The sequence below is a fragment of the Oreochromis niloticus genome, linkage group LG11 (genome assembly GCF_001858045.2).
Source record: "Oreochromis niloticus isolate F11D_XX linkage group LG11, O_niloticus_UMD_NMBU, whole genome shotgun sequence".
NCBI lineage: Eukaryota > Metazoa > Chordata > Actinopteri > Cichliformes > Cichlidae > Oreochromis > Oreochromis niloticus.
Genome location: NC_031976.2, coordinates 17020892 through 17072951, shown reverse-complemented (window position 1 = coordinate 17072951; position 52060 = coordinate 17020892). Strand labels below are relative to the sequence as shown.

The following is a 52060-nucleotide window of genomic DNA, read 5'->3' as shown; positions in this document are numbered from 1 at the left end:
TTATCAGTAATTTCAGTGAGTAGACTCTTAATTTTGTCATAACCAATCCAGCACTGTTTGGAAATAATTCAACAGGTAGTGCCTTACCTTTGAATAAGCCGGCTTATGTCCACTCACTTCGACCACTGACTCGTGTCTGCCCGTTCGAGCGCCTCGGACCCTCTCGGTCTCAATCTCCAACTCTATGTCCTCAACCCTGGCCAATGCACCAAATGTTACGGGTCCGAAATTGAGGACGAGAGTAAAACAATGATGGTCCAAAAGAGGTCAATCAAACAATTGATTTTTAATGAATACACGCAGCGTGGGGAGACGTACACTGGAAACCATCAGTTGTAAATCCCCACCCAAAAATACACTTCAGATTGCTTTTATAACCTCAGGGTATTATGACGCCCCCTCATGCGTTTACAAGCACATAATTTGCATCTTAAGAACATTATTTGCCTCTTCTACAGACAATGATCAATTTTAAGAGATAACTACAGAGACAGGAGTTCCCCTTTCTGGCATCCTTTTCCAAATATGGTGATGAGGTCCCCATGGACTTGTCCTCCTCTTTGGCCCATCTTCTGTCACCTGTTACTAGGCAAACTCAAATGCAACAAGAAGCTGAATACATTCAGGCCTTTGCTCAGCTACTATTTTACTGTAACAATATACTCAGCATATAAGCTTTTATGATTATAGATTTAACTCAACGATTTAAGTTGTTCTAACTGCACCTGTAATAAACATGTTAATATTTGATTATGATAACACCTGTAATACAAATTATAACATAATGCCAGCAACTTCAATAAATGCTTGGATGAAATGATAATTAATGCAATGATAAAGATGATGGTTATGTAAAATAATCCCTGTAATTCCACAATTTCCACCAAAGACACAACGATTACAAACATAGAGAAAATGCTGATGCTTTGTTTAACAACTGCCAGCTGTTCAGTTTCCCACAAGAATTAAAAAAAAAACAGACAAAATATTTTCCATACAGGAAGAGACGTGGTCCTCCTATACCTTCCAACCCAATGCTCAGAAGTGGGTATAAAGAGTTGTAAGGCTATTAACGAGATGAATAAACTTTTATAGTTGTTTTATGCAGAAAAGTAAAGCCAGGAGATGTGAGTTATGCTCTGCCTACAAACTATTGCTCTTTTTTTTTAAACTGAATTTTCCATTTATCTCTCTTCGTGTACATTCTTTTACCTAAGGATGTAATTAGGGAATTAAAGGTTATTCTGCCCTCACTAGGGTGTAAAGCTGGTTTCTAGACTGGCAGATAGCATAACAGGTCCACAATAAACATCCAGGAGTCAGCAGGTATGTTTTAGATGGTTACTGTCAGAAGCACTGTAAAACTGTAATACAGAAATGAAAAACAAAATATTACATTTCTGCTATAATTGACTTGCCTTTACAGTATTAAACACTAAGCCATGCACTATCATGTACATCACATGTAAACACATCAACATATCCGGAAGCCTTGGTTATTTGCCCTAGGTATTTAACGGTTAGCTCAATGTTAACATTTTATTGGAAATCCCATAGATGGGCATACGTGTCAGCATCGCAGCTGTTTATCCCACACGTCAAAGTTTCTCACAAAAAACTCTAAACAGTTACACAAAACTATCGCGGGAAAGCTTAACACAACAGCTAGCAACAACTTACAGGCAAGTGCACTTTCAGGCTCAACAAGAAAAAATGAACAAGTGGAAAAGACAAAAAGTTTAGCTAAAGGCCTTTTTCATTGGAGAACTACGGCAAGTCTGCTGGTTCAAACAATCCGGTTGTTCAGTGATGACGTGACGAATCCTACTTCCAGGCCTAAAGCAGTCTGCGTTTAATATGGCTTTTGTGTTGTTAACATGTTTAATGTTTTGTATTTTCTTCTATTTAATCTCAAAAAGCTCCTAAAAACAGTCAGTGATCACTGTTGACCTCCCTCGGCTTTTATTACCGCTAATCATTTATTTAAGCTCAGTTTTTAAAACCTTACGATGTAACTACAGCACAGCCCATGCAGCAGTATATGAATGACTAACCTCGTATTGTGGATGGATTATCTCACTTGTTCTCCTAGCTAAAGTTTAGTCCTTTTACAGCATCCTGCCATGCGATTACATTTGTTCCTGACCACCGAGAACACTCACGTTAACTTTTATCGAGTGGAAAAAAAAGTTAGCTTGTTTATATTATGCTAACATAGCTGTGTCGCTAGCGGTCACGTAGCACATCATTATATACCAGCTAGTCCAACTTCAGTAACCCTACAAACATCACTGCTGTTTAGTTTTCTGTCTTCATTTATGTTGGAAGTGATAGCAGAGCTGTACGTTTGAATTTGTTTCCAAAACCCCGCAGTCAGGACATGCTATATTGTATTTAGATAGAAGCTAGCGAGCTAACTTCCTGCTAACTTCTAACGCCGTTAAATGTCATAAATTCCATTTTCATGGATGCCTGAATGTTAAACTCAATTGTTACACCTGGTAGAGCAGAACACTGATGATTTTATTAAAGATGAAAGACTTTAGACAGTTTTTCAACTCTCAGTAATGCCACCAGTGATCGTTTGATATATGGACCTGCAGCGGAGTTTAGACCCAGACACGGCCAGTGACGTCAGACTGAACAACTGGATACACAGCCAAATTATCATGCCTGCCTTAAAGGAGCAGCACAGGGCTGCTGTCGCTAACATCAGAACACCCTCTGTGTCAGGGTCGGACGGTTCCCCCGACCGGCTTACCTGCCTGTGTTTGTGTGTGTGTGATTTCCTCTCTCTTTTCTCTCTCTTTCTCGCTCCGTGGCAGTTGTTTACGGAGGTCGCACGGCAACGAGTGACCTCTGACCCAGAAGCGCTGCCGCTCTGGAGCCACCTCACGTGCGACTGATTCAGCCACCAGCTGCTGCTAATCATCTGCCATCTTAGGCAGAACTATTTAATGGTGTGGCTGAGCGACACACAGCGCTGGAGTATTGCGCTAAGCCTGGTAGTATTCGCGGACCTTTCGTGTTGTAAAGTGTTGTCTGCACAACGAGTGATTAACTGTTCGCTGTTCTGTGTGTGACTAGGAACAGGGACGGAGGAGAATCACGAGCATTGGAGGACACCTGGAGGAGGAACGGAGATTCACTAGCACGCACTGTTTGAGCACGGGAAGGAGGACACGACTGACCACTTTTTGCACTGAACTGTTGCTAACCTCTTTCACTGTAAATAAAGGCACTGCCTTGCATTCAGAGCTCCACACCTGGGTCCTCTCTTTCTCCAACTGTGACAGAATAATCCAGTCAGCCACGGACCCAGCGGACTCAAACCCCCGTTTGACATTTTGTTAAGGAACAGACAGCTTTACAACAGGTGGTATTGGACCTTCAAGGTATGTTACTCACTGTACATGGTACTTCTGCTAAGGCTCCACCATCTAATCCGTCACTAAATACGGCCACTGCCTGCCCATTACCTCCCTCGCCACCACTACCTAGGCGAGAACACACGTTGTCAGTCCCAGAGAAGTTTGATAGAGATCTGGCTAAGAGCAGAGGGTTTGTGATGCAATGTTCTTTAATTTTCAGGCAGCAGACACAAGCCTATGGCTCTCATTGCTCAAATATTACTCTTATGGTGGAGTTAATGACGGGTTGGGCGCTGCAGTGGGCACAAGCTGAATTGAATGTTCAATTCACGGTCCCTCACTCACCCATTTAGCGCGCTAATTCTAGGGCAGAGCAGAGTTTTTTGGAGGAATCGCTAGCCCTGGGGTTGGGTCTACCCAGTGTCTCCCTCTTTGAAGTTCTCCAAGTTTCCGCTCTTGATGGCAGCCCTCTAACTACTGTTACTCACCGCACTAAGAAAATTACGCTCACTCTCTCCGGCAACCACTAAGAGCAGATCAGCCTTTTTCTCTTTAAATCACCTGATACACCCTTGATGCTAGGCTATCCTTGGCTTCAACAACACAATCCACAGATCAACTGGGCTAGGGGGAGCACTGGCAATTCCGCCAGAGTATCATGATTTGGCCCAGGTATTCAGCAAAGAGAATGCCTCCTCTCTCCCGCCCCACCGGCCGTATGACTGTGGGATTGATCTGATCCCTGGCACCCCCTTGCCCACTAGTCAGCTTTACAACATTTCCAAGCATGAGCGAGAATCCATGGAACGTTACATCACTGATTCATTGGCAGCTGGTATAATTGGACCCTCCACGTCACCCTTGGGTGCAGGGATCTTCTTTGTCGAGAAGAAGGATAAGAAGCTTCGGCCTTGCATAGATTTTCGGGGACTGAATAAGATCACAGTAAAGAACAAATATCCCTTAACTTTGCTTGTGTCTGCCTTTGAACTTCTCCAGGGTTGTCCGTGCCTGCCCGGCCGGCCCCAAGGCTACATGTATTGTTTGGTTTTCTCTCTCTGTCTCTCTCTCCCTCTCTGCCTGGGCGGAGCTCACTGTGGGCTCCCGCCCTTGGCCCACACACCTGACAACAATCAGCTGTCATCACCTAGGAGCACTATTTGAGGCTGGAACACAGATCCTCTCGTCGCTGGATGATTGTACTACAGACGTTAGTGATTCTTCCAGCTTCTGTGAACCTGTGCTTTGTGATTCGTGATTTGTGAGTGACTTCCCTTTCTTCTACTACAGACTTTCCTCCCCGGACCTGTGACCTCCCTGCCGTGTGAACGTGTGTGAGTTTGGGCAAGAATACGTGAGCGAGTGTGAGAGAGCTTCCCCGTGATTCCCTGGAGTTTGGATTTCCCTTCACTATATATATCGTGCACTGGTGCTCTAAATAAACTGTTTTTGGAGACGTCTAACCACTCTGCGCTTGAGTTCCTACTACCAGATTCTTACAAGGGTGCCACGATCTTTTCCAAGCTTGACCTACGTAATGCTTACCACGTGGTGCAAATCCACGGGGGTGATCAATGGAAGACGGCGTTTAACACCCATGTTTGGCATTTTGAATATCTAGTGATGCCATTTGGTCTCACCAATGCCCCTGCCGTTTTCCAAGCCCTGATTAATGATGTATTGCGAGTGCGACTTCCATGTACAAACAGTCATTCCTTGGGTTCATTGTCGAGCAGGGCCGCTGCGCGCGGATCTGGCGAAGGTCAAGGCAGTGGTGGAGTGGCCGGAACCCCAGACCCACAAAGAGTTGCAGAACCTGGGGTTTGCTAACTTCTACACGCGCTTTATTCGCAATTTCAGCAAGATCGCCTTGGCGTTGACTGACCTCACTTCTCCCAAGTTGCCATTTCAGTGGTCTCCAGGCACCCAGCAGGCATTCAAACAGTTCAAGCACCTGTTTTCGTCGGTGCCGGTGTTGGTACAGGCTGACCTCAACCGTCCTTTCTTTGTGGAGGTTGACACTTTGGATTTAGGAGTAGATTCAGGAGTTGGATTCAGAACTAGAGGCCGTCCTCTCGCAGCAAGTGGAAGGTAAAATGCACCCGTGTGCCTTTTTCTCCCAGCGTTTGTCTTCCGCAGAACAAAATTATGATGTCGGAGACCAGGAGCTGCTCGTAGTAAAGCTGGCCCTGGAGGAGTGGCGGCATTGGCTGGAAGGGAGCAAGTACCCCATGGTGGTGTGGACCGACAATAAGAACTTGGCATACCTCCAAGCGGCGAAGCGGCGAAGTGCCTCAACGCTCGTTAAACCAGGTGGGCCCTGTTTTTCACTCGTTTCAATCTCACCATCACATACAGACCATGGTCCCGCAATGCCAAAGCACATGCGCTATCACGCCAGTTCACACCGGAGTCAGGTGATGATGGGAAGAACATGTTCATCCTGCTTTCCTCATGTTTTGGTGGTGCATTGACTTGGGAGATAGGGTCATCAGGGACGCTCAGCGGCAGGAGGCTGACGCAGGTACAGGCCCGGAGGGGAAGCTGTTTGTTCCTGCGTTGGTCTGGAGTAAGGTGCTCCAGTGGGCCCACACTGCATGATTCACCTGCCAGCCGGGTAAGAACCGCACCGTCAAATTCCTTTAGCGATCGTTCTGGTAGCCCACTCTGTTGCAGGATGTTGGAGAGTATGTGGCGGCCTGTCCTGTGTGTGCTCAGAACAAGACGCCAAATTCACCGCCCCCTACGTCTATTGCCTGTACCCAAGCGTCCCTGGTCGCACTTTGCACTGGACTTTGTCACGGGACTGCCTCCATCCTCATGTAACACTGTTGTACTTACCATCGTTGACCGGTTTTCCAAGGCTGTCCATTTTGTGGCTCTACCGAAGCTTCCACCTGCCCTAGAGACTGCTCGACTACTCACCCAGCACGTGTTCCAGCTCCACGGCATCCCCCGCGATGGGGGTCCCCAACCCGTTGGGGACCGCTGCACTATATTACTCTGTTTGTGTCGGGGGACCCGATCCTTGGGGTAAACCAATTTTTGGTGCAGCATGTTTTGGGGTTTAAAAGCCACAGAGTTGGTGTTTAGAAAAAATACATCACAATTGTTCCAATATTTCTGACACAAAGGGGATCACTAAGGGTTTTCGCTTAGGTAGCAGTTGTTCTTCTCTCCTGGATCAGCTGGAGCTTTTTTTTTAGGCCCATTGCTCATTCAGTGGTGCTAGTTTCAGTCATTGTGCAAATGTACTGTTTATAAGGTTGGGGAAACCTGCAGTCGAGACTGAAGATGTTACTTGGATGAGTGATTAAACATTTCTCCCACTGAAAACTCTACGTCCACATCAACAGAATCAACCTTTTGGAATCATGAAGGACATCAAATATCCATCACCAGTAGCTAGAAATGATGCCTTTTTTACAATGAGCTATCAGACAAGCTATCACAATGATATGAAAACATTATTTTTGTTATTTGGGTTTGTTTTTTGTTATTTACCAAGAGCAAAGCAGAAGACCATCAGATTAAGGTGTTTCATTCACCTGAAATATCCTGGAATTCTTCCTGCCTGGGCCTTAATGTGAGTATCATTCTCCAACTCGCAATTAAATACACTGTTATGGAACACCATGACGCAAAAGAGACTTGCACACCTGTCCCTGATGAATGTCCTCACAAACAACACGTTGGACATCAGCGCGCCTGTTGACAAAATATATCCTCTAACCTCAGCATTAAGTCACATTTGGAGTATTGGCTGTAACTCTGCCCCTGGACAAAGGTAACACTTTGGCTTATTATGAGATGCCACTGAGCCATTTAACGTAGTTAAAGTAGTTTGTGACTGAAATACATGTACTTCGTGTGAGAAGACAGATGCACAAAGTACAGGAAACATGAAAACAGGACTATCCTGCTCACAGTCAGAAACCCTGGAGGATCTGTAGCTACGACCAACAGAAAAAATAGACCAGACAAAGATTCTTATCTCTGAAGACCTCCTAAATCCGAAAACATTTTACAGCATATCTACAGTTGTTGTCTCAAGTTTACGTCTTAGGATCCTTCGACGGCCGGGTAGAACTGAAGTGAGCGGCTGTGTAATTGCCTCCAAATATGGCATTTGAAGCATCCTTCCCCTGAATTTGGACACAGCCATAGTAGTGTTGGATAAGCAGAAGTATATGTCTGTAGCTAAAGAGGTAGTGATACCGAATGACAGCAACATCAGGAAGAAGGAACACGAAAAGCTTGAGAAGTACCAAGAGCTCAGAGAAGAACTTGAGAAGATGTGGAGGGTGAAGGTAACAGTGGTCCCAGTTGTAATTGGAGCACTCGGTGCAGTGACTCCCAAGCTAGGCGAGTGGCTCCAGCAGATCCCAGGAACAACATCCGAGATCTCTGTCCAGAAGAGCGCAGTCCTAGGAACAGCAAAGGTACTGCACAAGACCACATGGACTTTCTTTTCAAAATGATGGGGATTGTAACTTCCACATTTAATGGCCACGATGTAGGTTAAGTGATACTTTTTTGCAGCAGTATATGATTATATTGCCATAACTGTCTTTATCAATTCAATTTTAGATACACTGAAACTTCTTATTTATATACACCGCGTTCCAAATTATTATGCAAATTGTGTTTAAGTGGCATAAAGATTAAATAAATTGTTTGTCAATTAAACTCATGGATGGAATTGTGTCTCAGGGCTCTTTGGATCACTGAAATCAATCTCGGACACCTATGATCATTAGTTTGCCAGGTGAGCCCAATTAAAGGAAAAACCACTAAAGAAGGATGTTCCATATTATTAAGTAGACCACCATTTTCAAGAAATATGGGAAAGAAAAAGGATCTCTCTGTTGCTGAAAAGCTTGAAATAGTTGAATGCCTTGGACATGTAATGAAACCATAGATATTTCACAAAAACTTAAGCGTGATCACAATAATGTTAGGAGATTTGTGGCTGAGTCAGAACACACATGGGTTTGTGCAGATAAAGGGACAATGACGAAGGTTTCTGCCAGACAAATACATCAGATTAGGGGGGCAGCTCCTAAAAGGCCATTGCAAAGCAGCAAACAGATATTTGAAGCTGCTGGTACTCTGGAGCCCCGCGAACGTCAAGGTGTAGGATCCTCAAGAGACTTGCAGTTATGCATAAACCTTCTATTTGGCCACCACTAACCAATGCTCACAAGCAGAAACAGCTGCAGTGGGCCCAGAACTACATGAAGACTAGTTTTCAAACAGTCTTGTTTACTGATGAGTGCCATACAACCCTGGATGGTCCAGATGGATGGAGTGGTGGATGGTTGGTGGATGGCCACCATGTCCCAGCAAGGCTGTGACATCAGCAAGAAGGTGGTGGAGTCATGTTTTGGGCTGGAATCATGGGGAGAGAGCTGGTCCAGCCCTTTAGAGTCCCTGAAGGTGTGAAAATGGCCACTGCAAAGTATGTGGATTTTCTGAATGACCACTTTCTTCCATGATAGAAAAAGAAGAACCATGCTTTCTGCAACAAAATCATCTTCATTCTAGACAATGCACCATCTCATGCTGCAAGGAATACCTCTGCATCATTGGCTGCTATCGGCATAAAAGGAGAGAAACTCATCGTGTGGCCCCCATCCTCCCCTAACCTCAGTCCTATTGAGAACCTTTGGAGCATTCTCAAGCAAAAAACTATGAGGGTGGGAGGCAGTTCACATCCAAACAGCAGCTCTGGGAGGCTATTATGACATCCTGCAAAGACATTCAAGCAAAAACTCATAAGTTCCGTGGGTGCAAGAACTGTGAAACTGCTATCAAATAAGGGGTCCTATGTTAATATGTACCTTGATCTGTTAAGATGTTTTTGATTGAAATAGCTTTTGATTTCAGTAAATATGATCTCCTAATGCTGCAAATTCAACAAATGACCATTTTCAATTCTCTACAATCTTTAAATTTTTTGAAACTCTGTGTGCATAATAATTTGGAACAGTGCATTTTAAGTTTTTTATTTTTGAAAAACATACTGTTTTCATTGGGAGGTTTGTTCAGTAATATTTGAATTATACTCTAGTGGTTGATGACTATAAAATTATGATGACTGTCATTTGAATAGACTATTTAGGAAAATCAGAGAAAAATATCATTTGCATAATAATTTGGAACACGGTGTAGTATGAAAGATGAAACCAGGACAGTGCTGCCCACAGTCAGACAGGTGGTTGTCTAATTACATCACAAGGAAAACAAGAAAGCAGAGCACACAAACCAGAGGAAGGGTCTCATTTCTGAAGATAGCATGAACACCATACAGAAACTGAATTTAAATTGCTCTTTAGCATGAGACATGAAAACAGGAAAAAGCTGCCCACAACCACCAAACCAAATGACCTTGATGTCTCTGATTAGGGCAGAAATAATAAAGCCTGTTTGAGATAAGGCTCCCACAGAAAAACAAAAAGCAGCCATAAAGGGAATGACAGAACCACACTTCTTAAAGCAGCCTGAGTCCCCAGGAAATTCTGAGCAAAGTCCCACACACAGCTGCTCTAGCCAGGCAACTTTACAAGCAGACACTTCAGTGAGCTGTCTGAAGCAATTCGCCGCAAACAAATGCTGTGGGCAACCCCTGTAAGCAAAACACTATAAGTGAATACCACTGATAAAGTCCAATGATATTCGGAAATCATATATTATATATTTTATTGGGTTCACTACTTATTCTGGAAAGTAAAAACCACAGCGATTTAGAGTTTATTAAAACATGTTCAAAATTGGCAAATTACTTATCTCATAAATCATGACACACCACTCTCACTGGTATCAGTACTGGTTTTGGCAATGCCTGTCTTTTATTTACATGGTATCAGATTGACACCAAAAATTGTGGAGTTGCATACCACTAACAGTTACTTTATTTTACACTCCCCAGGTGAAAACCTGATAACAGCAGACAGTGTCACACACCAGTCAGCCAAGAAGAGTGAAGAAGGTTTAATGGAAGACACAAACATTTATGCAGAGAAGGCAGTGAACAACCTGCCCACCAGCTGAAATTAATTCACACAGCTTAAGAAACAGCTTAATAAAGAGGACAGCATTTGTGCAGAGATCATATCATTGTGCCACTGAAGCTGACCAGACTGTAGCTAACTCACAATGTACTTTCAAATGCAACACCTTTATCAGCTTAACGATATTAGCAAGCAAACAACAGTTATGCAGTTTGTCACATAGTGCAAGTCAAAGATCCAGCTGCTGCATTTCCGGGGAGAGAAAAGTGCAAGATAGCTTCACCCAAAGATGGAGAAAGATGTAAGAAAGACAGGAGAAAAGAGGTTATATTGAAAGATAAGAACTTCTTAGTTACATGTGATAAAGTGGAAACCTATCCTCATTTTAAAATCATATAAGATCTGTATATGGTGTTAAGTTATGTTTTTCTTTTATAGTGTGAAACGCCTTGTAATACAGATTGAGGTGTATACTTTGTGCTCTTCAAAGTTTGCATGAAACTACTCAGCAGTTGTGGCGATTCTGAGCAAAATAAGCAGGTTTGTGTGGATTACAATGTGAATTTCCAGCAAAGCAGTGTGTTGGGCTGCTGTATTCATGTTTAGTTTTATGTTGAATCACGTGTAGCAGTGATTAAGCTGATGATGCTTAGATTAATTAACTGAATTCCATCTATAAACTGTGTGGTATAAACAGTATGCTGTCAGTCTAGTTATTGGAATAAGCCTGGGTAGCTTAGGAAATATTGGATAACATCTTGCTGAATTCAGTAGTGTAAATCACAAAGAGAGCTAAATCTCACAGCAACAGCAGCAGGTCAGCTGATCACAGCCTACACACAAAGAAAATCTATTGGAACACACAAAGAAATATTGTGATTATAATATTTTTTCACTACACACAGCCACTACAACTGATCTTCCTTTACCAAATCTTCTCCTGAGAAATCTCACTTTAACCCTTGATTGTACTCACTTTGTTTAGGTGTGGAAAAAACTTTGCATTCTCATAATTTTATCATATTAATATAGTAAACAGGTTCAGTTAGCTTTGCACATAAAATAGCTGGTAGAAATGTATGTAGTATATGTAAAATCTGTACTTCTACTTAGGTAAAGAACGTTTATTCTTTGTGCACCTCTGGTGCTGAATGAAAAAAGTGCACCATGTATTGATGAGTTGTGAGATTTAGATGAGACGTGCACCAACACAATAGCAAATGTCTGTAGCAGTGAACCATACACAGAAACTATAGCAGTACTCACGAAGGAAACAGAAAATCTTTAGACCCCATCAGCGCACGGACGTCAGAGGAATTTTCCATAGATGCGCTATTTTCTGGAGGACTGATTAGCTAGTGGGCGGTGATTTCATAGCTATTAGCCTTTTAACTTGAACATACACTGCCCCGGAGGAAGTTGGATTCCCAGCAAAAGTTACAGTGGTCAGTGGTAATGTAAGAAGTGAATGGCTTTATGATGCTTAGCAGTGCAGGCTTCTGATCATCAAGACGGATCACTGATTGGTTAATTGACAGACGGAAGATGAAGACATCCGGTATCTTGAGCTGCTGAGGTAAATAAATTTCAATCACTCAAGTTAAGAAAAGCTATCGAGTTTTGGAAGAAGAGCATATGAATCACACACACGCGATTTGCCTAATTTACGGAAGCAATTTACTGCAAATTGTGTTAAATTTAATTCTGAAAAAGCAAAACTTATTTTGTGTCTCTTGCGTTTGTGATAGTTGCTGCTATGAATGTTCGTTTATGTTTTACGCTTTAACATGTACGTGCGTGGATGGCTCAAAGCTGTGAGCGCACAGTTGTATCTTTGGCTCTTATCCGTAGACCTTCCTCACCGTGGATTTTAGATAAGACCCTACATATTTATGAAACTTAATAATACAGGTGTTTCTCTGAAACAGGACACATAACTGAATTTGGAGCATCAGAGGGACGGGAAGAATCCCGATACACGACGCATATAAAGATGTGGGTTGCTTCACAGACCGCCAATTTTATTTTTTAAAGTGACCAGATGGTTTAGAGTTGTGCTTTTAGTCATAGCGATTAGAACTAAATGAAAGCACCTCTGCATTTTTTTTTCTCGGCTGTGTGCGCACACAGAGTGAATTTCATTGACTTTTTAAATTCTTTCGAGTTTCCACTCCCAACGCTGGATTTTTTCAAAGTTGTTTCACTGTAAAATGAATATAAAATGTCAGAGACTGGGCCCTACATAAATAGGCCGTTTGGGGCTCAAACCCGGGACGTCTGCACCTATAAGCTGCCAGAGTTGATTTGTGTGGGTCGGACAAATTGCATTTAACGGTGCGCAAAAACTCCAGGATCTGTGGTAGTGATGTGCGATACCGCCTTTACAATCTAAATAAATCTGAAGTAAAATTCAGTTTGGTATCGGCAATACTGACCCGATACTGATACTTTGTACAAAAACTTAATGTGTTTGGAAAATCAAAATCAAAAGTATTATATTTCAAACTATACCTTCATAATAAATACAAGACATCTGAGTACTTGCTCTTGTTGTTTAATTATGAGGAATATATAACAGAAGTAAACCTGAAAATTCACTATCTAAATTAAATTAACAATCAACATCAAATATGACTGATTAAAAATAATAGCTCTGAGAAACATTTTACAGATGCATGTTATTATCTATGTTATGCATGAAATATTTTGAGTTGTATTTTTGAAAGCCAAAAATTTTATTGCAAGTATGCTATATATTTTAAACATACCTAGTCCATAATATAATATAATCCACTTGAAATGCTCTACAATTTGAACGAATGAGAGTCTGTAGTTTTAAGGATGTGGGAAATTTCCATTACTTAAACAAATAAACAAAAACCTAAGCGTAGATGTGAGTTCCAAAATACAATGCTACACATCACCAAGAGTTCCACATTTTCTCTCTCTGTACCTGGATAGTGCCTGCCTGCAGCACCAAACAAGTCCAGAGCAATGTTTATCCCGCCCCAGCAGCATCTGTCCCTCCCTGATTTCCAGTTCACTTCGTCATAAGTTCATCATCGTATGTGTTATCATTTACTTTTGTTTGTGTTTGAAAGGGTGTATCTGAAAATGGTCCATTCAGACTCAATGTCCCCCGTCTCCCTCGTAATGCTCTTACAGCTCTGCCAGACGTGGGAGTTGAAAGCTCGCAGACCGGGCCTCTGTCAGGCATTCCCAATGCATTCTCACTCTATGTTCAAGGATACCAGGTCTTTCCAGCATCCTCCCCAGCCACTTGATTTAACTCACCACCAGGTGGTTATCAGTTGACAGCTCAACACCTCTTCACCTGAGTGTCCAGAACATACGGCCGCAGATCTGATGATACGATTACAAAATCAATCACCAGCCTGTGGCCTAGAGTGTCCTGGTGCCACTTGTACTTATGGACGCCCTTACGTACAAACATGGTGTTTGTTATGGGTAACCTGTGGTTTGCACAGAAGTCCAGTAACAGAACACCACACGGGTTAAGTTCTTGCAAGCCGTTCCTCCCAGTCGCACCCCGTCTAGGGAGTCCAAGAAGGCCGGGTCATTTGGGCTATAAGCGCAGACAACAATCAGGACCCATTCCCAGACCTGAAGGCGCAGGGTACAAACGCTCTCTTCCACTTGGAAAAACCCCAATGTATAGGCAGCAAGCCAAGCAGATACTAGGATAACCACCCCAGCCTGCCGCCTCTCATTAAGGGCAACTCCAGACTGAGACAGAGTCCAGCCCCTCTCTAGGAGACTGGTCCTAGAGCCCAAGCCTGCGTTGAAGTGGGCCCGACTATAGAGCCGGTACCTCTCAACTTTGCACACCAACTCAATGGGATTAAGGCTCCTTCCCCACCAGAGAGTTGACATTCCATGTCCCAATTGTTAGTCTTGGTAGCTGGGGTTCAGTCCGCCAGGGACACATCCTGGCCGCTGCCGAGTACACACTGCTCCTGACCCCTACAAAGACAACTATTTGATGAAATGTATTCCCTAATGAAGTGTAATCCATCATCGTAAATTTAAATGTTACTAGGAAATGATCAGACGAAAGGAGGTTTTAAAGAAGTTACAGTTACAGTTAAATGTTCAAGGTTCTTTATTTGTCACATGCATAGTTATACAAGTATAACACACAGTGAAATGTAACCTGACACGCTCCTCGACTTGTGCAAAAAGGGGGGGGGGTAGAGGAAGAACATTATATATATTAGATATATACATTAGGTGAATGTGCAGTAGTAGCATGTATGCAGCAAGCAGGTGAATTCTGTACATTAAGTGAATTAAATAAGAATAGACAATTTGACTATTTTACAGAATAGACAATCTAAATATATTTAAAATTACAGGAATTTGAAATGTACAATTATAGACAATGTGGGAGGGCGGGTGTGTGGGAGTGTGGGTGTGTGTGTGTGGGGGGGGGGGGGGGGGGGGGTCTCTCTGTCCTTGCCCGTATGATGCGGAACCTTCTACTGGATTGCAGAAGTTGGAACAGTTTGTTGCCAGTATTGGGACGGGTCCTTCAGTATCTGCGCTGCTCTAGTCCGGCATCTCCTGGTGTAGGTGTCCTGAAGCGGGGGAGAGCAATCCTGCAGCAGCGTTCTGTTGTACGGATCACTCTCTGAAGAGCTTTTTGGTCCTTAACACAGCTGTTCCCAAACCAGGATGTGATGTTCTGTGTGAGGATGCTCTCCACAGCGCCTGTGTAGAAAATCCTGAGGATCTTTGGAGAGACCCTGAACTTCCTCAGTTGTCGTAGGTGGTACAGGCGCTGCCTAGCCTTTTTGGTCTGGACCTGAATGTGGGCAGACCATGTCAGGTCTGAGGAGATGTGGACACCGAGATACTTGAAGGACTGCACCCTCTACACTGGAGCTCCATTGATGATAATGGGCTTGTAGTCTCTGTGCTGACTCCTTCTGAAGTCCAGCACCAGCTCCTTGGTCTTGCCAACGTTCAGCTGGAGATGGTTGTCCTGGCACCATGATGCCAGATTCTTTACTTCGTCCATGTAGGCCGCCTCATCGTTGTTGGAGATGGCACCCAACACCACCATCAGCCAACTTCACAATGGTGTTGGAGCCATGGGTGGCCATGTCATATGTCAGAAAAGGATCCAGAGTGATGTTAAAGCGGTGGGGGAGTTCTTTTACATTTTGAGAGAAGCCAATTGGGTCTAATAATAGATTAAATGCCATGCTGAAGCTGTCATTTTCAATATTTACATGAATGAATAAAGCACATGAAGATTAGAGCATAAAATAAGGCATTATCTAAAAGTTTGTCATCGAATGGCTGACACAGATAAACTACAGAACAGTACCACTAGGTGTTGTATTAGGAAGTGATACTGTACTGCAGAGAGAGCCAACAGATGAGAGAATACATTGGATAACTTTAACTGATTTTAATTGTTTACATCAACTCATGAATTGAAATCATCACTGCTCTTCTTGAGGTTATTTTGGGCTCATCAGTATTGTAATCTACATCCATTTTACTACCTCAATCTAAACACTCAACATTATTTGTGTTGTTTTAGCAACATATGTTTTAAGTGCTCATATCAACAGGATTCATTTTCTTTGTAATTTGTATTTGACATCAAGTAGTGATGTAAGGGTAATTAAATTGAGTATAAAAACTATAACTGACTTTGACATACATTAATACTGTTCTTTTTTTTATGTTAATACCGCAGGTCTCAAGAAAATGATGGAGATGACCAACAGTAACTCAACCAACAACTCTTGCATTCACATCAGTACAACTACTCCTGAGATTAGAAAGTCTCTCATCACTGTGTCTATCATTTTTCACTTCCTGATATTTCTCCTCGGTGTGCTCGGGAATGGACTGGTTATCTGGGTGACCGGGTTCAAGATGAAGAAAACAGTAAACACAGTTTGGTATCTCAACCTTGCTGTGGCCGACTTCATCTTTGTAGCATTTCTACCCCTCAATGTAATAAACCTTGCTTTAGACTTCCACTGGCCTTTTGGCAACTTCATGTGCAAGCTCAACACCATGGTACTTATTCTGAACATGTTTGCCAGTGTCTACATTCTGGTGGTGATCAGTACAGACAGATGTGTGTCTGTGGTGTGGCCCGTCTGGGCTCAGAACAACCGAAATGTGCGTAAGGCCTTGTTTGTGACTCTGGGTGTTTGGGGGGTGGCTTTGATGATCGGCTTTCCATATTCCATCATCATGGACACAGAGCAAGCGTGTGAGAATGAAAACAAAACTCTCTGCTTAAACAGCTACGCTATTTCTGATGACTATAATGCAGAATCTCCCAATATACTGCGACAATTTCGTTATCCACCCATTATCATCGCCCGCTTCCTTGTGCTTTTTGCAGTCCCATTCTCTGTCATTGTCTCCTGTAACGCTGTAATAATCCATCATCTCAGAAGAAACCACACACTGGCAAGGAAGTCAGGTCGCCCCTTTAAGATCATTGTTGCCATTATCATCACATTTTTTCTGTGCTGGGCTCCCATTTACATTATGGATCTAATTGTGCTGGCGAAAGAAATGGACACTTCAAGTGGTGTCATTGGGATCCCTTTGGCCACCAATTTGGCCTTTCTCAATAGCTGCCTGAATCCACTGCTGTATGTGTTTGTGGGCAAAGATTTTAAGAAAGAAGTCTGCAAATCCATTCTAGCGGCAATGGAGACTGCCTTCCAGGAAGAGGAGAAACGCTCTCAGAGTTATACTAAGTCAGTTAGCACAAATACATTTCAGCTTTGAAAGCTGATGTGTAAGGTTGTTAATGACACAAAGAACCATAAGGAAACAATATTACTCCAGAGAAAATCTTTCTAGACCTGTGTTGTTTGATATATATAAAAAAAGGTTTAATAAATAATTATACCCATTTTGCTGCTCTTATAATGTTAATTTAATGGAAATTGCTAATGTTGTTTGTTTCTTAAGTCATACATTAAGTTTGCATTAAGTTTGCATCATTACAGAGCTGAAAGTGATTGTGAAATGTCACTTCCTGGAAAAAAAGAGTGAGTCAGTAATTTCAAATAAGTATTACATATGTTTCTGTTTCTGGTTCATTTTACTGGTTCTTTTAACCTTTAACAAGTATGAGTTGGTTAAGTGTAAAGTGGCACTTTAAACACTATCTATTGAGTATAACCTGTTTGGTCTGTATGTTCATTTACAACAACACCATGTGAATAATTAGATTTTATAGTAATTATTTAGCATAACAGCTTATCTCCTATTAATGTTCTGTATAAGATCAATGCTATTATGTTATGTTTAACAAAGCAGCAGCTTTGTATAATTATTTAGTCTTTAGTTTTACATAGGCATATTCTTAAATATAACCTAAATCAAATTTCATGTCCTCAATTCCTCTCCTCACATTTATCTCTTCTTATATTTACATTTATTATAAAATATTTACTATTATATAGGACAGGGAGGTTGAACCAAGGTTTCTGGGTTCCAAGATTAACACTATGGCTGTGCTGTTGGGTACAATGAGACTAATACAGTCTGAGGAATCGGAGGATTTTTTTTTGTCTAAAGATAAACATTTAGTGTCCTAGTTACCATGGTACTGACTTAGAGTTTAGTTCTCTTTCTTTAGGTGTCTTTTGGCAACAAAAAGAGCATGTGTTTCCCTCATCCCAGAGTTAATCTTTTTACATTGTAGCCAAGGTTCTTGTGGAATGGCAGTTATGTTTGAAAGAGACATCACGACCAACATATGGCTCCCATGTACACTCAGCAATGTGCCCATTACCACAAGAAGTATTTACAAATATATACGCATCCAAAGTATTGGAACAAGACACTATAAAGGCCAGATACTAAGATCACCTGACACTGGGTTGGAAGCTGCCTAGCTGACATACCAAGATACTTAGGTACCATTAAGGAATTACATCATTCTGAGCCATCAGAGCCATATATGGTCTTGGAGTCATGGTCTTTTCTGCACTTCTTGAGATCAGCATGTATTCACTAAAATGACCCACGGAAACCACTTTCATGCAGCAGAACCTGATAAAAGAGGATGGGTTAGTCCAAGGGGTCGCTGTGTTCATCTCTAAGAGGGAAGTGAAGCACCATAAAGACCAGACCCCTTAATTCTTAATTTAATTTGTAATTCAAATGATCTAAAAACTTGCTTAATTACCAGTAATTACGCTGTAATACCAAAGCATCAATTCAAAATTTTAAAGGAAAGAAAAAACATATTGTACGGTCAGTAATTTGATGTACTTAACTTTAGCATATTTTAGAGGAATGGAAAAGGTGTCTTCATGTTACATACAGTTATTTTTTAGTGAATGTGATAATGATTGGAAATTTTGTTGTCCCATATTTGTCATGGTCAGTGTCTATGTGTTTTAGGGTTTCATCAATATTCTTTGATTTGGTGCCATTCATGGTTCTGGTTCTTTTAGTTGTTTTCTGTTTTCTGTCATATTTATTGTTTCTAGTATTTAGTTTTCTGTCACTGTGCCTTCCCTGTGTTTCAGGTTTCTTGTTTAGTTACTTTAGTCTCCATGATCCATGTTCCCTTTCTGTCTCCCCAGTCACTTATGTCCCCGTGTCTGTTTCTTCCCTGGTCACAGTCTAAAGCCTGCGTGTCTTAGTTTTTGTCCTGCTTCCTGTTTTATTTTGACAGTCTGTCATCCTGTGTTCATTGTGTTCAGTTTTGCTTCCACTGCCCTGTTATGTTTAGTTCCTCCTGTGTTCCCCAGCTGCCACGTCTTCCCTGATCATCCTGCTGTGTATTTATAGTGTAAGTTTCCCTTTGTGTCTCACCTTCATGTTCCATGTACGTAGTGTTTAGTTGTTTCCCAGTTTTGGTTTTGCTAGTTTATTCTATGTCTCCCTCTTCTTTGAGTTTGTATTTTATGCAGCCAAAAATAAAAGGCTTGCTTTTTGTTCTACTCCGTCTCCACTCTCTCTCCTGTCTACACGGTCTGCCGATGCAGACCTGACAATATTTGGTCAATTCTTTTGTTAGAGCAATTGAAATTATAATGAAATAACAGGAAACACACAGTCAGTAAAGAAACAGAGTCATTTGTCTTCAACTGTCCCATGTCAACTTTTTATTTATGTCTGATTTATTTATTTATTTATTTATTTGTTCATTTCAGGCATAACAAAATACATATATTGAACATAAAGTGCACAAAACAAAAAACAAACAAATGTCCCAGAAAACTGCAGTCTCAAATCTGTAACAAACCCAGCTAATGGTGAAGCTTATTGATTTTGAGTCTGTGGTTTATGGAATACCTGCATAAACCACAGGAGTTCCTATTACAGACTTTCCAAAATGTCATTCACACAATTTCTTATCCTGATAAGAGGAAGCCACGTTTTATTAGACGTTCTGTTCCATTATGTTCCAGTTGTTGGTTTTCTTGAGAACTAATAATCACCTTTGTATTGACTGTCATAAAATGAAGTAAAATGTCACGTCTCATTAGGTTTTAGAGAGACCTAATGTGTCCATCCACCATGTATGCCCTATGAAATTCCAAGTTAACTTCTAGTATTATATATTGAAATGTTTCACAAAACCTATATTGTCAAAAGGAGACATATTTGCTTGCTTTCATTAGTATTTTGTTTAATTGAAACTGTAATTATTATCGTTTTGGTTTTGTTCTGTGCTCCATCTTAATCATCACTACACATTTAAGACTTTTTTTCCCGTTCTTGATGTTGAGTTTATTCAGCATTCAGTATAATCATTTATGTTCGAAGTTATTTGGCATATTTCTATTTTTATCATTATTATTTTTATTATTATTAAAAGTTACTGAAAATAAACTGTCTTGGCTCCATCATTATAAGACCACAAGAACCTATGTCCAGCAGTTTTTACTGGTATTTAGAGTATGTTTTCTTCTGGAAAAAGTAGAATTGTGAAAAATCTATCAAGTGCCCCAAAATAGCGTATGTAACTGCTTACAATGTAGATAGGTAAGCTTTAGCCATGCCAGCGTGTTTCAGGCCTTGGCTTTCATCACAAGCAAACACCAAAATATATAATGTAATATAGTTTGCTCTTTATTATACAAGTGTTGCTGGAGCTTAAACCTGTTACACAGAATACCTGAACATGTTTGCTAAACAGTACAATTTACCTGCTATTGTCTGGGGATATCCATGTCCCTGAGCATTTAATAGCAAACTACTGTTGCCAAATGTTTGCTCAAAGTAGTTGTCTGATTGCTGGGGATTCAGACTGGAGATCCAAATCACAACAACAGGTGACTGTTGTTGTGATCTGGTGCTATATTTAAAAAAATGAATTCAATAGAATAGAAACTATGTGAAATAATGTAATTTAAGAAAAACATTATAATATATGATTGTAAGATTAGCTGGAGAGACAGTATAGCTAGAAAGAAAGCTTGAACAAACTACTGATCAATTTGATCTAATGTAAGTAATTAAAGGACCTAAAAGAATTATTACTTTGGCAAGTACACACATTGGATTTGTGTTTAAATTCTCTCAGGTCTATTACTAAAGTATTTAAACCTGATTGCTGGATTGTCTGATCATAACCTGATACTGATAATTAGAAGTTATCTGGAATCCCCCAAATGAAGTAAGAATGCTTCAAAAATGCCATTCAGAAAATTACTTTAATAATTTGTTACTAGGAGTTGATTTGGATGAATGCAATCCAAATTTAACCAGACCACAAGAGAATACTACTGATATTGTTTCTATAAAGCTGGGATTAAAAATGTCTGTCTTGGTTAAATTATAATTTATTGGAATTGATGAAAGAACTGATAAAAGATTGGAACTGATGAAAAATCGAGATAATACACCAGATAATAATTTCTAATTATCCAATAACATAACACGCACTAATAGTACTGACCAGCAGAGGGAGATGTTTATATGCTAAACATTCCACAAATAACAGACCTCAGTCCTGTGAAGTAAAAATCAGCCCAGAATTGCAACTTCTGAACTTCACCTAAGCTGTAAATCAAGAGTTTATACACACATAATTGCTGAAAGTTTTGTTCTTACTTCAAACGTATGTAATGTTATGATTTAGTGAAGCCAAATCATTCTGAATCATCAGCCTCCTGCAATTTGTTATTATTATCAATATATTATTTCCCCGGAGACACTCAATGTGCCTCAAGTAAGAAGAGGTACAGTGAGATTTTTGCTTATTTTCCTATAAATATGAAATATTAAAATAATAAAAATAACATTGGTCACATATATATTGACATACTTCTGCATCATGAAACAATAAAACATCCACCGTGGCTTTCAAAGTTGCTTAAAAATATACTGCATAACAGCAGTGACAGCAGTAAAGAACTTCTGTCTATATTAAGGTGACCTGTACTATTGTGCACCCTTCTCCCACTGGTCTGTGGGTGCTTTCCAATAGCCCATTTTGTTGAGGAAGATTCCTAACTCAGAGATGTAACCTGGAAGTATCTATGTAAGTATCTATGTGGCGGCCATTTTAAGAGCTGTTCTAATTTTCCAAAACAAAAGAGCAACCAGCAACTATTCATTTGAATAATAAATTAAGATGTGAAACAAAGTTGAGCAGATCATATAAATGTTTATTGTAGCTGTATTTTCCATTCCACGCCATAACCTCCTAATATATTTATAGCTTTCATAAATTTAACAAATGCAGTTTGTTAAATTCACCACACTGCAACACTGCTGGAATAAAATCTACTTCTTGTTGAACTGCTTCCTTTGATAACGAACGGAGAATGCTATATCAGCTAAAGATTATGATCAGTGTTCATTAGTAAAGTCCTTTGTTGTACTGCAGTATTTAGGATTAATTTTTAAAATGAGTACAGGTCAGCTGGGATAAGTAATGGTTGGAGTGAATTTTATTGCTGTCATTGAAATCTTTAAGGTCAAATCCTTGACAACAGGAGGAAAGGAGTTACACAGGATCCCAGCAGTAAAATATTTTTTAAAAAATCTATTAATTTTATATGATATTTACAGAAACACACAGCCAGTAACAGGAGTGCAGATTAATGGCTAAAAAAAAATCCAGTGTGAGCTCAGGTTTCACATAGGTGTTTCTCTCTGAAAACAGCACGGCAGCAGTCACTCACCCCCAATTGGTCATGTCAAATTGCCTTCCCTTCCCCAAGCTTCATTCTGCCAGAGGTTCCTTACTGTTCAAAGGGAGTTTTTCCTTCCCACTGTTACCCAAGTGCTTGTTCATAGAGGGCTGTCTGATTGTTGGGGTTTCTCTGTAGGGGTCTTTACCCCTATCCGCCTTTTTCCTAACTCCTTAGCAATTAGCAATGACCCAACAATGAAGTGTGTTTTTTCTCATCCTCTGAGCCAGGATGGGTTGGGAAGGTGCTCTCCACCCCTTTGGGTCGAGTTTGGGCCTTTTCACTCCCTGGCCAGATCACCTGGGTCTCATCATCCTCAGCAGTACAAATGGACTAGCTCTACCATCCAGTCTCCTCTAGATTATCTGCTAGATTATCTGCCTTTTAGAGTAGTAACCAGGTCCAGCTTAGTTGCTTCTTGTGTTCCTTACTTACCTGCAGTGTTGGGACTAACGCGTTATTAAGTAACGCGTTACAGTAACTACGTTATTATTGTGGTAACGAGCACAGTAACTAGTTATTATGCCAAAACCAGGAACGCGTTACTCGTTACTGGGATTTAGATAGGCTCGTTACTCGTTACTTCGTGTGGTGGATATCGCGGAGCTTCCACAGATTCAATAACATTAGCAAGTGGTGGAAGCCAGCAGGTGGATGAAGGAAAAGGGAGGCAAGAGGAGAGACCCGAGGCGGCCGCCCGTCCGAGTGTCAGGTGAATTGAACTTCACGTAAGAAGTTATGACCTGCAGTCTATCGGAGTCAGATATAAGCCAAGTTTAGGTGGAGTTTATTTTTGGTATGCTGACATTTTCGTACTGCGTGCTAGCTAGCATGACGGAGTTTCTATACAGCTGGGTGGGTGCTATGTTACTGATGTTGAACTTTATTTTGTTCATATGGTTAATTATTAGAGTTGCCAACCGTCCCGTAAAAAACAGAATCGTCTGGTATTCAGAGAAAATATTACGCGTTTCGTACTGAGGTGAAAAGGAACACAGTTTGTCCCGGACTTCAGCTACAATGAAAAAGACACAAAGCTGAAGCTGCACAGCTGCCTCTTCTTCTCTCATTCTCTCCCCCTCCCTCTCCTGTTTCTACTTCAATCATGAAACTGATCAATGATCAGCTGATCGGCTTTTCTCTCTTGTTTGTTTATCGCCCACTTTGCGCCAGAAAGAGGAAACCAGCGGATGTCGCGTTAAACAACAGCAGCACGTTTAAGCTTGATCAGCTGTTGTTAGAATTTATTTAATATTAATTTCTAGTATCAGCTGATGTTTGCTGGAGCCACAGCTGTAAAGCTGCTGGTCATGATATCGGTTTGGTTATCTGGTGAGAGGGAAACATGCACATGAAACCAGGAGATGTCCTTACTGAATCATCAGAGCTGAACAGGTGATGGAGAAACAGGTTTACCTTTTAGGTGACATGAATGAGTTGAAGGGAAGTTATGAACTGTTTCTGAGAGACAAATAACAGCAGCATCCTTTTCTATGTAGCTGACAGCTGGTAACTGTGCAGGGGCGGGTCTAGCAAAGTGTTGCCAGGGGGCCAGGTAGGGCATTAACAGGGAAAGGGAGGGGACAAGGAAATACTTTTCTTTATTATTCTCATTTAAAATGTCTCGCTTTAAAAAAAAAAAATTATCTGAGTCTTACAACAAACAATTGATAGATTGATACATATATACCATCAGAACAGTGTACATCACTGTCACAACAGCGTTTATTTTCATTCAAAGGCTTTATGATTTTTCCTATAATGGCGGGCCGGTCTCTAGTCAAAATGCCTGGGACGATTTTTTTGTCCCAGTCCAGCTCTGTATGCAGCTCATCTGCAGTCTGGTGTTACCTACATCTTCCTATTCAGAAGGCAGAATTTCCAAGTTCTGAGTACAATCAAAAGCACCACGACTGCAGTTTTTGTGTTGGATGTAAAAAGCAGGCTAGAATCATGGACCGCGGTCAACGACGGTCCAGGCGTGGGATTTCTCTCGTGGAAATGTGCACATTATTTTTTCCTTTCTATTGGTAGGTGGCACAGTGCACTTGTGGCAAGTAAGCAAGCTAGAAGACTGACAATCTGGCTGGGTATCCAGTTACGGAAGCAACACGTTAACAAGAGAATTCTGAGTAAAACCAAAGTTACTTTCCCTAGTAACTAGTTACTTTGAAAGTAACGAGTAACTTGAAGTAACTGAGTTACTTTTTTAGAGAAGTAACTAGTAATGTAACTAAGTTACTAATTTAAAGTAACTTACCCAACACTGCTTACCTGAGTTCTAAGGTAATCTCTCCTTGTGTTCCCAGCATGCAGTCCTCCTCTGGCCAAAAGAAGTGGTTCTCTGTTCATTAACTCAATTCAATATTATTTATATCGTGCCAAATCACAACAACAGTGTCCTCAAAGTGCTTAATACTTTAAGGCGTAAGTAGTGTAAGTAGTACAATAAAACCAAACAAACAAGAAAACACCCACAAACATTTCCAAAAATGTAGTGTTTTGTTTTTTTTGTTTTTTTTATTTCAAATATTGTATAACAAGACAAAACTTTAAACATGAATGCAAATCTTTTTTTTCTCACTCTTAACTAACTGATGTCACAGTTGGCCTGGGGGCTGCTATGAAAACGTGGACCCAAAGAGACAGAAGCAGACACGAACAGACTGAGACGCAAAACACAGATTTTATTTACAAAAAGTCTGACAGGGAAATGTATGTGCAGGACAGAACTCAAGTGCTTAAAATACTCACAGGAGGGAGGAAAACAGGTCACACAGTTGTAGGTCTTTTTATAGGCAGGCGGAGAGCTGCAGCTGTTTGGGTGAGCATCATTGACAGCTGTCGGGGGAGCTGAAAGATTGACCTGAGAATGTCCGACGATCCAAGGTGAGGGAGGCAAGAGGGCAGTTTTTACCTGTAATGCATGACAGCACTAAGCTATAGTTCAAATGGTGGCATAGACTCTGTTTTGCATTGTTTGGTATTTTATATGGGTATATGTTATATTAATTATATTTCTGTTCTTTCTGAGTTACCTGGCCACTTATAAAATGTGTTCAATGTGCTGCCCATTGTGTTAGATTGTCAATGCAACCCTCTTCTCCCACTCTTCACACACTGATAGCAACACCGCAGGAGAAATGCCAGCACAGGCATCCAGTATCCGTAGTTTCAGGTGCTGCACATCTCGTATCTTCACACCATAGACAATTGCCTTCAGATGACCCCAAAGATAAAAGTCTAAGGGGGTCAGATCGGGAGACTTTGGGGGCCATTCAACTGGCCCACGACGACCAATCCACTTTCCAGGAAACTGTTCATCTAGGAATGCTCGGACCTGGCACCCATAACGTGGTGGTGCACCATCTTGCTGGAAAAACTCAGGGAACGTGCCAGCTTCAGTGCATAAAGAGGGAAACACCTCATCATGTAACAATTTTAAATATCCAGTGGCCTTGAGGTTTCCATTGATGAAGAATGGACCCACTATCGTTGTGCCCCATATACCACACCAAACCATCACTTTTGTTGTTCCAACAGTCTTGGAGGGATCCATCCAATGTGGGTTAGTGTCAGACCAATAGCGGTGGTTTTGTTTGTTAACTTCACCATTCACATAAAAGTTTGCCTCATCACTGAACAAAATCTTCTGCGTGAACTGAGGGTCCTGTTCCAATTTTTGTTTTGCCCATTCTGCAAATTCTGTGCGCTGATCTGGGTCATCCTCGTTGAGATGCTGCAGTAGCTGGAGTTTGTAAGGGTCCCATTTGTGAGTAGCTAATATCTGGGGATGTTCGACTAATCACCTTGTTGTTGAATTGTGCTATATAAATAAATAAAAATAATGCCACTCTCCAGTGACATGCGGCGAGTGCTACGCTGTGGGCTCTTGCTGAATGAAGCTAGGACAGCCACTGATGTTTCTTCATTAGTGACAGTTTTCTTGCATCCACATTTTGGCAAATCCAACACTGAACCAGTTTCACGAAACTTAGCAAGCAGTTTGCTAACTGTAGCATGGGAGATGGGTGGTCTCGTAGGGTGTCTTGCATTGAAATCTGCTGCAATGACCCAGTTACTGCGTTCACCAGATATCAACACAATTTCGATCCGCTCCTCACGTGTGAACCTCTTCGACATGTCAATGGCTGTGAACAAAGAGAAACTTGTAAATAACTTATGACAGAATAAAGTTACGTTGAAACCAAGCACACCATTGTTTTTCTTGTGACATTACCAATAAGTTTGATGTGTCACATGGCCCTCTTCCTATTGAAAAAACAAAAGTTGTATCCAAGATGGCCGACTTCTAAATGGCCACCATGGTCACCACCCATCTTGAGGAGTTTGCCCCCTCACATATACTAACGTGCCACAAACAGGACTTTAATATCACCAGCGATTCCCATTTTATTACGCTGTATCCATATAAATGGCCCACCTTGTATAATCACCAGTTAAGTTAACCCCACTAACTGCATGTCTTTGGACTGTGAAAGAGCCCACACAAACACAGGGAGAACTAGAGCTAAATCCACATAGAAAGGTCAGATGGTTGATTTGAACCCAGGAGCTTCTTGATGTGAGGTAACAGTAATAAATACTATGACATTCAAGTTGAATTAAGATTTAAAAATAAGGTTAAAACTAACCCAGCAGGTGTAAGTTACATGTTTATCATCTAGTATTTACATTGCAGTAGGCAGACAAACTTCTTTAAATTTACTAATGATTTAGTAAAAAATAAATCTAAACTGATGTGAATTCAGTTCAGGGATATCAAATTAAAGCTCACAAGTAAGCTTTAGATAGCAGAGAAATATTTTTGGTCAGTTAAAATCTGATGTGGATGCTCATAGAGAATCATAGCAAAAACATCAGGAACACATGGAACAAGCTAAATAGTATGTTCGACTCTATGCTATTATGTCTTATTGCTTGTGGGTTTCCTCAAATTGATTTTGTAACTTTACACTGGTCAAAAACCAAAACGAGACAGCTAACTGTCGAAGTTATACGAGCAAGATTGCAAAACCGGATGTTAGCAGCCCCACACTGTTCCCCTGTCTTTTGCTTGCAGTGAAATTCTGCTTTTTTATATATTTATTTTTTAATTTTAGCTTGTGATGAGCACATTGACTCTCATTTTGCTCTCTTTTTTCTCCTTTCCTTTTTTGTTTTTATAAAGTTTAGCTTGACTTATATTAACCTGTCATACTTTGTTCCAGGATTCTTCAAAAGTGGCTTCATCCACACCAACAACAGAGCTCTACTAAAGGTATGTAATCTTTCTTTCATAACTTCCAATTTTGATCTTGGAGAATTGTAAAATCATGCTGACATAACTCTGATCTAAATAATAACATAGGCTTATTTATTAAGATTATATAAGATAAACCACTGTATTTAACAGAAAGTGCTGCTTTTGTAAGGACAGTGACTTTGTAATATATTTTTTAACTATAGCTGTCAGAATTACAACTTCTCTAAACTCTATGGTGGTTAAAGTGATTTCCTGTGTTATGTCTGTGTCTAAATTAAAAAAAAAACATCAAACATAAATAAATAAATAAATAAGCTGAAGCATCTTATTTAAGAATAAGTTCTGTTTTTTAAGGGAGTACATGCAAATTGTGTTTCCTTTCCATAGTTGTTTCAAACTGCTGTGAAATTACAGCAACATGTTGTTAAGGCACAAAAATAGAAAATGTTCATGTTCTCAAGGCTCTTCAGGTTAGATGACTACAGTAACTTCACCAGTCACTGTGTTGGCAACAAGTGTGTCCTAGCCTTGCCAATTCCTTTGTAGTTACCCACTAAACACTGGATGTCCCATAGACATGCAAGTCATGTCTATATTGGGTTTGTCGGTCCATGACCAATTCTGGACGTCTATACAACATCCAAACTTGGTCCACAATTTGGACGTCAATATGACATTCAACATTTAAACTTTGGACTGGGTATTTTTTGGGGGATGAGAGGTGCAGGGAATTTACATGATTAATAAATGTAATATTTTTATTTACAATATCAACATTGTTGTTATCAACATGATGCATATCAGTATACATACATATCATTTATAAACAAACAAAATTTATTATATGCTAGCCTATTGATTTATTTAGTACATGTGTTTTTGTTTTTTGTTTTTTTTAAGGGAATAATGGCGGTTATAACATTAAGAAAAAATTTGGAATTCCGTTTTAAAGGAGTACAATGTGTTTAATAAGTTTAAAAGAACTTTGTAAGGGGAAGTTTTCTCAAGTGTGCTTGTATGAATTATAGTATATAGTTTTCAGTCAAATAGAGCTCTTCAACCACTTCAGTCTTAATATTCACCTATTATTATATATGTAATTGTCAAGGTTTTAGTACATAAAAATTGTGTTTTTATTCAGTCTGTAAACAAGCTGTCATGATGCAAACCACCCGTAATTTTTATTTCATTTATTAAATTGAGAACATACTTCTCAGTGTTCAGTAAACACAGAGCAAACAAAACTAAAAAAAACTCAACTTTAGTTTAGCCCTTTAAAACCTGAACCATGAAATAACTGCCAGACATCTTTAATTTTTTGATAATGGAGTGTTTGATGAACCTTTAGATAAAATATATAAAAATATATTAAATTTTAATCTGCATAGATATGAGTTTTAATTTGTGTCACATGTGCTACGTAAGCCATATTTTTGCAATTTAGTCATTAAAAATGTGTCATGCAATTTATATCATTTTTTGAGGTTAAACAAAAGTCACGCTGATGATGTAGAAGTCTCAAAAACTCACAAAAACACATGTAGCAAACACAATATGCTGGGTTTTAAAGGGTTGGGTCATCTTGTTTATCTGAGCAGAATAGATTTGTACTTTTTTGATAATCTTTGAAAGCACAGATTAGATTGTATTAATGCGTCATAGTTTCTTCTGGTATTTTTCAAGATAAATGCCACACAGAGTTCCTGATTACTTACTTTCAGGAAGTAAGTACATATTACTTATTTTCAAAAGTAATTAGTTACTTTATTACTTACTTTTTAAAAACATAAAACACAACCTGAATACGTTATAAAGCAATAAGCTTTTCAGCCAATTCTATTTTTTCTGCATATTCCATCCTATTAAATTGAATCAAATGAAAAAGTATCTTTTTAACACTTGTTTTATTAGTTTTAACCTTTTAAGCAAAAATAAAATTATATGCAACAATCTTTAGCTTTAAGAAATTTGTTTAACATTTAATCCTATTTTCTGCATACTCCAGCATATAAAATAAAATAATTGTTTGTGTTTACATTTTCCCTTTTTCAAATAGATGCAAGTACAACATAGCAAAAAATAAATAAAATCAAAGATTCAGCAGCACTAAGTCCTGTCGGTCTTAAGGGGGTTCCTCTGTGAATTTCACATTCCCGTGGCAGCGTGCTAGGTGCCTGCTCAGGTTTGAAGTTCAATTTTTCAAAGTTTTCTTACAGTGAAAGAAAACTTTCGCTGTAGTTTTCTTTCGCCTGGCTGTTAACTGCCTCATTAACAGTGAGGCGCAAACGCCATGTTTTGAGGAAGCGCTCAAGAGGCTCATTTGACCTTTCTGTGGACACTGTTTTTGTCACTTTTTCTGCAATCAAACTCAAAGTAATATCTGTACTTCCAAGGTCGTACCCTCTCCTGCACTCCATATTATCTTCACACATTGATCTACACACATCTGTTGCTCTCACAGACTTCGCACACTCGTACAGTATTGTCTCATTGTCATGAGACACTCTCACAAACAAAATCACAGTTTAGTAATGCAGTAACGCAGGGTGCTTACGGGAAAGTAACAGTAATCTAATTACTTTTTTGCAATAGTAATCCCTTACTTTGCTCATTACTTTTAAAAAAGTAATCGGAATACAGTAACATGTTACTTTTAATGCGTTACTGCCCATCTCTGGTTGCCACCATGAAGCATGGAGAAGCTGTGATAGTCTGGGGGTGCTTTGCTGGTGACATTGTTGGGGATTTATTCAAAATTGAAGGCACAATGAACCAGCATGGCTACCACAGCATTCTGCAATGACAACTGGTTTGCGTTTAGTTGGACTATCATTTATTTTTCAACAAGGCAATGACTTTAAAACAATGACCCCAATCAGATTGCAGCGGTGTCAACAAAGCAAACGGTGGCTACTTTGAGGAATCTAAAAAGATACGACATGTTTAAAGTTATTTATCTATTTTTGTTGTTGCAGCATGATTCCATATATCTTGCATCATGTAATTGATGTCCCCAGAATGTACCTACAATGTAGAAAGTAGGAAAAAGAAAGAAAAAACATTTAAATCAGAAAGTGTGTCCAAACTTTTGACTGATAGTGTGCATGCACATCTACAAGGAGAGCTTTGAAAAACAGGCATTACAAAATGATTTAATTTTGTTGTTTCTTTATGTCATTCTTAAGACAGTGATGGAGACGACCACCGACTCTTTTGATCTAATTGGTACAACTACTGCACCTGATAAAAATGACTCTCCATGTGGTGACAAATATGATGGGCTGAAACAGTCTCTCAACACAGTGTCTCTAATCCTTTATTCCCTGGCTTTTGTCCTCGGTGTGCTCGGGAATGGAGTGGTTATCTGGGTGACCGGGTTCAAGATGAAGAAAACTGTTAACACAGTTTGGTACCTCAACCTTGCTGTGGCTGACTTCATCTTCACTGCATTTCTGCCCCTCAGTGTGACTTACCTAGCTTCAGGTTTCCACTGGCCTTTTGGCAAGTTCATGTGCAAGCTGAACACCACCATCAGTTCTCTGAACATGTTTGCCAGTGTCTACATTCTGGTGGTGATCAGTGTGGACAGATGTGTGTCTGTGGTGTGGCCGGTCTGGGCTCAGAACCACCGAAATGTACGCAAAGCATCCTATGTGAGTCTGTGTGTTTGGGTGGTGGCTTTGATTCTCAGTGCTCCATACTTCATCTTCAGGAACACTGAACAAGACTCTAACAAAATCCTCTGCTTCGACAACTATGCTCTTTCTGATGACTATGAAACACCATCTGTGAAAAAGTTACGACAATTTCGTCATCAGGCCATTATCATTACCCACTTCCTCCTGGGATTTGTAGTGCCCTTCCCTGTCATTGTCTCCTGTTATGCTATCATAATTCATCGTCTCAGAGGTCTTGTTAGGCAATCAGGGCGCCCTTTTAAGATTATTTCTGGTATTATAGTAATTTTTTTCCTGTGCTGGGCCCCCTTTCACCTAATGGTTCTAATTGAACTAGTGAAATTCACATCTGCTACTCACAATCAAACATTAGATTATGTCACAGCTATTGGGATGCCTCTGGCCACAAGTCTGGCCTTTCTCAATAGCTGCCTGAATCCAATTCTGTATGTGTTCATGGGCCATGACTTTAAGGATAAAGTACACAGATCCATCCTAAATGTATTGGTGGCTGCTTTCCGGGAAGAGCAGATACGATCTCACATTTACAGGAAGTCAGTGGACACCAGTCAGAGCAATATGAAGTCAGATTTGAATACTGAGGTATAAGAAACAAAATGAATAAACTGTAAATGTCAAACCATCGTGAAGCAAATATCTTAAAAATTATATATCAAATTACTTTTAGGATTTTTGATAGCTGTAGTATTATGGTATTAGTATATTTAAATCAGACTTGGTTCATCTTCCTTCTTGGTGCAGTTCACTGCAGATGTAAACACACTAATCGCACTCAGGTGTGGACCAAGAAAACTTAGGAGGAGGTGGTCTACATGTTCTCCAATAGCCAGAGCACAGCAGCTTCTTCCTGTGTTTGGAGGCCCTAGCAAAATGCAAAACTGGAGAACAAACAGCCAGAAATGATGAGGAGAGAAAATGCCAGTGGCCTAAACATGTAAAACCATTCCTGTTTTAGGGTTTATCCCATTATTGCACATCACAGTCCACCTGCTGTTAATTTCAGAAATACCAAAGCAGCTGAAACTAATTAACCCCTTCTGCTACTTGAATGACCAGAAATGACCAGATCAACAACCCAGAAGTTTAATTGACTTGATGCTGTAATCAAATTAATAAGTGTTCCTTTAACTTTTTGAACAGTGTATATATGATAACTTTGATTTTATTATTTTTGATGTAGCAGTTGCTTTGTGCAATTATTTTTTTTGTTTTTAACTTCTCTTCTTTGTCTAAACAAACACATGAATACGCTCTTTCTGTCAGTTTTATTCAGCCTCGGTGGCTTCAGTACATGATGATAATGACAGTTATGACTTTTCTTGCTAACCATGATTTATATTATGAGACCATTTGTGCACAAAACAAAGATATTTTTTTGTAAGGTACATTTATAAATAAAAGTCTCACACTCCATGTGTATCAATTCATTCCATCTGTAAGACAGCTAACATTGGTGATAATTTATCATTAATAAATCACCAAAAACAGGACACAAAAATTATTAATATAGTTTTTATCAGAGTATGGAAATGTTTATATACTAAATAATTCACAGATAAAAGACAGCAGTCCTGAAAACACAACAACTGCAGACAATTGAGTTACAACTTCTAATAACTTTAATTGAACAAATCAGTCAGCGTGGTCCAGTTCTTGTCTAATGTGTCTACTACCAGTGATGCCGGTAACGCGTTGCTTAGTAACGCGTTACTCTGAATATGACCACTTTTTCAGTAACGACTAATCTAACGCGTTACTATTTCCATAACAGTAGTCAGATTAAAGTTACTTGTCCAAGCCACTGTGCGTTACTATTTTTTTTTGCAAAAAGATTTGGTTTCTTCTTTTCGTCTTGGCGGATGACAAACGCATACGTGTCGTGAAACGTCATATAAGCGACAGGTCACGTTTCTCGCTCACAAGCAGCCAGCGACGTAAAAAAGTGTAAACAACAATGGAGGGAGAGAGATGTTTGTTCTTTAGCTGAAAATATGGTCACTATTTTGAGTTTCTGTCAACTAAAGATTTCAATATTACGGTTCGTTGTACACTCTGTGTTGGCGAAAAACTGTTGTTATCTACCTTCAAAAACACTACATCAAACTTAAAGAAACATTTGGAGTCGTAGCACGGCACAATCAAACTCACAGAGAGAGTCCCACCAAGTGGTCCAAAGCAGAGAGCCGTGACTTCTGCAGAAGGTCCTACACCACCCAAACAACAAAAGTTGGACTTTGGTGCAAAACCAGTAAGTGATGAAGAATTGAAGAAGTTGGTCGCGCAGTATATTGTAGAAGAAATGCTACCTATAAACACTGTTGACTCGCCCTCGTTTAGTGCCATAATAAAAAAGATCCCTACTTCTGTTAATGCCAAGCTGCCTCACCTAACGACTTTTACTTCTTACTTGGAGAAGGAGTTTACAGAAATGGAGAGAAATTTGAAGGCCGCACTGAATGAGATTGACTTTGTTTCAACTACCGCGGATATTTGGACTGCTAACAACAGAAGCTATATGGGAGTAACGCTCCACTGGATCAGTAGAACCACATTAGAGCGCCACAAGGTTGCATTAGGATGTAGGCGAATTTGTGGTAGACACACGTATGATGTCATTGGTACAGAAATTGAAAACATTCACTCCTCTTATGGATTACTCAACAAAGTAGTTGCAACAGTTACTGATAATGGATCCAACTTTATTAAGGCGTTTCAAGTTTATCATCCTGTCACGGAGTCCGATGATGAGACGGAGGAGGAAGAGTCCACCCCCAAAGACGATGATGTCACTTTTTCTGATCTGTCAGAAATCCTCTCGGCTGAGAATGAAAGTGATGGTCAGCTGTCTCTTCCCCCGCACTGCAGGTGGGCTTCGCACACCATCAACATAATTTGCACACGTGATGTGGAGAAACATTTAACAACCAATGTAGAGAGCAGGGCTGTGTATAGGAGCAGCACAGCAAAATGCACAGCTCTTTGGACCAAATCGAGTAGATCTACACTTGCATCAGAAACAGTGGAAGAAATCAGCAAAAGAAAGCTCCCAATACCAACATCCACAAGGTGGAATTCCTTTTTTTGATGCTGTAAAGAGAATTGCAGAAATCCCCATGGGTGAGCTGAATACTGCTAGGACTGAAGTGCTTCAAAGATCAAGAATACCAGTTCCTGCATGAGTACTGCATGGCCATGAAACCTCTGACTGCAGCACTGGACATTTTACAAGGCGACTGTCCATATGGAACTTTACTACCAACACTTGAAGTTCTGATGCAGAAGACCCAGGCTGTGAAAGATGACCTCTCCAGGATGACTGCAGGCCTTCCAGTTGCCATTGTACAGGTACGCTCCATCTTGAAATTAGTCAAATTTTTTGCTTCATACAATTCACAAACATGGAACAGAATATTATTGCAAAATAAGATTAAAACAATTAAAATGTTTATAAGTAACCTAAAACAAAATTAAATCCATAATATTGATCTCATATTAGGCATGGTTTGCAAGTAATTCAATAACATAATAAATTGTAGGCATAAAAATATCAATTATGTTTTTTAGGCTATTCAGACTCGTTTAGCCGGTGTGCTGGATGACAAAGATGCCCTTCACGCAGCTGCCAGTTGTCCAAAACTCAAACTCCGATGGCTGAGAGATGCAGGAAGGAGGGAGCGAGTAAAACAGCTTCTTCAGCAGAGTGTTGCACCACTGCTCCTGTTGCAAAAAACCCTGCCAGTGTGCCCAGTGCTACTACATCTAGCAGCCAAGGTGAGATGGACTTTTTCACTTTTGAGGCAGAGCCAGAGAAGGAGACCTATTCTGCAGAAAAAGAAGTCATGGACTACCTGATGTCAGGCTACGACCTTCAGATTCTGCACAAGTTTTCAAGCATAAAGACAATTTTTTTAAAAGTATAACACTCCAACCCCATCAAGTGCTCCTGTGGAGCGACTTTTTAGTCTGGGAGGTTTGGTGCTCACATCTAAAAGAAATCGACTTTCTGACAAAAGGTTTGAGAAGCTTCTGTTAATGAGGTACAACCACTGCTTTACTCGCTCCACTCTACTGTTTCCCCCATAACATGCGATGACAACATATACTGAAAAAAAGAGAATAGGCAATCCAATTTAAATAATTCAATTACTTGTAAATAGTTAAGTTTATCAAAGTCACTTAATAAACTTATTAAAGTTGTCAAGTTGATTAACTTAAATCAATTACTTGCAAGGAAGTAAGGCAATTTATTTAAGTTGGACCTGCAGTCTCTTTTTTTTCATAAGATTAGTCCAAAGTTAAAAAAGCGGACAATAGTGCTTACGTGTGGATGGTATAAAAAGTATCTTAAGGGAAGTCAAGAAAGACTCTTTGTTTGTTTGTTTGTTTAATAAAAAGTATTTATGTTAAATGAAGTCAAAGACTTTCTTTGTTTTTTTTATAAAAAGCATTTATGTGAAATGAAGTCAAGAAAGACTCTTATTTTTTATTTTGAAAAAAAAGCATTTATGTGAAATGAAGTCGACTTATTTTTTTTTATAAAAAGTATTTATGTTAAGTGAAGTAACAAGACTGTCTTTATTTTCATACAAACAAGTATTTCTGTCAGGAAAAAAGTTTCAACTTCAACTTCAAATGTCAGGAGATATATTGTTGACATTACTGTTAAAATACACTTCCAATAAAGTGAGTATTGGCAAAACCGGTTGATGTTTTTATGTTGAGGCAGTGGGGAGTGTTATTGGCAGCTTCTGAAAGTAACTAATAAAGTAACTAGTAATCTAACTTAGTTACTTTAAAAATAAAGTAATCAGTAAAGTAACTAAGTTACTTTTGGAAGGAGTAATCAGTAGTCCGTAATATATTACTTTTTCAAAGTAACTGTGGCAACACTGTCTACTACACAGGAAGTGGTTAAAACATCTGTCATTTGTAGAGCATAAATGTTTTTAGTAGACTTCGTATGTATTGGAGTTTGACTAAGCTGGCCTGAGCCAAAGCTTTTATCTGTTTGGCCTGGCACCAGGCCTGCAAATAAGTCATTTAGTATACTGTTAAGGTTCATTTTTGAGGACGAGAGAGATGGTGGAGATCGGAATAACACACTGACCCAGTCACTTGGAGTCAACGAATTTTAATGAACACACGCAGCGTGGGAGATGGACACTGTATAGAAACAGCATCAAAATCTCATATCCAAAACGTCAGAACACAGTATTTATGCATCGGGGTATAACGCCCCCTCTTGCGTCAGATAAACACAATACATGCATACGTCAAATCAAAACCACAATGACTTTTAACATAGTTTAAAAAGAACATCGTCTCGTCTCCATCCAGGTGTCTTCCTGTTGTCCCCGGACGCTCGCTTATCTGTCTGGAACATCAGGCACACGTTCTGCACAAACTGTCACATATGCACGCACAATTTTGCAGTTGCAAGCAAAACATGATTAAACTTTTACCTATATAACTGAGTCTATCTACGATGTGTGTGTATGTGGGTGTATGTGTGTGTCAGCTTCTGCTGCCCTTTGTTTCACCCTTCACTTCATCAGCTAAACCTTGTAACCTTTCCACCAGACAGAAGGCCAGCACGTACACAACTGAAATTATATGTGTAATATATTGAATACATGTTTTAATCAAGAACCTCTACTAAAAGCTTAATCAAAAGATATAGATACATAAAAGATACTAAAGAATAACCTGATTGTTCATAACCTACTCAAAATACTTGCACTCAGACTCTGCTTTCGGTTTCACTTCCTGCCCTGCACACTCTGCAAACCTGCAGTTTCCTGTGAAGACTTTTAGGCCCAGATTATATTCAGAGGTGAGCCTTTCAAATAATGCAATGTAATCTGCCTATAAACATTTTAAGATTATAGATTCAACTTAACAGTTTAAAGTGGTTCTTACTGGACCTGTAATAAAGACTAATATGATACCAATATGTTTGAACATCTGAATGCAATATCCATAGTGTTATTAATAGAATGGTAATGATGATGATAAAAATAGCAGCAAATAATAGCAGCAAAATATCCTCCTACTCCTCACAATACATATGTATAAAAGGTCTGACTGCACAATAGATGTTGGCTAAAATAACAAAAACACAATATTATCTATTAGAAATTAAGTAGCTAACTAATATTAGGAAAGTGAAGTAGTTTCTTTCATACAAGTTTAATTTCCACCTGTCTCACTTTTTTTTATTAAACCCAAAGTTCACTTAACAGAGTGAACTCAGCGTCAGCTAGCAGCACTGGCACCTGGACACAGTGTGATTGATCCCTATGAATAACAGAGCCTAAACAAAGTTTTAGACCATCTGCCAGAAGCTTAGTAATCAGCTTATAGTCCACTGTCAATAAGGCTGCTTGCCTCCAGTTTTTAAGAGCCATTAGGTCTCCTTTCTTAGGTGGGAAGGTCAGAACAGCCCTCTTACAACTCAGTGGAAGTTCTCCAGTCCTAATGCACTCAAATATGACTCCTTTGCAGATCTTTTAAAATAAAGTCTCAAAAACTCTATCCTGGGAGCCTGCGCCATGGCCATCTGAGACAAAGCTGTTAGCAGTTCATCAGGAAGCACAGGTCCATCCAGGAAAGTCTTGTCAGAGTAAAAGATTTGAGGAATGTCTGACAGGAGAAAGTCACTGTCACATTGTTCTGCTTTAAATAAATAATTCAAAGTAAAACTGAACCCTTTCCTCGCACATATCCTTTACATCTGCAATTATTCTCCCACTGGCAAGATTTAGGCAGTGCATAGTTTTCTGTCTTTTCAAGGACAAAGAAAAAGGAGCTGGACGTATCTATTCCTTTGAACACATTGGTTCTAGCTCTGGTGCATGCCCCTTTTGCTTCTTCCAGCAGGTGAACTCCCAGACTGTTGTGGAGCGTCAACAACTGCTGCCTTTTGTCATTGTAAGAGCCCCAACCCCTCCCCCATAATTTATACTTCCAAGCCACTAATACTTTTTTCTAAATCAGCTCATACCCTCTTCAGCTCTGCAGAGGACAGAGCCAAGTATTACTGACAAAATAGCCTATTCTGTACCTTCCCCACATCCCACCAAGCCCAGAAAGATACAAAGGCCTCCTTTTTCTGTTTCTGTACCTGCCAGTCTCTGAACCTAGACAAAAAGAGAGATTTTACAAATGCCTCACTTTGAAAATGCAATGTGCAGACCTATGGACTCTTGGTGATAGAACATAAAATCAAACAAAACCATATGATGGTCTGAAAAACCCAAGGGAGAAATTTCAGCCTTTTTTAGCATGAACAGAAAGATATATAAAAATGATCCAGCCTGGCTCCTGTCATCTCTCCTTCCCCAAGCCTGCACCATGATCGGAAGGTCAGAGGTTCAATTCCCCTGAACAGCTACCCTGAGGTACCCCTGAGCAAGGTACCGTCCCTACACACTGCTCCCCGGGCGCCCAGTGGCTGCCCACTGTTTCACTGAGTGAATGGGTTAAATGCAGAGAGGAATTTCCCCATGGGGATCAATAAAGTATACATTATTATTATTATGTCAAACTTGTTTTATGTGGGTACATAGACCTGAATGTGTCAATAAGGCCTCAGACTCTCAGCATATTACCCAAGAGTCTTGCAGAAACTGGGTGTGGCTCAAAACCCTCATTCAATCCTGACTGGGATTCACAGCACCAAAAGTTTATCTGAATCAACAAACTCTAACTTAGTACTAATCTGATTGAATAAGGCTGCTCCCACCCTATTAGGAGCATGAACATTAACAAACAAAATCTCCTCTTACTATTAAAGATCTTCCCTTATATAGTTCTTTTACAGCTGTAGTGTTGAACTCCAAACCTTATTAATAATATTAATTTTTCCAGGAAATAATGAAAACAGAGAAAAATTTTCTTATTTTTCATGTTCTTCAGGAAATAATTTTTTCCTCACAGTTGGTCTCTAACCCTGACACATCTAAGTCTGAAAGCTCCTCTTCCTCACAGCCTGTCATCCTCACCTCCTCCCTTTCTTCCTACTCCCCTGTCTGACCCCTCCCCTCTTTCATTAACGATTACCTTTTTCTGTAGATGAGGTCTTGTTAGGTTTTGCTTTAAAAATATAAAGATATATAAGTCAGCATCGGTGATGACCCTAAACCCTAACAATAACCTTTATGTTTTGGAGAAAATGTCATTTTTGATGCATGTTAGTAGGAATCGTTACATTCTTTACAGACAACGCAACAATTTAGAAAAAGTAAAACTGAGCATAGGGTTAGATTACTCAACAATGAAGGCTCAGAACTCACAGGCTTAAATGTAATGTTTAAAGTAACTGTGGTTGTGAAAGCCACTTCTGGTGAAGCAGGGTGTGTAGGATGAACGTCATCCTGTGAGATCATAGAGCATTTTTAGAAATGTTGCATTAAAAACAAAAGCAAACTGACATTATTACGGGAAATCCTTCTCATTTGTCCAAATCTGGTTTTGATCTGTTTCCAAAGGTTTCTTTCAATAAATCTTTTTTTAAAAATCGGTTTAGCTTCAATCCTCACATTATGTTTCCACAAGAATCCAACCTTGATGCTGTTGATGTTTTAATCACATGTTACTTTCTGAAGACACACAAGGTGTTTTTTCAAACTTCTTTCACTACAGCCGTCTTACGGCTAATAAAGAGACTTCATTCAGATTACAAAACATGATGCTGACAGAAAACCCATACGGTAGCCACTCGAAAATACAGATGATCTCATTTTGCTTTCAGACTTCTTCTGAAAGCCAAATTCAGCAGTTTTTTTTCTCAGAATGGGTTGAACATACCTCCTTTATATTAATGTGTCAGAGTTTGACCAGTGACTCTTCTGGAGTGGATTCATCAACAACCAACAACAGAGCTTCACTAAAGGTAAATACATACATCTATAGACTACCAGCGATTCTTCATTATCTTGTTTTTATTTTGGTTCCACTCTGTCAGACATAGTGGATAGGCAACTTAACACCATTTGGTTTTTTTGATTTAGTGAAATCAAGTTGCTCAGCTACTTTTGAATCTATCACCTTCTCACCCAACTCCACACAGCCACTGTTAAAAATATGATGTAACTGCCTACAAATGCCATATTTTTGCACATATTCACATTAAAGTACAACAGACAGTGAATATTTTTTGTTAAATCACCCTGTGATTCTTAATTCTTTTAGCTAACTGAGCGCTGACTTCTCATGGTTGTCAGTCAACACAACGCAACAAAACTGACAAAGTTATAGATGCTGCTTTATGAGTGATCCATGCTGGCAGACAAAAAAAGTACAAAATGTCCATGACCTCATTTTCCTACACCTCTCACAGACTGATGACTTCATTACTCACATCCAGTTATAGTTGTATTCCAGTCATGTCCCTTAATTTTGATCGACTCAATGTTCTATTTCGTATATGTTAATAGGAATAATAAAGTAACAACAAATTTCCTCTTTTTAGAAACATAAATCATGAACCTGTCAAAACCAAACATAAAACTATCTAAACTACCTCTTTATATGAATTATCAGTCTGCAAAACAACAGCTGTGCATCAACAGGTGTTTATGCATAAGTAGTGTAACATATGATATAAATGTAGACCACAGTTAACCTGTGTATATAGGTCCAACACAACTTGAGCTTATTTGTCAAATACTCAAGTCATAAAAAAACAACACTACCTCCTTTAATCCCATATAATCGTTTAAAAATCAGTCTTCCTTGGTATAACATAATCAGCGAATATACAAATATGATATATAAATACAAAATTTATTATGCACACAATGCACATGAAATAATATATAATTTTTCAACCAAGACAAAACAAATTCGACATTCTGTGTGGAGTGTACAGTAGTCTTATTTTCATATATTAAAATTACCTTTCTGATAACTTTGCTGTTGTGTTAATTTTTATGTAATCTTATAAATTTGTTATCATCACTCTTTATTTCTTCCTTTTACTTGACTCATTACTACTGATGTCTAGAACTAATTCATTTTCTAAATCTGTCAATGAACTAGTGTTCATTACTGTTCATGGTCTTCTATCAAAAAATAATCTATACCACAGCAGCCAACTACAAATTTTTTCATATGTGCCGCTTTCATAGCCTTGATTACATCTGAGCTATCTGACTTACAAGTGACCCATCCATCCACCCATCCATCCATTCGCTTCCGCTTATCCTTTGGCACTGGAGCCTATCCCAGCTGTCATAGGGAGAGAGGCGGGGTACACCCTGGACAGGTCACCAATCTGTCGCAGGGCAAACACACAGAGAAAGACAACTATTCGCACTCACATTCACTCCTGCTTTCACACCTATGGGCAATTTAGATTAATCAATTTAACAAATGACCCTTCACTGTCAAATGCAGTCAGTGTTTAATTGAAGCAGTTAGTGTTTAAGATTTATTTACAACTAACTAGACATTAAGTAGCAATTTAAAAAATAACTAAATATCATTGCGATTGCAATGCAATTAGTTATAATAGAAAGAAAAAATGAAAAATGGGTTTTACATAAGGCATTGATCTTTTTTTTTATACCACTGCAGGTCCCAAGGCAGTGATGGAGATGACCACTAGATCTTTTCATCAATTCAACACAACCACTGCACCTGTTTACCAGTATGCTGAGTTGAGACATTCTCTCAACACTATGTGTGCCATTTTTCTCTCCCTGGTCTTTGTCCTCGGTGTGCTCGGGAATGGAGTTGTTATCTGGGTGACCGGGTTCAAGATGAAGAAAACTGTTAATGCAGTTTGGTTTCTCAACCTTGCTGTGGCCAACTTCTTCCTTTGTGCATTTCTTCCCATCCCCGTTACATACCTGTTAAAGTCTCATTGGCCTTTTGGCCAAGTCATGTGCAAGCTAAACACCACTTTACTCTTTCTAAACTTATTTGTTAGTGTCTACATTCTGGTGGTGATCAGTGTGGACAGGTGTGTGTCTGTGGTGTGGCCGGTCTGGGCTCACAACCACCGTAATGTACGTAAGGCATCCTATGTGAGTCTGTGTGTTTGGATGGTTAATCTGATATACAGCATTCAATGGTTTTTCTTTATGGAAACAAAGGAAATGAATGACACTAAAGCCAAAATCATCTGCTTCAACAAGTTTGCTCTTCATGATGACTTTAAACCATCATCTTTCATTCAGCTGGTATCAGTCACACGCTTTCTCCTGGGATTTGCAGTCCCCTTCTCTGCCATCGTCTCCTGTAATGCTGTCATAATTCATCGTCTGAGAAGAAGCAGCACTCTGGCCAGGCAATCAAGTCACACTTTTAAGATCATCACTGCCATAATCATTACTTTCTTTCTGTGCTGGGCTCCCATTCACATTATGGGTCTAATTCAACTTGACAAACACCGATCTGCTACTACAAGTGGAACATTAGAGTATGTCCTGGCTATCGGGATCCCTCTTGCCTACTGTTTGGCTTATCTCAACAGCTGCCTGAATCCACTGCTGTATGTGTTCATGGGCCAGGATTTTAAGGATCAAGTCAACAAATCCATAAGCAACGTCTTGGAGACTGCCTTCCAGGAAGAAGTTCCTCGCTCTTATATCTATACAAATGTAACCACTCAGAACAATGAGAAGTCAGTGTCTGACGCACAGTTGTAACGCAATTAAAGGGACTAAGTAAAGCGCTATACAAATACAGGCCATTTACATTTCATGTGACATCATAAATATGTTTCATCCCCAGTTCAAAAGAAATGTAGATACTGTGAAATATATTTTTAAAGAGAAATGTTAAACTTATATTTTACTCAGAATGAAACATAAAAAAACATTTTGAGAAAGAACTCGTGAATTTGAAAACACGTTTTTTTTTGTTTTGTTTTTTTTAAGTTGGGACAGGTTATGTTTACTATCGTTATTGTAATTTTCCAATTCTTTCTGTAACCATTATTTTCATTTTTCTATTAATAAACTATTTTTGACTATAGATGGATATATGTGGATGTAGACTTCACATCTTAATCACTACATGATTAGTGATAGTGACTACATGGCATTTTATTTAGCTTTTTTATTGTGACATCAATGTTCCTTTTTTCTTCAAAGCAATTATAAAGAAAAACATCTGGAATTAATATGTTTTACTGTATATTATTGTTTTACATGTCACTGCGTGCGTGTGTGTGTGTGTATGTGTGTGTGTGTGTGTGTGTTGGTTGCTTGGTTTTGTGCAAAGTTGGGACTCATCCTGGATTCCTGTCCTTGGTCCCCATTTATCTGTAAGTGATCATGCACCTGTTCTTGGAGCAACTTCAGTGTTTGCCAGTAATGAGCAAAGCAAGGCTTTGTGAAAAAAATGACACATTCAAAGCCGTTATGCAACAGTTTCAAAACAATCTGAAACCAAGCTTGACAGTGACACCTACTGGCCACTTTTGCTATTGTCACATCTTGATAATACTCCCCTGTGAAATAATGATGCATTGCATTGCTACCAATGCAGAATTCTCAAGAATGATTAATGCATGTTTTGGAGAAATACCCATAAAAACAAGGAAGGAAAAATGCTGAGACTTAAAGAAAAGCTGTGACTGTAACATACACGTGTATTCTGGGATCTGGCAGCATATTGTATTGACTAGCAACTAGCTGTGTTTTTCGATAGCCCAGGACACAGCTGTGGACTTCTCAGTGTCAAGCAGTGTGCACACCCAGAAGTCCTGTACAATTCATAACTAAAATGGTATATTCAAAACAGAAAATACTTGTGATTGGCTATCAGTGCAGAGAGGCCATGGTTTAAACTTTAGCCCTCCCTGGTTAGTCCTCCTTGTGGCCTTTCTGCAGGGCAATCGTACCTGTCCTCCAGTCAGGGGTCTTGTGCTGTATGAGAAAAGTCCTCCCTAGTTCTGCAGCTGTTACAGATAGGTTTTATCTCTACATTTTTTCCTCTAGGGTAGGGTCAGCCTTAAAGTGTCTGTACCTTGCTGCGGGACCACAAATACAGGAACACCATCCTCCCATAACCCCCACACATTCCTAAGGCAGCTGCTCCTTGGTTATGCTCTGTGTTTGTCATGGTTGGCTGTGTGGCAGGCAGGCAGCAAAAAGGACCCAAAATGCAGGACTCTCAGAGACAGGACTTAAACTGAAAACGCAGCTTTATTGCTGGAAAAACTCTCTCATAAAATAAAATTCACAAAAACAAATCTCAGAACAGAGGTGCTGGACAAACAGACTTAAAAAAAACCAAAAACACACACACACAGCATATTGAGGGTACAACACAACAGAGAGCACAGGAAAACACAGGGCTTATATACACTGGGGAGTAATCAGGGAATGGGCAACAGGAAGGAGACACAGCTGGGAGAAATTAGGCTAACGAGACAGGGGAGAGGTAAAACTGAACACACTGACATGAGACATGAACTTTCAAAGTAAAACAGGAAATAAGAAACAATTCATAAAAACGCACACTTGACACTGAGGGAGACAGGGGCCGTTTCTCAATTCTCAAGTACGCGAGTACGTACTCGCGTTCTCGGCGAGAACGTATCCGCCGAGAACGCGAGCACAGACTCGCGATATGTACAATTGGAACATCTGCGTACGTGATGATGTCACAGGTCCGGAGTTTTTACTGCCGTCCCCTCTTAATTTAACTGTGAGTAACATGTTATGAAGCTTAACTTTAATCACAGCCAAACCGGTTTACTCAGGAACAAATAAAACACTGAAATAAACCAAACACTAACATTTAGAGGTGATCTAAGTGACTTATATATCATTTTTAACCTCAGTAGTGAAACCTCTATTAATAAAAATAGTGTACATGTACATACGTGTACATACCTTAATAAAAACAAGCAGATGAGATGTTAGAACGCTTTTATGTCTATTTTAGTGGACACTCAATACTATAGACAGCTGCTGGGGTTTCTTTAACCTGAGTAGTGAGAAGACCGCGACCGGGGGGGGGGTTTGAAAACGATGTGCCGGGAGTCCGCTGTTGAATTTTGGACGAAATGCATTCTGGGATATTTAGCTGTACCAAGTCCACACCGACGCATGCTCGATGGCTGTGTCCCAATTCAGGGTATGCACGCTTGAAGTACGCATTTCAAGTGCGATTACGTCACCGCCACGCGACGACGGCTGTCCCAATTCAAAGTGTACTTCAAATGCATACTCCAAATGCGCCGTCGATTTCCCCAAATATCAAGCGTGGTCCGGTGCACGCTTCGTGGCCCATATATCCCACAATCCATAGCGCGGCGGTGGGTGTGGATAATTTTGCCGCAAAATACGGCAGAAGGGAGCGGACGAAGAGTGAACTGTCAAAAGTAAGTACTGAATATGATGTCACTTATTTATGTGCGAATGTTTAAGAACATTAAAACATTACTGTTGGTCACATGTCGGCAAAGTTATGTGACATTAGCGATGTTTGTACTTTCAGCGGTAACTTGGTTTTAAAGCCTCTACTTCTAAATATATATATAGGTGACCTTAATCTTACAGAGAATGTGATGATTTTATGGATAATTAAAGTCAGTCATATATCCACAAACACAACAAGCTGAAAGTCAGTGATGCTGCTCGGTTTGCAGTCCTGAATATGACGGCACAAGCAGGATTCACTGCACTGTTAATGTTAGCTATGTTATATTGCTGCCTCTGTTCGGTGGTGTCGAGCCAAACGGACTTTAACGTGTGTTTGAACGAGCTGACGGTTCACTCGTTAAGCTGAAAGAAAGATGCTTTAATCACAGGAGTCACACATGTGTCCACTGGACCATCTGGGAACTCTTCTTGTTTAGCACTCGTAATAACACAAACACTAAATCCTCCTTCTCTTGTGCTGTTTTGTAGCAGTGTATACACCTGAGACTGTCACCTGTCTGTCTGTCCTGCACTCTCTCTCTGTTTCTTTGGCCGTTTATCAATGCCCAAGTACGCGAGTACGTACTCGCGTTCTCGTGAGTACGTACTCGCCGAGAACGCACGGGAGTACGTACCCGCCGAGAACGCGAGCACGGACTCGTGGGCCGTCTCTCAATTCTCAAGTACGCGAGCACGGACTCGTGATTTGTACCAGCGTACGTGATGATGTCACAGGGCCGGAGTTTTTACTGCCGTCCCCTCCTAATTTAACTGTGAGTAACATGTTATGAAGCTTAACTTTAATCACAGCCAAACCGGTTTACTCAGGAACAAATAAAACACTGAAATAAACCAAACATTAACATTTAGAAGTGATCTAAGTAACTTATATATCATTTTTAACCTCAGTAGTGAAACCTCTATTAATACAAATAGTGTACATGTACATACGTGTACATACCTTAATAAAAACAAGCAGGTGAGATGTTAGAACGCTTTTATTTCTATTCTAGTGGACACTCAATACTATAGACAGCTGCTGGAGTTTCTTTAACCTGAGTAGTGAGAAGACCGCGAGCGGGCGGGGAGGGGAGGGGGGGGACGATGTGCCGGGAGTCCGCTGTTGAGTTTTGGACGAAATGCATTCTGGGATATATAGCTGTCCCAAGTCTACACCGATGCATGCTCGATAAAATGGGCGGATCGAGAACACATCCGGGACTTTTTCGCGTTCTCGGCGTGATGCGTACTTCGAATTGGAACAGTACTTGGTCTCTGACTGATGACGTATCACGAGTACACGAGAACGCAAGTACGCACAAGTACGCATATTGATAAACGCCCAATCTCTCTGATTGTGGAATAAAAGTATGAACATGCATTTATAAGTTACACTTGTGTTTGAATCCTGCAGCTTATCACACATTTGATTTCCATGTGTGACAACTGCAAGTGTCCAGAGTGAGGACAGACTGAGGGACCCACTGCTGCACATCATCTGTGAGGCTTTGCACCCCTGATGATCCACCAGGACAAACTCAGCAGTGTGTGAGGAAGAGGAGGAGGAAGAGCCAGCAGCAGCTGACAGATGGAGAGAATAGACAGACTGTTCCCTGTTTGTGAAGGACTGCTAGGAAAGTTTACAATAACTAACTGTCTGTCCTGAATCAGTCTTATTAGGTAATGTTCAAATAATGTTATCATTCCAGTGTTTTCAGTGTGGGAGAAAGTACTCAGGGCCTTCAAGTTACACACTATGAAAGGCAGCAACAAGTTTAATATTCAGAAACCTAAAGTATGTATCAGCAGCAGAATGGAGCTAAAAATAAATGTTTGCTTCAGTTCTATGAAGCTTTGAGTATTTTGGATTAGTAGTACTGCTGTGTTTGTTGCATCATATTGCTGTAATTGTTTATATGCTTTATATATTCTGAGGTAAGTTGATCTATAGTGTTACATCATATTCTATAAGGATGTTATGTGTTTGTAGACTTTCTGCCCAGTTTGACCCATTTAGCAGAAGTCAGTCTGTTTAAGGCTCTGATATCTATTCTGTATGACTTAAAGCAGTTATGACATGGTCTGATTTTCTCACCCAATAAAGGAATATTTCATATATCAGTCTACTCTTCATTCTATCAGAAACAGTTATCACAGCTCGTACATTTTCTTTTTACACATATATGTAAGCATTGAGCCAAATTTAGTAATGCCAACATATTGAAAGAACAATGTTTGTCTCTTATATATAATACATCTGTATATACACTGTCAGAGATACTTGTCTTTGAGTGAAGATTTAAGGTGATAGGAAATATAATTAACTGCTACTTGCATCTTTGACCCAGAGTTCAAGCTCATGTGTATATATATATATATATAGATATAGATATATATATATAGATATAGATATATATAGATAGATAGATATAGATAGATAGATATATATATATATATATATATATATATATATATATATATATAGATATACATATATATATGACAATACATATAATATTGTCCATATTATATTAACATTACCACAGTGAGATGACTTTAGTCTCATGAATAACAGTAGCTAATTATTATTTACTAACTAATCTTGAAATGACTGTTCAGTACAGAAATGAAGCCCAACTATCATGTTTTACAGTCCTGTGGTCTCAACTAATCAAAGTGATGTCATGACAAAAATGAATGAACAACAAAACATTTTTCTCCTTCATTTCTGTCAAACAAAGCTGTGTGAAACATTTCTTGCGGTTGGTGTCATGGTTGCTAGGCAACCTGAACAGCGCGACGAAGGCTAGACCGTCCCATTTCACAAGCCTCTCACTTCCGCACTTCCCGTACTTGTAGTACGCACCGTACGTAGTACGTGTAGTGTGCGTACTTCAAGCATGCACACTTTGGGCGTTTCTCAATATGCATACTTGTGCGTACTTGCGTTCTCGTGTACTCGTGATACGTCATCAGTCGGAGACCAAGTACTGTTCCAATTCGAAGTACGCATCAAGCCGAGAACGCAAAATAGTCCCGGATGTGTTCTCGATCCGCCCATTTTATCGAGCATGCATCGGCGTGGACTTGGGACAGCTATATATCCCAGAATGCATTTCGTCCAAAACTCAACAGCGGACTCCCGGCACATCGTTTTCAACCCCCCCCCCGCTCGCGGACTTCTCACTACTCAGGTTAAAGAAACCCCAGCAGCTGTCTATAGTATTGAGTGTCCACTAGAATAGAAATAAAAGCGTTCTAACATCTCACCTGCTTGTTTTTATTAAGGTATGTACACGTATGTACATGTACACTATTTTTATTAATAGAGGTTTCACTACTGAGGTTAAAAATGATATATAAGTCACTTAGATCACTTCTAAATGTTAATGTTTGGTTTATTTCAGTGTTTTATTTGTTCCTGAGTAAACCGGTTTGGCTGTGATTACAGTTAAGCTTCATAACATGTTATTCACAGTTAAATTAGGAGGGGACGGCAGTAAAAACTCCGGACCTGTGACATCATCACGTACGCAGGTGTTCCAATTGTACATATCGTGAGTCCGTGCTCGCGTTCTCGGCGGGTACGTACTCCCGTGCGTTCTCGGCGAGTGCGTTCTCGGCGAGAACGCGAATACGTACTCGCATACTTGGGCATTGATAAACGGCCCCTGAATTGGGACACAGCCGATAAAACGGGCGGAGTGAGAACACACCCGGGACTTTTTCACGTTCTCGGCTTGATGCGTACTTCCAACGACAGACCCCCAACTAACCAAACTACCGTACAGACTGAGGAATGGACAGATGGATGAGAACTCACACACCATGAGAGAGAACACAACAAAGAACACTGAAAGAAAGACCAAATATACACCGGAAAAGAAATAAGGCACAGAGGACACACCTGGGGAACACAGCTAAAAAGAATCTAACCGACGAGACAGGGGAAGCAAAAATGAACATGATACACATGAGGCAGGAGACTATCAAAATATAACAGGAAACAACACACTCTGAGACTTAGATTGAGACATTTGAACTTGACACAGGAACTAGACTTAACATGAAAGAACAGAGAAACCAGACAGAACACAGAAAGCCCAGGCAAATACGGGATTATGACCAAGGAGACAACGTATAACAAAAAACAGAGACTAGATAGACAATAACAAGATATAATAATGACAAGACAAGACCAGGAAATGACTGTACGTGAAAGGGAACTAACATAATAAAACAAGAACCAGGAACTTGAAATAACAAACTCCGATGCATTAGAGAATACAAAAGTAATACAAATAACAAATACAGAAATAAAACTGAAAATCTGTTGAATCCAAAATAATGAATCACAAAATCATAACAAACTTAGCAGCTTTGGTATATATTCTATATTACCAAATAATTTAAACTTATTTATGAATACTTGAAAAAATGTTTTTAGTTGTTTTTGTGAATAACATTTCTATTAATAACATATTTTTAGCTTAACTGCTTTCCCACTCATATTGTAGGTCTTCTGATTCTGATCACAACACATAAGGTGTTTCCACAGGCAGTTTTACACTTCCATGCAATGTCATGGAATTATTCCATGACATGAAAAAAGAAGAAGTGGAAAGTTGACTTTTAGAGTAAGAAGTAGAGTTAAACAAGATTGCAAAACAGGATGTTGATAGACAGGAAAAACATTTTCATTCTTATTTCTGTTGCTCAATGCCCGATTTTCTTTTTTTGGCTGCTCCCTTTAGGCGTTGCCACAATGAATTGTCCACCTCCACCTCCTCTGCACTTGTTGAAACCATCTCAGCCTCACCTCCTTAACTTTATCTCCAAATCAGTAAGCCTTAGCCAACCTAACAACCTCTTCCTTTGAATACTTTTCTGTACTTCCACACCAGAGGATACATTAAATGCCTTGTTGTTTCTCTGACCAATTCAATTATAGTTTCCCAGAGATCTGGTTAAGTCTTTGCTTTATGCTTGATAACATTTAAAGACTTTTCATAGGTGGTGACTTTATAGAGGAAATTATTCTGTAACCCACGTCTGTAACCCAATTCAATGTGAATGCTCTTGAGTAAAAACAAGGAAAAAAAGAAAGAAACCCATTAGGAATGTAGGTACAATGAACTGAAAGGTTCATGTTTTTCAGTCTTTACCGTTTTATAATGCATGCCACTGACTGTGGAAATACCTTGGTTTTCCTCAGATTGTTTCATAACACAGCTGCCTTAGAGCACTGGTTCTCAAACTTGATTAAATATTATACCATGTTCTGATTGATGGATTTCTGAAAAAATTAAAACGTACAGCTCTGCTATCACTTCCAACATAAATGAAGACAGGAAACTAAACAGCAGTGACGTTTGTAGGGTTACTGAAGTTGGACTAGCTGGTATATAATGATGTGCTACGTGGTGGCTAGTGTGTAGCTATTATGCTAACCATAGCTGTGTAAGCTATGGTTAGCATAATAGAAACACATTAGCACACTGAAGCTGGAGGATGAACGCTAACTTTTTTCCACTCGATAAAAGTTAATGCGAGGGTTTCCGATGGTTAGGGACAAATGCAATCGCATGATGTAAATGGACCAAACCTTAGTCAGGAGAACAACTGAGATAATCCATCCACAATATGAGGTTAGTAATTAATATACCTCAGCGAGGGCTGGGCTGTAGTTACATCGTAAGGTTTTAAAAACTGAACTTTAAAATGAATAGTGATGATAAAAACCGAGAGAGGCCGACAGTGATCACTGACCTTTTTTAGGGGCTTGTTCAGATTAAATAGAACAAAATACAAAGCATTAAAACATGTTAAAACACAACAGCCTTAATAAATGCAGAGTAGTTTTGACCCGGAAGCAGGGTTCATAGTCATCACTTAAAGACTGGATATGCCACCTGCTGTGAATGTTTTAATGAAGTACAGTTGTTATTATTATCACTTGTCACATCCTGTTTATGACAGTTTAAATAAATAACATTCATATAAGAAATAGAATTGTCTTGTGTGAACTGTATGTGGTGTTAAGTAGGCGTATACTACTGTACTTTAATGTCGGTCAGTGACGGACTGTTAGATCGACTGTGAAATTGGCACTAAAGGAAAACCACCATCATTTCATGCGGCTACCATATCGGCACCAGCTGTGG

The 52060-nt window shown here is 39.7% G+C and overlaps 3 protein-coding genes across 4 annotated transcripts; all 3 read left to right on the top strand.

Annotated features, from left to right (window-relative positions):
- Positions 1-11804: 11804 nt before the first annotated feature.
- Positions 11805-17301, top strand: LOC100707054 (chemokine-like receptor 1). 2 transcript variants are annotated; one of them, XM_019365223.1, is made up of 2 exons: positions 11805-11960; positions 16116-17301. In XM_019365223.1, the coding sequence occupies exon 2, from the start codon at positions 16127-16129 to the stop codon at positions 17171-17173; it is 1047 nt and encodes a 348-aa protein (XP_019220768.1). In that variant the 5' UTR covers positions 11805-11960; positions 16116-16126; the 3' UTR covers positions 17174-17301. The 2 variants fall into 2 exon arrangements, with proteins under 2 accessions (XP_019220768.1, XP_019220769.1); XM_019365224.1 differs by lacking the exon at positions 11805-11960 and adding an exon at positions 12339-12379.
- A 13707-nt stretch (positions 17302-31008) lies between these two features.
- LOC100707854 (chemokine-like receptor 1) lies at positions 31009-32129 on the top strand. Its single transcript, XM_019365230.1, has one exon. It carries the CDS (start codon positions 31009-31011, stop codon positions 32101-32103), a length of 1095 nt encoding a protein of 364 aa, XP_019220775.1. The 3' UTR covers positions 32104-32129.
- Positions 32130-42096: 9967 nt separating this feature from the next.
- LOC102076817 (chemokine-like receptor 1) lies at positions 42097-43169 on the top strand. Its single transcript, XM_005463441.3, has one exon. It carries the CDS (start codon positions 42108-42110, stop codon positions 43167-43169), a length of 1062 nt encoding a protein of 353 aa, XP_005463498.1. The 5' UTR covers positions 42097-42107.
- The last annotated feature ends 8891 nt before the right edge of the window (positions 43170-52060 follow it).

Excerpts from the sequence above, each read along its gene's own strand:
- LOC100707854 (XM_019365230.1), top strand. The coding sequence starts at position 31,009 with ATGGAGACGACCACCGACTCTTTTGATCTAATTGGTACAACTACTGCA.
- LOC102076817 (XM_005463441.3), top strand. The coding sequence starts at position 42,108 with ATGGAGATGACCACTAGATCTTTTCATCAATTCAACACAACCACTGCA.
- LOC100707054 (XM_019365223.1), top strand. The coding sequence starts at position 16,127 with ATGATGGAGATGACCAACAGTAACTCAACCAACAACTCTTGCATTCAC.